This window comes from Embiotoca jacksoni, unplaced genomic scaffold, assembly GCF_022577435.1.
Source record: "Embiotoca jacksoni isolate LCO1_2020_lvr unplaced genomic scaffold, fEmbJac1.0.p SCAF_19, whole genome shotgun sequence".
In the NCBI taxonomy this organism is placed as follows: domain Eukaryota; kingdom Metazoa; phylum Chordata; class Actinopteri; family Embiotocidae; genus Embiotoca; species Embiotoca jacksoni.
In genome coordinates, this window is record NW_027185329.1 from 9,107,860 (window position 1) to 9,179,948 (window position 72,089).

The 72,089-nt window shown below is 40.2% G+C and overlaps 4 protein-coding genes across 12 annotated transcripts in view; 3 read left to right on the forward strand and 1 right to left on the reverse strand.

Annotated features, from left to right (window-relative positions):
- Positions 1-15,273, forward strand: part of ptprsa (protein tyrosine phosphatase receptor type Sa) — a 228,639-nt gene extending 213,366 nt beyond the window's left edge. For all 8 annotated transcript variants that reach the window (XM_069153384.1, XM_069153386.1, XM_069153385.1 and 5 more), the window contains 6 exons: positions 2,171-2,349; positions 2,667-2,793; positions 2,927-3,052; positions 6,630-6,784; positions 9,600-9,735; positions 10,830-15,273. In XM_069153384.1, coding sequence (XP_069009485.1) covers positions 2,171-2,349; positions 2,667-2,793; positions 2,927-3,052; positions 6,630-6,784; positions 9,600-9,735; positions 10,830-10,898 — 792 coding nt within the window. In that variant the 3' untranslated portion in view covers positions 10,899-15,273. The remainder of the gene's footprint in view (positions 1-2,170; positions 2,350-2,666; positions 2,794-2,926; positions 3,053-6,629; positions 6,785-9,599; positions 9,736-10,829) is intronic.
- Positions 15,274-30,013: 14,740 nt separating this feature from the next.
- tbxa2r (thromboxane A2 receptor) lies at positions 30,014-41,276 on the forward strand. Its single transcript, XM_069153393.1, has 3 exons — positions 30,014-30,262; positions 34,884-35,770; positions 38,969-41,276. The coding sequence occupies exons 2-3, from the start codon at positions 34,973-34,975 to the stop codon at positions 39,290-39,292; spliced, it is 1,122 nt and encodes a 373-aa protein (XP_069009494.1). The 5' UTR covers positions 30,014-30,262; positions 34,884-34,972; the 3' UTR covers positions 39,293-41,276.
- Positions 41,277-42,348: 1,072 nt separating this feature from the next.
- Positions 42,349-56,697, reverse strand: gipc3 (GIPC PDZ domain containing family, member 3). Of its 2 annotated transcripts, none has more exons than XM_069152891.1 (6): positions 56,399-56,697; positions 50,240-50,425; positions 49,875-50,055; positions 45,364-45,473; positions 44,596-44,674; positions 42,349-42,842 (listed from the first exon to the last, which is right to left on the reverse strand). In XM_069152891.1, exons 1-6 carry the CDS (start codon positions 56,690-56,692, stop codon positions 42,691-42,693), a joined length of 1,002 nt encoding a protein of 333 aa, XP_069008992.1. In that variant the 5' UTR covers positions 56,693-56,697; the 3' UTR covers positions 42,349-42,690. The 2 variants fall into 2 exon arrangements, with proteins under 2 accessions (XP_069008992.1, XP_069008990.1); XM_069152889.1 differs by having other exon boundaries at positions 44,596-44,677.
- Positions 56,698-62,425: 5,728 nt separating this feature from the next.
- The window catches only part of LOC138200662 (GRAM domain-containing protein 2B), a 13,842-nt gene continuing 4,178 nt past the window's right edge, over positions 62,426-72,089 (forward strand). The window contains 1 exon segment of the mRNA XM_069153542.1: positions 62,426-62,627. Within this exon segment, the coding sequence (XP_069009643.1) occupies positions 62,536-62,627 (92 nt within the window). The 5' untranslated portion in view covers positions 62,426-62,535.

Below are 72,089 nucleotides of genomic sequence, written 5' to 3' on the forward strand. Positions count from 1 at the left end.
AGAGTTAAGCCATGACTGGTGGGATTCGCAGGAGTTCAGCATGGGGAATGAGTACAGAAGTCGTGAAGCGCTTGCATATGTGCATGAATACCAAGCATGTTCAGGGAAAGACTTGTGCACATAACCGGCTTGCTGAAAGAATTCAGCAACATGCAGTACATGAATTACAAGACAAACAAAGAAGAGAGCAACTGGGCTACTGGGATCCATTTCAAATTAAATAGCAAAAGCAATTATTTGGAATTCAACAGCTGAGTTTTAATTGGGATCCAAATGCAAACAAGAAGAATAAAATCCTCTTGTAGTTTCAAATAAAAATGATGAAAAATTAAATTACAAAAAGTTCACAAGGCATAGTATGCCATTGCAGCCACATCATAAGCATAATTAATACAGTCAATTAAGAATTACACGATGAAGAGACTGTACTAGAAAGATAATGGTTGCTGGGGCTGATGCCATGTATAATAAATGAGATTTAGTATGTTTTAATTAAAGATTAATAATGAAAATTCCTGGACCTTCTGTCATCAACTCAGCCGTTTGTTTTTTCTGTCAGAGCTGTTTTTTGGTCTGAATATCGACTTATATGAGGTCATGTTCAGAGAAGGTACGGGAACTGAAGGGAGCTGTGGTCCTGCTATGTTTTTGGTCCCTGGACAACTCCTTTTGTAAACCCTGGTTTCCAATATATAACCAAGTAGGATTATCCCTGCTGTGATATAACATGACTAATCTGTGTAAGGCATGGTCCAACTGACCAGATATACTGTACTATAAATGGGAAGGAGCTGGCATCCATCACCAGAGGTACCCTAGGTGCGTCTCTGCCCTGTTGGATGACAGGTTGCCAGGTTTGGCTCAGTTCCTTGCACCCTCTGTGGTGTTCAGTGGTGTAGCTGAAGGCCTCTTTAGCACTGCCAGGCCACCCCGAGCCTTTCCAGGTGCCTTTGTGAAACACAGATCAAAGGAGAGGACAGTAGCAAGGGATGAAGGCGAGGGAGGATGCTGGACGGACTCCAAGTAGTCAGTGGCACAGAGGTACTGGTGCTGTAGGGGGAATCGGAGAGAAAGACAGGAGAGTACTCTAATGGGAAGAGAAAATGGAAAGTTGGACCCCTTTCACACAAAGACTCAAGGATGAACACTTTGACTTTTTGTGTTTTGACAACCATAGACAGACAAGGAGTCCGGGAAATATATCTGCACTCCCGCCTACTTTTTCAGCGGGGTCAGTTGCAGCTTATTTCTGCTTCTCTCTATTGCCTCTCTCGGTGCTGCTAGTATCATCAGTGCACCATGCTTTTCTCTGTCTGTAAGGGGCCCTAAACAAACTAACAAGCAAAAACACACACATGTTGTTTGTTGAGACACCGAAGCCAAAAGGATGCGATCATAAGACTCCCACTGAGGTCCTTATGACGATGCTGATGAAGCAGTACAGCTTTTCATTTGATCATTATGCAGTGTGTGTGTGTGTGTGTGTGTGTGTGTGTGTGTGTGTGTGTGTGTGTGTTTGTATTTCTGAACATCCCTGTGTGAGTCTATGTTTTATGCACACATACCACACTGCCATTATCAAAGGCGCGAGTGACCCACTTTCAGACGAGTTTTCTGTTTCGTATAGACTTGATCCAGGGGCTTGTTAAGTCTGTGTGTGTGGCATATTTTCCATCGTTGCAGCTGACCCTGCAGGACTCCACAAGTTGCAAACGGGAATAAAGTTTTTGACTTGCTCCCCAATAAATATATTCTTGATAAACAATGTTCCTTTGAAGCCGGGCCATCATCGGTAAAGCATGGGTGAAAGATCAGATCGCATTGGGTCTGCTTTATTAATTTGTCATTGATATTCTCCACTTTGTATCAGTATCGTACCTGTCCTCCTCTTCCTCCTTCCTTTCTCCACCTTCTTCTCCGTCTCTTCTTTCCTGTCTTCTTGTCTCATGTCTCTTCTTTCCTTTTTTATCTACCATGGCTGTTACAAATTCTTCCTCTTCCCCTCCTCACTACACTTCCTTTTCATCTTCTTTCTCCTGCTCTATAGCATCCATTCCCTGCTCTCTGGGTATCATTTTTTGTGCTGTATTTTTGTATCTCACTCTCTCTCTCTTTACTTTACCATTATTGCTTCCGTGCACTAAACTATCCCTCCATCTCTCCCCACCAGCGTTTGGCCAATTCCAAAGCCCACACGTCGCGCTTCATCAGTGCCAACCTTCCCTGCAACAAGTTCAAGAACCGGCTCGTCAACATCATGCCCTACGAGACCACGCGTGTCTGCCTGCAGCCAATCAGAGGCCTGGAAGGATCTGACTACATCAATTCCAGCTTCATTGATGGATACAGGTAGGAGGGGGGCTGAGATGACAGGAAACGTGCACGCATGAGGTTTGTGGGAGGTCATGTAACTACAGTGTTTTCTCTTGCTAGGAAGCATCTTTGATCATGTAAAACATAATAATTAAACAGAGGTTGTTGTCAATAAGAGAATTTGGAAGCATATTTCTTATTTGCTCTTAGAAATCCACAAGGTAATTTGTATTAATCAGTAAAAAACAGTTCCTCTGTGTTTTTTTAAAGTTGTGTCACAAACGACCACGAAGTTTTTGATGTGAAGTTGTGTTCTCAGAATCATATTTAACATGGTTTTACTGTATAAACAGGCAACAGAAGGCCTACATCGCCACACAGGGCCCTCTGGCAGAGACTACAGAAGACTTCTGGAGAATGCTATGGGAGAACAACTCAACTATTGTAGTCATGTTGACCAAACTTAGAGAGATGGGACGGGTAGGACTTTGATTTATGTTTTTTTTTGTTGTTGTTGTTTTTACCTTCATTTATTTAGAATTTTATAATATTAAAAAAAAAAAAAAAAAAAAAATTGAAAAGAAATGGTTTGTCAACCCTTTTGCTCAAACAGGAAAAGTGTCACCAGTACTGGCCGGCAGAACGCTCTGCCAGGTATCAGTACTTCGTGGTGGATCCCATGGCGGAGTATAACATGCCTCAGTACATCCTCCGAGAGTTCAAGGTCACAGATGCCAGGGTAAGAAATACCTGCGAGTCTTTGGGGAAAAGGGTGGGTTGAATAGATTGCAAGATGTAAAAGAATACCCCATCTTGTATCTTTCAAAATGTAAATGATATAAACACACAGATGTATATCATACACTTTTGTACCCCCTTTTATGCTGTATGTGCGTAGTCCTGCAATGTAACATTGCGAAACATTGAGATACACTCTTGGCTTTTTTGGCCATGTAATATTAAGTGACTTTTGTTGTTGATGCTGTCGTGTAAATTTGAACTATACAAATCACAGTTTAAATAAAGTTAGTGCTAAATTGCTGTCAGCAGTCAGGAGTAAATATTAAGCTGAAATCAACAGTTCCTTACAATCAAAGAGCAAAAGGTGCTTCTTCGAGTATCTTTTTGTAAGCGGCTTTTCAACACAAGTAGTGCGACAATATCTGTTGGTCTGTTTCCAGCAGACCAAAATGCACCGCAGTAAAACATGATGCTGTAATTTGCACAGTTGCACCAGCAACCCTTCACTGAGGTGTGGGAAGAGTCAAAGATTAAGCAGTTTAAGGAAAACTAGGTCACATAAACACAGAAACATCACAAGTTGATAATATTTTTTTCCTCAAAACCTCCGGTAATGGCTTTGAGATTGGAAAATTCTTCTGTGGTTAGATGGATTTCCACACCAAAGAACATATCATGATGACTTTATAATGAGAGTTCAGGACCAAACTGACTTTCCTTGCCCTGCGCTGTTATAAACCTACATATCTCTTCACCTCAGGATTTGTTTTGGTCCAATTAGGTCGGACAGTTTAAAGCAGCAACAGCAGAAATGCAGCAGAGAAATCAAAGTGCTCCCTCTTTTTGCCACACAGGCTCACACATTCAGTGATTTCCCTAGCGGTGTGTGGCAGCTAGTTAGCAGTCATCCTGTTGGTATCAAAGAAATTAACACATTATATCTCCTCACTCACACACACTTATATACACACAGGCACAACATCCACAGTGAAAGGGTGAGTGAGGAAATCAGATGTAAACCCTGCTGGTTTCAGCATCTCCTTAGACATGTACCAGCATGTGCATGCGCGCACACACACACACACACACACACACACACACACACACACACACACACACACACACCCTTTTTAAATACATAACCCCATGCAGTGTGCAAAGTGCCTTTCTTAACGGGCTCACATACACACAGATTCACTTTCTGCCACACACCTATCTCCAGGCTGCACAAATACACACAGACACACGCACACAGGCAATCCCTTGTGTAAATATTAATGTCTGTAAACACACAAGAACGCATAATCATCCAGACATACCGACACATCCATTAAACTCACGTACATGCTTATGTGCAATTGCTTTACCACACACATGCTAACATACTGTCCTGAGGGCTGGTCAGTGTTGTTTCCTCAAAGGGAACTGAATCATCAAAGCGGTGGGAGCAAGTCGTCTCTTGTCAGCACAGTTAAGAAAACAAAGCTGAGAGATGGAGATGATGATGCGACGTATGGTGGGGGTTGTGTATACACGCTGCAGGTTTCATTACCACATGACTGATTGTGTATGCAGGTAGAAGTGTCTGTAAACTGGGTGTAACCCCACACGCCATAAATTAGATGTTCACGTTTATGTGCTTTTGTGTACGTGCGGCTTAGAGCGGTGTGCGTGCGTGCGTGCGTGTTCGCGTGTTTGCCGCATGCCTCTGCGCAGTAATAGCATCGACTCCACGCCTCAACACTCATATCTAGCGAGCCAGTCACGTATTTAATCACACAATTTGACACACCGCGTGGGCCCTCAGGTTGTGTTAAATTTTCCTCTTTTTTTTTTTTTTTTTCCCCCCGTACCTCTCTTTCTTTAGCGTGCCTGGTTTATTGTGTTGTTGTCTTTGCCCCTCTTTCATTTTTAATCCCCCTGCTGAGGCTAAATGTTTTTGAGATGAAAAACAAAGGCGACGAAAGAAAGAAAACATGCAATGCATCATAAAACAGGGGAAGAGACATGAGAGGTTGTACAAAGAGAGTTGGTATATGGAGGTTAACTTTATTAGAATCTAAATCAAGTGTATTTGTCAAGTACAATAAATATACCAGAATACATCTTACAGGAACATATCAACAGCTAAAATAGTGACACCGCATATGCAGGCACACAAGATGACAGGTGCAAGATTCAATTGAAAGATTATGTATATTCTCTCACATACAGTAGTTGAACGTACTGTACATTCAGCCTACAGTCTGCATCTAACCTGCTAGCAGAAGAGGGGGATGGTGAACTTAAGGCAAAGATCAGAATGAATAATAAGAATGTAGGGCGGCTACCTTCCAACCACAGCCATCGTCCACCATGATTATAGAGCCTCAGGTAATTCTGCTCAATATGATTTTTGTCATTTATAAGATGGGAGCTGTCTCGTGTTTTTTTGCAGCATACACTTTAAGTTTCGAGCCACTTCAATACTCATTGATTGTTACCTTTCTATTTACCAATTAACTGGCTCTGTGCAAATATGAATTACTCACCTTGGATAATATATTTAGAAACCCATTATCAGGTGTGAAAATTTGTCTTTCTCAATGTAGGTTCACGTTCTCGCTTATTGTATTGATTTTATAACACAATTTAGGCAGATTTACTCTCAACACATTTTACAATCTATAATTCTTCGCTGGCTACAAGCAGAATCTCTGAAAGAGAGGAAAAGAAACATTGCAGTTAACTTGCCACCTGAGTGTTCAACCAATTTGCCTTTGCAGTGTGAACAAATGAAAAGAGGATGTGTAAGAATGACACATCGTGTCTAAGCTGAAGTCTGTTGCGCAGAGAAGTCAGAAACAACTGGAGAAATGAACACCTGGTTGTTTTAATTACTGGTGTCACAAAGTGGAGTGCCTGTCTTCGCAAAAAACGCTCGTCTCTTCTGCTGACTTTCTCGAGAAATATGTTCACTCCGGGACAACTTGAAAAGAACATTCTTTACAAGGACGCGAGTATCGACTGTACATTCTCAGTCTAGATAATCATTTTTTTGTTTGCAAGGAAGCAATTGCAATTGTCCCCCCATTAAAACAAGATTATAGGAATCAATATAAGATTAAGTTGTCAAGATTGACATTTTTGCTAGTGTGCATGTCAGCGTGTCAGAGTTTTTGTTTCCAGTTTTCATTCTCCACCCCCCACCACCTGCTCCGTTAGTCCTTGGTTCTCGCCTCTTACCTCCCTCCACTCTGCTCATCCATCAGCTCGCTGTATTGATCGCACCACAGGATTATCCTATTCAACATGGTGTCTGGGAGAAGAAGTTTGTCATGGCAGATACGCTATTGATTAGCTTTAACTAGGACCTACTTGTGACACACACACACACACACACACTCACAACAGGGGAGAAGACAGAAATGATTGGCTTGGAGTTAGATGAAGGTACCGTGAAGATCCTGTTTGAGGCAGACATTGTCTTTCCTATTCTGGGTTTTTACATATGCCTTCTCTCTTCTTGCTTCTTTATGTTATCTACTGTTTCATTTCCATCCTCTATACTCACTTCCTGTCTTCTGTATTTGCAGGACGGTCAGTCCAGGACAGTAAGGCAGTTCCAGTTCACCGATTGGCCGGAGCAAGGCGTGCCCAAATCCGGGGAGGGATTCATTGATTTTATTGGCCAGGTGCATAAAACCAAGGAGCAGTTTGGACAGGATGGACCAATCTCTGTCCACTGCAGGTAAAGTGTCTGAAGTTCCCTGAAGTTTTTTGTGTCATTTTTTTTGTTTTGTTATATATGTTAATAAAGGTTTTCCTGAAAAGAGGGGAGTCTTTTCCTGGGTCCTCCATCTTATTTTGCCTCAAACTTGAAAGATAAGGCTTTAAATATCACGACGAGACTAAATCACATCTTAAGGTGGTTATTGTTTTGCAGTGCAGCTCCCCCTGAGGTGCGGCTCTAAACAGCATCATCAGATATTATCCCTTCTCTCCTTTTTGCCACCTCAGTACATTACGTCTGCACCTCCACAGGCTCTTCTCTTCCATTATTGATAAGGCTCAGATGTGGCTTGGCATTTGCAAAGAGGAGACACATGAAATTATTCGGCCATTCTTTTTATTTTTTATGATCACTCCGTGATGCATTTTTATCACCTCTGGTGTAGCTTCCAAGGTAACTTTCATCATTAACTTGACATGCTGGATGCAGGTAGAAACTGAAATTTGGTAGTGGTCACCACCACCACCAACACCTCAGGTTATTCATATTCATCCACAGACCTTGTGCAGGTTGTATCTGAATGAGTTGTTACTTTCAATATCCAGACAATGAACATCTTTCATGGCTCTGGTTTTGTATTCGCTGCAAGATTAGCAAAGGAAAAAGCAGTTCTAGAAAGTCCTTCAACAAAGACACTTACATGTATGTGATCTCGAACACATGTTTTCAGGGTTTGATTGGCAGTCAGAAAAAAGATCTCATGATACAACTGTTGCGTTGGATGAGATAGTGTTTGCAAAGGTGTTCGCACACTGAATAATTTCCTTGCCGTCTCATAAAAGTATTTTACTTTTGTTCCAGAGTAGGTGTCACTTTTTCTCCACCTTTCTGTTGCACAGACGCCATGACATCATCAAACATAAAATCACCTCCCATGTATTAAAAAGCAATGATGTAACCAGCCACCAAATGGCCCTTTGGGAGTTGTAATATGTGTCAGCGAAGCTCCAATAAGACTGAGTTATTTTACCCTCGCATGAGGCCATTATTGGAGGGGGAGAGCGCTGCCTTAAAGTGAAAGGCTCAGCTAGTGCAAGGACTGGAGTAATGGAAGAAAAGGCCCACAGCCTGTTGAAGTGGACTTGCAGGAGTCACACGACAACTCTGTATTCAGCAGCTAAATGCCCATTTTCTGGATTTTTACACATCTTAATGGACTGTTTGATTTTTTTTTTGTTTTTGCTTTAAAACTTGTTAAAGTGTAAAGTTTGATGTTGTTAATGAGACTACAGGCGGGTTTCAAAAGACAGGTATGTAATTTTTGGAAAGACATTTCTCTTGAGTAGTGATGTCAGCTGGCTGCTTCATCTGTCAGTACCGTAGCCACCTCCTGCTCCTCCCCATTATCATCCTCCTTCTCCTCCTTCTCCATCGCTCCTCCTTTAGGCTTTGTCATCTCCGAGAGGAGAGCTTATGCCTTCTTTTTTTCTCACTCTTTCATCTTCTGTCGCCGGCCTTCTCCTGTCTGTCATCTGCCTTTCTATTTCTTAATCGCCCCCCCCCCTCCCTCCCGCTCTCTTTTTTTTCCCTCTCCCTCCATCTCTCCATTCTCCTGGACATTTCTTCCTTCTACTACCACCCTCTTTTCTTCCTCCCCCCTCGTTCTCTCCCTTCCTCGGCCTCTATCTAATAGACGCACATGCTTTTTGTCATTAATTGCCTGATTACTTCCCGTGAATCGGGACACCAAATCCTCTCAGTCTGCGGTGACTCGGCGAGCCTGCAGATTTGGAGAGTCGATCTTCCCGGAGAGAGAGAGGGAGGTTGAAAGAGAGAGGGGAGCTCTGAGTGAGTTTAAGAGCCCATGTGACAAGCTGTGACTGACTCCCAGGAAGAGGCTTTGGGTGGGCTGAGAGATATTGCAGCGTGGGGGTGGGTCGTGGGGTGGTTATATGGGCTGCATGATTAGACTACTCTGTTTGTTATCATTTAATTTTATCAAATTACTCAAGTCATCTCCTGTCCTGGGTCTACCTTTGTCCTCCAACAGACACACAGACACACACACACACACACACGCACACGCACACACACACACACACTTGTCGACATACTCGCACACAAGCCAAAAGTGTCTGCCGGCAGCCATCACTTCCAGTCTTCATTCAACAATATAGCATCAGAGGCTGGATGAAGCCCAAATAAATCTGTTGTCATATCAATTATTGTTCCTTTGGTGAAGTGGAAGTCATTTCACAGCAAAGCAGCTTAGAGAGGCAGCTCTCAAGTATTTCAGGATCAGAGTTAAGACTCGGACTGTATTTCTGGAGCGCAGCAGCAGGCTGACTTTTTCGACACACGGGAGGAGGGGCTTAATAAGGCAAAATGTTGGCTTGGTTGTTTTGTGCATGTTATTTGGAGTGTGTCTGTGTCCTTGGGGGCTCATTTTTGTGTTGGACGAGAATGTGGGCACACGTAAAGAGATTCACGTGGTTCTCGCATGCAAATTTCCACTTTTCTGTCGATGTTGTTGTGTAACTCTGCAGCAGAATTTCTGGCTATCGAAGTTTGCTTCTTTCAGGCAGTCAGAGCTGCCGATGTGCAAAGTTGTTTCAACACAATCCTGTATCGAATTTATGAGTAAATTTAGTAATGAAATCATTTTGCAGGTCTTGGTTAAACTAATGTGGATCATAAAGTGCAGCATAAAACACAAGAGAGAGACAATGATTGCCTCGGTGCAAAAGACATTTCATCATTTAGTCACTGGCTGTGTGCACAAGACAAATACGTTATATCTTTATGAATTCACCTTGTGTTCATGGGTTTCTAGTGCTGGCGTGGGCAGGACCGGAGTCTTCATCACCCTCAGCATCGTCCTGGAAAGAATGCGTTATGAAGGTGTGGTTGACATCTTCCAGACAGTGAAGATGCTCCGGACACAGAGGCCAGCTATGGTCCAGACTGAGGTCAGAGGTCACACAGACTCACACTGAAACATACACAGCTCCTTGTTCTGGAGGACTTGTAAATGAATGGAAGTTTTTTTTAGGACAATTTGCAATGAATGTTGTAGAAGATCTACAACAAGTGAATTACTCTCTATATATCACATTTATACATTTCCTGTGACCGGTGAACTGCACATGGTGCGATTTAAAAGTCCTGACACTATTCCTGTTGCACACGAACAGAATTTAGCAGAGTAAGCAAGGAGCCGGGGGGAAGCAACACTCGGTATTCCAAGTTACGTTGCACCCGAGTTGTTTGTGAGCAGTGGTACACATACATTTGCACATTTGAATTTGAATCGATTGTGTGTCAAGCTTGTGAAACCAGCAACGGAGATCCTTTAGGTGCTTCAGAATGCCTACAGCAATAAAGCAGTAAGCCAGAGAGGAAATACCACCAGCCAGTTTGAAGAGGGGCAGGAGTTCACTCTCCAAGAACCAAAAAGGTGCCTCAGGTCTGGAGCACAACTGGATTGTCAACACCGAGTTCTACTGCGATGTTGTGGGGCATCTGATGGAAAACATTCGGCACAAACGACCTAAACTGTGGTGTGATAACACTTGGGTTCTCCAACACGACAACGCACTCGCTCACGAGTTCCCCCCCCCCCACAACACAATCGTCGCTCCCTGCTTCTCGTACTCGCTACATTTGGCCACCTGCGAATTCTTTCTTTTCCCCAAGAATCTGACACAAAGTCTGATGTGCTCTGTTCAAGTTACCAAGTCAAGTCACAAAATCGCATGAAACACAAGTGCTGATGTTGATCAAGGACCACAAGTCGAAATATACACAAATATTTTTGCTTCCACCACCTTCATGAGCATTACTGTACTGCACTTCATTCGTGCGAAACAGGGACAGTCTCTGGACTATATCATCCCTCATATTTTTAATACCAGGGATCAGATCTATAAACTGTCAGAACATACTCTAATTTATTTTAATAAATTGTTAATCTCTCATTTTCATAGCAAACTTTCTGAACTACTGTTGCGTTTTTTTATCTGATGCATTTTTTTAATGTGTGTGTATGCTTTTTCCCCAACAGGATGAGTACCAATTTTGCTATCACGCAGCTCTGGAGTACTTAGGAAGCTTTGATCACTATGCAACGTAAAAAGCCATCTCTTCTCCCAGAATCCTGTTGCCCCAACCCACCCCCACCCCACACCCACCCCACCCCTCCACCTCAACAGTCTCCTGAGCCATAGAAACTTTGAAATTTTAAAACGACGACAGCAGACGAAGACATCACCACTGCTAATTCAGAAAAACCAAACGGGATCCTGTAGAATTTGAGAACAACAAGTACCCAAACCAACCAAATCAGAATAATTCCAATTTGACTTTGAGACGCGAGGAATAGAAGAAAATTGGCCATCATTTCAAGAAATGAAAAATCCTCAGCAGAGGAGGAACCAGAAACTGTGGCTCAAGCTGTGGGGCGGGTATCGATCAAAGTGTCAGACTGCTTACCTTACCTCAAGTGTTTCAATGTGGAGGACATTGTAAACATTCGTGGACATTTCTCTTCTCAAAAATATCTTCGTGATACAACAGTAACAAGCAACAGATAATGAAGGAAAAGGGAAGCAAAAATCAACGAGAAGCAGATGGATGTAGCCGAGACTGGGTGACTGTCTTGTTTTTTTTGATATGCCTGGGTGTAAAAGGGGTTCAAGTATTTCTATCAACACATTTTGTGAGTGATATCCAGAGAAATGACCTAATCGCGGCTGCCTGTGTGAACACGAAGGTTTTTTTTTCCCGCAAACTCTGGTCATTCAAACAAGAAAAAAAATAGAAACCGAATAGCACGAAAATACTCACATTTGGCATTAAATAAACCTTTTTACACTGTTCCACTCATAATATGCATAATTTGTGTGGAAAAACACTCAACTATTAAAGTATACATCAAATAGCCGCCTGTTCTCAAGCGCCAAGAGCTTCGATAAGGCACTTTGAGTGGTTGTCAGGAAGAAAGCAGCAACACTTATCTTAAAATCTGTCAGTTTCATGAATTGTGAACTTGTGTAAAATCCGTATCTTAAGCCAGGTAACCACAGTGACATTGAAAAGCACCACAGTGTATTTACAGTGGAAGGTGCCCAGGAGGCTTACGTCTCAGTCACCAGATAAATCGGGGGAAACGTCGCCTGTTGCAAGAAGCTTGGGCTAAAGTGAGAGAAATGGCAACCGTGACCTATGATTTTTTTTTTTACAATCACTCCTCTCTTTGGAACCATTGCATCATGGGGCTGCGGTGTTAACATCCACCATTTGGAACAACAGATAAATCTGGTGGGCGAGAAGCTTTGGAACAAATGGAACAACCAAACAAGGATTGCCGCAAAGTCGGGCCTTTCTTTGTGTACAGTGACCAACGCTCATCATCATCGTTTAGAACTTTTTTGTCTTATGAGGAATTATCTTTTCTTTACTTTTTTTTTTTTTTTCTTCTGTCAAAACCAAACATGCTGCTTTTCTCGTGTATGCTGTACGTGTGACTCTTGAGGGAGAGGAAACCGATGAATTAAAGATGCCAGCTCTGCGAACTCCTCGGGCCAAGGACGTCATCGTCCTCCGCTCCTTTTTTTTTTTTTCCAGCCTCCTCTATAATCATCTATATCATTGTATAAGACACTAATGAGTGGCAAAGGCCTGTTGCAAATTACAGATCTGTACATTAATGTGGTTGGAAAATTGGCCTTTAGTTCCACTGTATGTGTTTGGTACCAGGTGGATAAACAAAGTAGATGCTTTGGTATTTACCCTCCGTTTTGTAGATGATGTCTCTTGCCAGACCAAGCAGCCATGTTGGATCTTGATGCCATGACGTGTTCATGAAATTCTTCGGTACAAGTTACTTGCACATCCCTAAAAGAAACAGAATAAACTTGAAACAAATAAACCCCCCAAACCCCCCAAAACAACTGCAGGTTGACAGACTTATGTGCGTGTGTCTGATTTTTTTAAAAAAGAAAAGAAATTAAAGCTTTTGAAATCACCAGGTTTTCATTTTGAGATCAGCGCTTTGGTAAACACGAGTGTACGGATTCCGTGAAAGGTTTCCAGTGGTTGTGCACAAAAACCAGAGCGATGGACAGAACTGTGTGTAAACTTTTCTTATTTCCAAAAAAGCCTTATTGTTATTGTAACATTATGAAAACATTAATGTTGTATTATGACGACTTATTTTACATTACATAGTTGACTTTTTATTTTCTTTTTGGTTTAGTTTTTTAACAGAGATGTTGTATCACATTTTTTAAAATTAGCAGGAAAAGAGAAACGCTTATCTGTTCATATTATGTTAAAAGACATTCTATTTTTTCACTGTAGAAATGTTAAGTATAACATGTCTGTGTGCACATGTGTGCATATATGTATGTATGTATGTGTATATATATATATGTATATATATATATATATATATATACATATATATATATACTCACACTCACACATGCATATATATTTAAATGCAGAATATGAAGATATATCCAAACACTTAGTATGAATTACATTTTTCTCCTCATCATCCTTTTTTTAACACTTGTCAATTATCTTGTTTGAAAATATGATGGGTTTTTATGATTTTCTTTTTGTTTGTGTGTGTGTTTTTTTTTTTAAAAGATATATAAATATAATCTTAGAGACCTTGTGCGTTTCTTAAAGAAAGCTGCAGGGATGTCAGCACTATGCCTGACTCCACTGCCTCCACTCACCAATGTTGAACTTCTACCCCTTGGTAGAACCTGTGCCGATGAGGAGATGCCATTTTTAAATCATGTTGAGATTCTTTCTTTATTACCATTAACTTGTAAGCATTAGTATTCTTTTGTTGAGCAACTGTGGATGAACTGATCTAAAAAAAATATCAATCAAAAATTTCAAAAAATTGACCCTTTTTGTTATGGCTATCAGATCAACTTGACGTACTGTACCTTGTATGATCATGTACAGACTATGACCCTCACAGTTTTTAAGAAAATCCTCCAAGTTCTTTTTTTTTTGTTACTTTTGTTATTTTCAGACATAATGTGGCCATTCATTTTGTTAGATATCCACTATGATCTAGAGTATACCTGTAAATAAACAAATATAGAGATTATATGTATTTGTATCATTTGACCCTCAATATCTCATACTTTAACTGGGGACAGAAATAACACAGATTGAGGTTCTGCTCATATCCAACTTCTTGGTGTTTGTGAAGGCTGTGCTCTGAAACCTTCTTTCTCCAGCCCTGCTCCCCGGTCTTTAATTACCACTCCCTTTTTTTTTTCTCTGCCTTTGATTTCCCCTGCTGGCCGTTAAACTGGGAAACATGCCAGCTTCTGTTCTCACACCTATAGCCTCAATGAGGGCACGAAATCAGCATCAGTGATCCGCTGGTACAATTAAGCCGAGGCTGCGAGGCTAGTCCTCTCCACCAACTAACCATTTGAATTGCTAATCAATCATCAATTCAAGAACCTGTTCTATTCTCATGCTCAGCGTGGACAGATGGACTAAAGCAACCAGAGAGTTTTAAAAAACAATTGTGGTAAAATAATTGGACCTCCAAAGTCATAAAAAAAAAAAAAGAAAATGCTACAAAGGTGTAGATTCCTAATGTCTGCGCCCCAGAAGGGTTCTTCATTATTTAACAGTTTCCCACAAAGCCCCAGATCTCCAGCTATCTGAATAATATGAAACGGCAAGGTTTTCATCTATAAATGTATCATCAGCTGATGGACAACTACAGCTATGCTGAGGGCCATATCTGGTTCAGTTGCAACATTACATGTTGATTTATTTTCTCCCTTTTAAGCCTTGTATAGAACCATACTCTTGTGTTTTTTGTTCGAACCATGTGTCATTGTGAGATGCAGAAAGAAATCAGGACTCAATGAAACATAGCAGCACGATGCAACCAAGGAATGACCAAGACAACCAAAAACTTGCTGCAAATTCACATTTCCAGCATGTCATTTCTGAACAGTGAGAACCTTGAGATGTTTCATTATGAACTAAACATCCTGAAATTATAAAGGACTTTGGAATTCAAAAAAAGACTGGTAAAAAGGGGCCATGCCAAAACTGAAACCGTGGAAGTCTTTCAAAGCTTGTGCAATGTGTTACTCTTTTGACTTCATGTAAAAGATGCTAGAATTTAAAAAAAAAAAAAAAAAAAAAAAAAAAAAAAAAAAACAGCTGCCAAATTCAATGGAATATGTCGCTGAATTTCTGGGGGGAAGGGAGGGGTTGGGGACTAACAAAAGAACAACACTAACAAAAAAGAGTACATCAAAAAGAATAGAAAATATACAGTACATACCGACAAAATTAAAAATAACCCAAACTCAGCAAAATAGTTTTTCCTTTGTATGAGGGCCAAGTGCTATCACTTTCAAACTGTTACTTCGAACTGAAACAATAATTGGTTTAAAGCCACTGTGTATGTAGATATGTTGACTTTGTATTAAAGAAATGTTGTCTGAAAATCATTTTGCAGGTGATTTTTTTTTTTTTCCTGCTATGATAATGTGATCCTTACCAAGATCCTTCCTCGTGTCTGTCGCCATCTGTTCATATGAAAATTGATGGTGAGAGTTCTTTTAGCTGCAATACTTCAATTGCATCAGCTCTTACTTTGTACATCATTCATTAGATTGGAACCTGTATTAAAAAAAAAAAAAAAAAAAAAGTGTGCTATACAGGACAAGTGATGAAGCACAGATGGTGCACTTGTTTTGTTGAGAGATGGCTTGATTAGCTTCCTCCTATATTTATCCAGCAGCCTCTTGACAAACATATCCTGGTGTGTCCTTAAGCCCCTCTTCAAGCTTGATAAATGCCACCCAGACAGGCTGATATTGGTGCAGAGGTAAACCTTCACCTGGTGGTATTTTCTCTTTCATCTGTCCTCAAGTGAGGCTCTTCAGATATCTGATAGCCTCAAAGCAAAATGTCTGCAAAAAAAAAAAAGAAAAAAAAAAAGGAATGTGTTGGTGCCAAACCTTATTATGTTTGCCTTACTCTAGCTTTGTTATTGCTTTAGATTACAACCTGCAAATTACAGTGTGATTGTTTTATAGGGTGTCATTAAAGTGTTTGCTGCAGTAGTAATACCAAGACAGACAAGAGAAGCAGAATAAGTATGTAAGATTTATAAATTGGAATGACATTTATATAATTGAAAAAAATCTCTATAATATCAACTTGTTTTGAAAAGTATGAATGAGGGATTCAGACAGAGCTATTATTCAGACAAGACATCAAACACCATACGTAAGATTGTAATTGCAGCGTACAACTGGCTGTAAAATAAGTGCGTCTTATTCACACCTATAACACTGTTATTAAAGTGTAGTTAAGAGGTTTAATAACTGTTCACCCCTTTTAACAGTTTAATTATAGTGATCTTATAGGCTCTGAACTAAACTCCCTTTTTCAACATAATAATATAGTAAGTAGCTAATGGTTATGTGGGGTGAAATTAAAAAGGTATGTATGTTTGAACTTATTTCCATCACTCCACTAAGTGAAAATCTGTTACCCTCTGAAACTCTGTATGTCCTTTCTTTTACCTACCAATAACTTGTAATTAAATTATTGGTTCCACATATGTACCACATATTTGCATGGTAATGGGAGAACCAGTAGTGGAAAGTAACTGTGCCTTTACTCAAGTACTGTACTAAAGTACAATATTAATGCACTTGTACACTTGCACTTGGGTATTTCTGTTTGATGCTACTTTATACTTTTTCACCTTTCCTCTCCCAGTAATCATCCGATGACCCCTCCGATTCATTTGATGTCCCTGTATATTGAATTGTTCAACAAAAAACTTAATTCAAACTAGCTTCACCTGCTGCAGCGGCAACAGTAACATGCTGCGGACACACTGTTGCTTCAGTATCAGTAATCGCTTAATGCCATAAATAATAATAACACCTCTCTTCCAAAAAAAGTAAAGACTGTATAGACGTCATTTGAACTGTGTCACTTCTCCAGACATCAGATTGTTGTTTCATATGACCACTAGAGGTCGCTAAACTTTTAAATGGAGCTGCTTGCATAAAAGGAGGACAGTCTTGTGGAGACATGGCGGTACAACATGGCGGGCTCCATGTGAAAGGACCCGCTCCCTAGTTAACGATGAATGGATTACTCTAAAATAGCTTCAGGTGTTTGTACCCCAATAAAATCATCTTTATGAGTATTATATCTGTTTCTGTCATTATATTTTCCTTAAATCCTTCATGCTCAGGATTTTTCATGCAGGGCTTTTATGTGTAATTGTGTATTTTTACATTGCTCTAGCGGTAGTTTTTACACATGTAGCCTGGCTTCAATTAATAATATATTGATAATAATATCAAACATAATTACTGGTGTTGTAGACCATTGCAGACTTTTAAATCCTTCAAAATCTGGCTCTCCTGAGGCTGTTAATGTGCACTTGACTCATGTGGATCAGACAATGGCGTTCCACTGTGAACGAATTCATCACCTCAAACAGCAACCTGTGATGTTCTGCTGAGTTGCAAAAGGCTTTGTCATTCATTAAAGGGTAATATACGCCGAATGACACTCAGTTTCAAGGATGATGTTACTAATTGTCTGCTCCGAGAGCAGTTTCAGTCCATCCTTTTGTAATAGTGGTGAGCCAGCAGACCGAGTGTGAGGGAAGGCGAGGAAGTGAATTAGGGCGGCGATTATGCAGTGATTCAGACAGCAGCTCATTAGGACCCAGCTAAGCAAGCAATCAACGAATCGATGTGACAGTGGACCCAAAAGCCACAGAAATTTGTAATAAATGGCAAAGCGATAAATTGGATTATCCATAGCCCCGTGGCCAGATTCTTTCTGTTGTAAATGACAAATCAATCCAATCATGCCACAAAAAAAAAAGTCCAAAGAACCAGAAAAAGGGGCCTCGTGTTGCACCAGCTGTGGAGGTTATCTGTCTGAGAGATGTGTCTTGTTAAGGCTGCATTTTTCCAGAGGTCATTTCTGTATGATATTCAGGGCTCTAAAATATTCATGACAGACCATTAGGTGTTTATGGCCGCCTTTTATAAGAGATTTACCGACATTTGAACTCCAGCCAAAACAGTAAAGGTGTCAGAGTGCTTCCATGCCACATGCCTATTGATTCACCCAAGGAGAAAGCAGCTCTACCTTGAGGTTTTGATGTAAACGAGCAGCCAATAATAAATCAAATAGAGACAGCAGGATCTCCTCATACCTCAGTTACATCACTTGTACTTGCATCTAAAGCCCAAGTGATTGATTTGCTCCATCAACCTGTCACATCATTATCACTGACCGTCACTATTATGACTGGCGTGCAGGATGAAGAAACTCTTATGTGACATTGATAGACAAAGATGAGCAGATAGATTAGAAACGTTTTCCAACATGCGATCATACAGATCGAAAAAAAAAATCCTGTGAAAAGATGTGAAAACATTAAACTTCAAATATTGTACCCATGTAAAAATAAAAATAAAAGAAAGACCACTTTTGACAAAAGTCTTTGCTGCCATCTGCAGGATATTATATGATATTTCATCGTGATGATAACCACACTAAAGAGCTATTTCCATTCAATTAAATCAGAGATTAACATAGATGATGTATTGAAATCTATTGTCTTCTCCAGGGGCTCTTTCTTTCTCTGTGCTAATTACACCATGGAGAGATATTCTTAGTGATGCAGTGTAGCAGCGACACACTCAGCTTTGATGCACCAACATGTGGAACCAATGCATTTATACAAATACACACAGCTTTGACCACATCAAATGATATATCACTGTACAGACAGACTCTTTTACATTTAAAGCAGAGTTTTGAGAGTATCTTGAATGCATAACTTCCCTCCCCACCACTGTGAACTGCGTGTTCGAGCATCTGCCAGCAGTAAACGGTAGCATTTCAAAACTGTGCTGCGACATGACTCCTGTGTTTATGGCCTCGTGCTGTTATTTCCTATAATCTGTCTTACGCTCCCCGGATCCTTTCTGTCTCTCTGTGTGCAGCCAGTGCGATACCACTGACTGATTGCTGCTATTAAAACAGGTTCCTGTTAGAGAGGGAAGAGGGGGTAGTCTCCTGTTTTACCTCTCCCTCTTGCTCTGTTCTCTCAGGTCCTTTTGTTTCTGTGTATTTCTTGTGTGCCTTGGGTTCTACTTTTTAAGTATTCCACTCATTTTGTATTATCTTCTTTATTATTGAGCTCATAAATTTTGCCATGTTGGTGTCCCAGTTTCTATCATTTATAATGTGGTTAAACCATATTTCTGGAATTTTCTTAATGCCTTTACCCTGAAGAAGTTTGACAGGTCTGGTTTCAAGAGGGAAAACAGCTCTCACATAAATGTTGCACATACGGCAATGTTTCTTCTGCATGCTCAGATGAGGTGTTTGATCCAGTTTATAAAGTGGTAAGTAGGTTTGACTCAGTGACTGAGAGAAAGGCAACAGATTTTCGTGTCAAAATTTTATTTTTTTCTGCACACGCCCATAGATGGACAAGGAATGTCTCTGGTAAGAAGTACTGTTAGATAATGGCTTGGCTTGGACTTAGAAATAATTGTCATTCAGTTCAAGGCTTACAAACTCCAGGAGCAATACATTTTGTGCAAGAAAAGTCTCATATTGAGAGACAACTAATTTTCTATAGTTGTTTCTAAAAACTCATTTGGACTATGGTCTAAAATGTCACCTGAAACAGTCCCTTGTCTGAAAATGGCTCCGTACTGGAGGGATAATGGTTCTGTAATGGGAAACAGTGCATGAGAATGATGGCTGAGAATAAAACCGGGCAATTCAACCAAGTTTGTGGTGCTTTCAAGTGAATTTTACAGTAATGATTAAGGATACATGAAACCATCTGCAGTGGAACCATTAAAGCCTCCTTGTACACATGTCCATTTAAACACAATGAAATCACATTCTAGCAGAGTGGGTAGCTGAGAAATTGAGTTTAGGCTGAAAAATGATGATAAGGTATTATAATTCTAGTTCAGTGAACACAGGCGGAGGCTTCTAACAGAGCTCTGCGTGTTACACTTTTCATCCTGGTGAATCTGCACGCTGAAAATTGCATAATGTTCACTCAGCCATCCCAGCCTGAACCCGCAAATATGAGCTCCAATAAAAAGAGGGCGTTCACTGACAACTGCACCCACAGAGGGCTCCCTGCCTGTGTCCTTTTTGTATTTCGCCATTATAGGCTTAGGGGGAGTCTATGTATGCTGCTGCTGCTGCTACAAGACCTATATACCATTCTATACCCTTCCTCTGAACCTGGTTGTGTGGTCATTAATGTAAAGTGGGGTGGAAGTGCCATCTCCATTTACGTTGACCTCCTGTTTAACAACATCTGTTTGGCTGCATGGGTTCCAGCAATTTTACTGTAGCAGAATTTAAATAGGTTAACTTCTGAGACCAGACAATCCAAAAAGAAGAAATCTCTGTCTCGTGTAGTACATATTCAAGGAAGTGCATATTGCAATAGCAATAAGGAAACTAGCCATAATCTTAAAATAGAGAACTATGATTTCAGCTTAAATGCTCTAGACCTCACTTCTTTCAGTTGTGGTAACACTGACAACATAGAATTGGTAAAAATGGATCCAATAGGGTAACAAGTAGGCCAGATAGATTGATTTCAGTAGCTACCACCCTTACAGAAAAACAATATGAATTTCATGTGAAAAAACACGTGATCACATGTGCTTTGGCACATGTGAAGCATGTGATAACATGTTTTCCACGTGTTCCACATGCTACCACATATTACAACATGTGGAAAACTCTGTCCGATGTTATCATGTGTCTTACCTGTGGTCAAATGTGTCCCATGTGAAAAAACAGAAGAAACTCATGGGTTATCTGTATGGGCACTTTGTTTGGATATGCACACACTAATAATGTCTCAGGGCACAGAAAAACCTCACAACTAAGGCAAGTACAACAGGCCAAAGTTGAACCACAAAGCTTAAATGTTCGTCATTGGTCTCATTTGATTCATATTTTTTCTCATTATTGGCTAAGAGCTTTCTGGTTTTGTGTTTAGTTATTGCTGTTTGCTGATATGCTTGAATTTTAATTAAGGAGCCCTACTAAGACTCAGTGAGACAGAGAGATTACAGTAGGTTCCCACCTAGAGAAAAGAGCACAACCTCCTTTTGGTACAATGACCATGTGGACTTCTGTGACACATTTAACGCTTAATTGTGGCCTGCGTGTTACTGCTGAACTATGAAAGCGTGGGATTATGTTAGTAACAAGGGAGCATAATGAACTACTTTCCAGAGGGCCCACAACGTTATTAAGTGACAGTAGTAGTATTAGTGAATAAAAAAAAAAAAGTCCAGTAGATGAGAGGCTGAGCTGTTGGATAGCTGTTGTGAGTGCAATGATGACTCAAAAGAATGTTGAACTTAATTGCTTTTATCTGCACGGGAGTTGTTTTGCTTCAGGATATAAAGTAAAATTAACCTGAGTGGGGAAACACAAATTGAAGCACTGTCACGAAAGGCTCCTGTGATAAAAAATATTTTTTTTTACATTTCAGATGTAGAGTTGAACTCTCAGTATTTTTCACCGATTCAGCAACCAGGAGGGAAATCTCGCTCGCCTCAAAGCTGTTTCGCATTCACTAACCACGCTCTGATTTGGTAAATGTCTATTAATCTTTCCGTATAAAAGCATGAACTCAACATCTTGATACCAAATATTTGGAATTTGTTTTATGAAACACTGTGCAGTAAGAGAGACATTCATTTATTAGATGTGATTCCCATAAACAGCCATGTGTCTGTTATTGTATGTCTGAATATGTGAAGCGTGCCTCTTTACTGAGACAGGGCCTCATCATCGTGCACCAGAGGGATGAGTCACGGCTTTCACCTTGAGTAATTGGCCACTTCTGTTTCAACATGCCTGCACAGATGAATGGGACTGAAGCGAGCAGAGGCGTTCTTTTTCAGCTGTTTTTCATGGAGCATTCTTTTTCAGCTGTTTTTCATGGAGCGATCATGTCTACATCTCTCAGGCGTTTCTCGAGGAATGCATTATCAAATGCATTGTCATCTCGCTTCAAGTTTTTAAGAATGGAACAAAACAGTTTTGTCATGTCTGCGCAGCGTGAATGGAGACATTTGCCACAGGTATGACCCTCTGGCTGAGTTCAGGCAGAGTTCACTTAGTTGTTTTCTTCAGAGGCTGCGGTGTTCTGTGTATTTCCCACTGCAAAGCTCATTAGTGTAAAAACAAAACAGCATGCTTGGGGGAGGTGTTCCTAGATCGATGGATGTCAGCTAAAAAAAAAATATTATAGATTAAATGTGTATTCATGTGCCTGTGTGGTGGGTTTTTTTTCTGAGTTTTCTCTACATGTCTGTGTGTGTTTAGTGACCTTAGTGAGCTTTCCAATGATGCTTTGCTTTTTCTCCAAGACTTAAGAAACTCTATTCATCTCTCGCTAAGTAGCTGTACTGTAACAATCATTTAAAATGAATCTAAAGCAGACAGGGAAATTATGTGAATGTAAATGAGTGTATCTCTCTGTGAGCGAGCGAGGAGTACAAGAGATGCACTAGAGAGGGACCGCAAGTGTGTGTTTGTGTAAGAGTTAGAAAAATAGTGTAGGGATAAATAAATGAGTGGGTGCCAATTGTCCTTCTATGGTCAAGCCTGATTGTGCATAATGTTGAGGAAATCACTCAGAATCCTTTTAAGGTGTTATTCGGAGTGGACTGTAATGTAATTTACTGGGGTACTGTAAACTTACAGACACTGAGTCTGAGTAGATAAGCTAAGAGAACAATGCCAGCAGAGCTGCTAGTTAAACTGTGTGAAATGTATACATAATTATGAGGATTGATGCATTCAAGCTAAATTGTAATATTAATAGGAGTTTCAGACTGGTCTGCATTGGAGCAATGGATCCAATATTCAGCTTGCAATTACAAAGAGAGAGTAATGAAGTCAGTGTGATGAGATCAGAGAAGGTTTGCAGTTGACAGTGCATTTATTTCAAGGTGTCTCTGATGACTCTCCAGTTGTTTTTAAATTATTTGTATCTCCCAAATGTGTCTTTTTTTTCTTTATTACGTGTACAGATGAGCAGAGCATAAGTTTCTGTAATGTGTTTGTGTTGAGAATATAAAATTTGTATGCAGGTTGTCGGTAAAAATACATATGGATATGTCAATTTAATAGGATTAGGATTGTGAAAATGTGGTGTGTTTGTGCCAAGTGGCAACAAACATTGACGTCACCCATTGGTTTGTGAACAGCCGTTATGAGGCCTCGAGTTCAGACATTACCTGTCGCCATCTTGCTAGTTTGGTGTGGTTTATAGCCAGAAGTGACCATATTTGGATCAGCCGGGGGCAGCTAGGAGTGTATCTGACTCGACCTAATTGGAAAGCCGACGATACTACGTCCCAACCACCCATAGCAGAAACCTGACTGCAGTGCAGGCCTGTCAATCAAACAAATACATCCTCAAAAACAAGTTTTTTTTTTAGCTTTATTTTTTCATTAATGACGGGATTATTTTCAGATGGACCACCAGAAAACTAATGAGAAGGAGGGACTTTAGCCAACAACACCCTAAGAACTTGTGGAAAAACATTATTAGGGCCCGAGCACTGAAGGTGCGAAAGCCCTATTCTTATTCAAGCGATTATTATGATTCTCCATAAACAACAACATTTTTGGCAGCTTTATCGTATTCAAAAACTCCTGAAAGTTGGTACACCCGTCTCTCCCGGTGAAAAATTTCGTATTTTTGTGGAGTCATGAGTGGGCGTGGCCAAATGGCTCGCTAGCGCCCCCTAATGGTGGCTCCATTTACCTACATGCACAAAATTCGGTGGACACACCAAGATGTACAAAAAAGTGACATTGCACCATGATGTCAACTCAACAGGAAGTCCACCATTTTGAATTTAGTAGCCATTTTTGGCGATTCACACATGTTGTACTTTAACATACTCCTCCTTCAGATTTTTTCGGACCAACTTGAAATTTAGTCTGTGCACTCATAACATCTTTGGAATTAAAAGTTATCAAAAGAATTTGTTTTCATCGATCAGTGTGCCTGTGGTGTGGCAGCCAAAAAGTGACCCAAAAGTCATAGTAAAGCAGGGGTCTTCAACGTTTTTCAGGCCAAGGTCCCCCAAACTGATAGAGATATGGAGCAGGGAATTGCATGATAATCATGCATACAAGCTATTCAAATTGACGTTTTTAGCAGCATGCATCCTTGTGTCTGGGATCTTAGTCAGCTGGGGTCTGAATAGGCTCTCTGTTAATCAAGGGGAACCTGACAGAGCCAGCATGTAAAAGGCGGCCTTGCGATTGGCACAGCAGCGATAGGGGCGGGTCCTGCTCTTTGTGCACAGGAGGCTTGGAGGGACAGGTCCAGGCTAGTCTGGTGCTGTGAGTGAACCAGCGCCCAGTTTGAGAGGTCTCCTGTTGCTGAATGTGTGCATTTCTGGCATAAGATAACATCTTCTGCCTCCATTTATCCATTCCCTACAATATGTTGGATTCATGTTAATGTGTATTTAAAGACATTTAAATTTGTGGGAAAAAAATTGGGGGGGAAAATATAAAAAAAAATATGAAAATGAAAATATGCTGTAGTATGACTTTTTTTCATAATTTAGATGACATGCTATGGTATGATTTTTTTTTTTTAAAGTCATAACAAAGGGGGGAATGGAACCTGCACACTTCTTAGTGAGACGCACGAACCATTGCGCGACCAATCTTCCCAGGAGTTAGAATGCATTGTGACAAATCTTTGCCTTACTGCAACCTATAACTCCGTCCACAAATATTCATTCAAAATGCGACCAAAATTTCCGCAGACATTCTTTGGATAGTAGATATACGTGTTTTCAAAAGGGTCTGCAGTGATATTAAATATGTTCCTGTAATGTGTAGTGCACGCAAAACTTTTTCAATTTCTCCAGACGTTTCAACTTCACTAAAAGCTGAATCACCATCAACAGGCCAAGGTGGAATTTGAACCATTAACAGCAACCTTGGTGAAGTAGAATCTTTTACCTGTTGAGTTAACCAGACTGTCTGTTGAGTCGCTGGAAGCTCTGAGTGAACTCCGTGAAACACTTTCTTTCCTCCGGCGCCGAAGATAGTCCAGCAGCCTAAGACGTTGACGCCGAGCTGGAAATGACCTCATGAAGACACGGGTTTGAGCCCTGCACATGGTTCATGGTTTATGGAGGGACTCCCATTAAGGCGAGTCCCTCTAAGGGTAAGCCACATGGCTCACAGAGGGCGAGACCTCCTAAGGTGAATCCCTCTAAGGGTAAGCCACACAGGTTTGTACGTGCAGTCGTACTAATACCAAACCAAAGGTCAACAACAATGCAAAACTCAAACAAAAAAAAAGTCCAAAAGAGCCTTTTTTTTTCATTGTGCACTGGTTAGTTGCCTCACAGTGAGAAGTAACTTGCATGCATGTTAGCTCAAAAAAGGTCATACTCCAAAAAGTGATGAAAAAAAAAAAAAAAAAAAAAAAATCATCCTATGTCATCCAAAATATTCAAAAAAAGTAATAAAGCATGTCATCCAAAATGTGATATAAAAGTCATACTATAGCATGTCATCCAAAAAGTGAATCCCCGATGTGCAACGTGCGAGGGCCCGCATATCACTGCATGCAGTTTTGATTGACTTTGTATTTTATGAGAGAAGTTGAGTTGGAGTCTATGGAGCCGGAGGCTTTTTGGAGCCAACCTCTAGCAGCCGTCGGTGGTATTGCAGTTTAAGGCACTTCTGCATCAGCCTCATTTTTCAAAACCTGAAAACAACATCCACCTTTATATACAGTCTACGGTTTATGCTGAAATGATAACAAGAGAAGTGAGAAGAAGATTTGAAAAAAATGTTTGCAACAACAACAAAAAAACACCACTGACACAATGCACAGTGAGGAAATGTTCTGATCTATGTTCTTCACTTTTCATGAAAGAGCAGGCGGTTTATGTGCAATCTGTTCACAAGTATTTAATATTTTCTGTTGCAGTAAATGCTTATATTTCAATTTCTTGCGTCTCTCCACAGTCTAGCCAGGAGATTCAGTCCACCGGGTTTGTAAAAATGTTCCCATTTATCTGACCGATGGTATGGCCATCTACTTTGCCATGGCGTCATCAAGCAGCTTATTTCCCTTGACATCAATAAGCATCATCAGGAAGGTGTAACACTTGTGGAGGTTAATGCTCACCCCCTGATCTCTCTGCTCATGTTCCTTTGTTCAGTGAGTTTATGTGGGCCTGTTCGTGGCTGAAATTGAGACCGTCTGTCAAGGGTTGGCGCTTTATGTGTGAACGCTTCAATAAAATGTAATTTTGGAGTGAAGAGTGGAAAGTTTTAAGTTGAGGGAAGGATTTTATTTGGGCACTTTTACAGAAAATTCTTTCTTTCAGTCATGAGTTATAGCTGTGTCTGGTGAGTGTTTATACTCTATTGTAGTTTGAGGTCAGTCAAATATTGTGTTTAAATAAACCTTTCAGCAGAATATCTACAAGAGTGGCCTCAGATGGAATTCAGCATTGATTTAATAAGGCTCAAGAGTGTGAGGAAATGAAAACAGTTGGCCTCTTTCTTTGGCCCTGCGTTCTTGTCTCCTTGGGACTTCAAATGTCTCATTACATCTTAATTTTGCATCTACATCATCTATATTTATAACAACTGATCCTGTGATGTTACCCTGCAATTTGTTTAAAAAAAAATTTGTAATGTACTTCGTGTTTGCCTTCTGCTTGTAGTGTATAAAAATCTTTTACATTGCTGTAATTTAGTGGGGAATTTCTTTCCCAGTACAGCTCTGCTTTGATTGGTGGGTGGGACCAAGTGGGACCCACAGCTGACAGAAATCCGCTGAATGAATAAATGGTTGATTGAGCACAGCCTATATAAGCTTTGCCTATGTAAGCCTGCACTCTCATGTCAGAAAGCTTCATGATGAAGCCATGCTGTCTGATTAAACAGTTGGTTTTAATTAAATGGAATATTAGCCTCACACGTAGCTTCAGTTGTTGGAAAGGCCACTTTAAACACTAATGCTTTGCAGATGTCCTTGTTCCTGGTGTTGATATATTTTCTCCGGTTCTTATTTGTTTGTTTGTGTTGCCCTGGTTCAGACGGAGTGTTGAACTGGAGAGGCAGTTTAATGGAGCCAAAGGAGAGCATGCTCTGCGGAGATTAGACCCTGAACCAGTCGTATAAACAGTGGCCCTGAAAGTGAGAGCTCAATGCACTGCAATTCTGAATCTTTTTTTCTTTTTCTGCAAAATGCTGTGTTAAAGTGTACTGTCTATTTGCATGTTGTTGTTTTTTTTCTCATGTGGTTGTAGCATCTGACAATGTCTGAGCATCCATACACCACAGATTTGAAAACCTGAGGCTTCCTTCCACAATCTAAACCATGAAGAAGGTCCTTTCAGATTTTGCCACTTTGAAAAACGTTCAGTTTCAGGTGTAAGAATGGCCAGTTTTGGGTGTAGGTAAGGTCGGTACGCAGAGAAGATGCAACTTTTAGATTTAGCCAGCTTTGTATGAGCATGGTCTCCAAGGACATAGATATTCACAAGACATCAGCAAAACGTTGTAAACCTACAAGTTTAAAATTGTATCAGATACATGAGATCCATGTTTATGATCATAGGAGAAAAACTGTCTGCTGGTTGCTTCAACGTTTCGTGTCTAATCTTTGCTTTACTCTGCAGCGCATCTGTTTTTTCGCGCAGGGGCTCACTCACACACCGATCGTATGAAGTCCAAAGGATTACTTAAGTGTAATAAATTGTAGTTATACGGACACCCACCATTTCATTTCTTATCTCCAACCCTTTCATCTACCACATGGAAAATAGATGAAGGGATGTCAAGCTCTGCTGTGGCTCAGTGAAGTTAATGCACCCACTGTGTTGTATGCTTCAGATTGTGGGTTGTGCCTTGTTAGCTGACCTCCTATCCAGTTTTAGCCTGACTTTTGTATTTTCAATTTTAAATGTTCATGACACAGGTAAAAAAAATATCTAGGTCTAGATGTGAGGAATAAATGCCAAGAAATAAAGTAACTACAATTAACAGACATGAAGTGATAAAAAGTGTAGAATTCATTAGACCTACAGGAATATTGGATTGAATTACTGTACGTTGGTTTGAACAAGCATACATTATAAAAGGGAAACTCATACTTCCACTAGATCTGCACATGAAAGCATCATAAATGTTCCATGTAATGCACCATATATTTTTTTTTCTGGTAGCTTAATCACAAGCCTGAAGCTGAAAAGTAGTGATACCAAATTTTTCAATTTTATGGATTTGGACCGAGACTTATCAGAGGTCCGAGGACATTAATGGACTGCCCCAAATATTGTCTGTAGCATATTGGTCCTAACTCTAAATATACAAGTGGAAGAATTTGTTTTTGAATCCTGAACCTGATCCAAAAAGTGCAACAACTATCACTGGTATGTGACACACATTTAAACCCCTGTACAAAAGTGTATTTTGAATTAATGTCAAACAATGTGAAGTGAAACAGTTTGAACTCTAATATTAACAGCAAAATGTATTTCACAAATTAAATACGGGGTGAAGTCAGTGATGGAAATGGATGCAAAGAAATATATTTTGGTAATGTTTTACTTCTCTTGAATGTTTAAATCTAGAAGGCTGTTGATTGGAAAGTGAGAGGCACACCTGCAAACACTGGATTTGTAACATTAGTTTGGAGGTCAATCCTTTTCTTAAAGATAATCTATGCAGAGTGTGATCTGACAATACAAAGCATGGACCCTGAGGATGGTCTTTCACTCATGTAATCTTGTATCCACCAATTAAACATTTGAAATTCAACACATTTTTGTATTCGTTCATTATTGTAGAAATGTCAATGAAAGTCGTGTCCCATTAAGATTTTCTGACCAAATAAACAAACTTTTTATAGAAAAATTACATCAGCCACAAACAGAAAACACTTGAATCTTTGCAATGTGCCTCAGCTGAGGATGATTGCACCACTCTTGCTACTTCAGCATCAAATAACAAATTCAAACAGAAATTACACCAAGATACAGGCTGCAAAAACTATAAGTAAGTTCACAGCGCAAGTGATTGGTGGAGACATTACAAACATGTCTGACTGATAATGGTGTCATTCTCCATCACTGTCATTCTTGTTTGCATGTCCCTATTGGAGAGGACCCAGATTGTGATTTCAATTTTTCTGGTCAGCTTTTGTCCAATGCCGGCTTTATTCCCCACAATAAATAAACATAATATATGTTAAGTAGTCAGATGTCCAGTTGCTGATGTATTTTTAAACTTGGGATATAGCCAGGCTAGCCGCTTATCCCTGCTTCCAGTCTTAATACTAAACTAGCCAATCACCTCCCAGATCCAGCACCATATTTGACACAAACATGAAAGTGGTATCATCTTGTCTCATATAATTAATTTAATTGTGTCCCATTATTTAGGACAATTCATTTAAGACAGTTTACTGATGCAGACTGCTGTTCTCAGTTTTAGTTGTTGTCAACAAGAAAACAGTATTTGCCATTATCAATGCAATTATAATCTCTCCTCTTTTCCTTGTAACTAATTTACAAGCCTGTGCTTAGCCGAAAGTATTTGTGGTGGTCATGATCCACATCTGCCCTGCATATGTGTCTGAAGAAGTTATTTATATGTATAAACAATGTGCACACCAGTTTCTGTTTAAAACATCGGCTGATGCCTTCAAATTTTGTCCCACTGTTTAACCACTTCTAATCTAATGTCAGTGTGCTTAAATGTGTATGTACCAACATTATTTGTAATTAACATTTTAAGCTCTGTGTCTTACATAAGTGTTAAGTATAAAACATTATTAACAAGCTTTCCAAGTAGCCCCCACCTCCACTTCCCCATCACACACATTTACACGTGTTAAAAATGAATAACAATGTTAAAGCAATCATGAGACAAATGCCTTTCCCCCTCCACTCTGCACTCTTTACTAACTCCTGTCTGCTGTGCTGCTTTTTTCTGATGTTCATTGGCCTGCCTAAAATACGTAGTGGTGTCTTCTCATAGCCCATCCCCTTTGTCTTCCGGGGAGGGGTGAACTGAGCAAAAGGAAGCCTGTCTGCAGGGCGAGAGATGAGTATCTGAGCGGCTGTTGGAGAGGACACAGCTGGGGGAAGGGAGTGGAGATGATCCAGGGTTACTGCTAACAGTCTGCTGTTATTTATGACTTTTATTTTTTTACATCAGAAGGGGCTTACTGTATATGACATCTTTCCCACCTCTTCCTGTGATTAGTGTTTGTGTTGTCCTTATTAGTTTTAGAAGAGCAAGAGAGATGCTTTGGATGGAGTAGTAAAAACCTTTCAACTGAGATTCAACTTTGTCTTTGAAAGCTCTCCTGTGGTGGTAAGACAAACCTTAATTACTTGATAAACATATATACCATTTGTCAGCAGCAACTTTTTTTTAAATCTTGTATCATTCTGTATATGTAAACTGCAGAGGACTCCTGAAAAAAAACAGGGATGGGCAATGGATCTGCATTGTAGTGACTTTGGCTTTAATTCTACCCTACCCTTCTCTTGTGCATTTATGATTATATGTTACTATGATATATTAGCAAATATTTGCAAATGTTCCCTTGTTTCAAATTATTAAATGTGGATGAAATGTGGACAAACAATACACTTGCTGTGTATTGTTTCACCATTTGAACTCTGGTTTTGTGGAAACAAGCCAAATAACATTTTTAATTTCAAAATGTTCCTCGTGTGTTTCATAGTCTCACTGACTGGAGCATAGCTTGAGCTTCCTGGGAGCATTGTTTGCCAGAAACCGAAACATTTGTCCCATTACTTTTTGAAAATGATACTAAACCCTGTTTTCACACAGCTTAAGAAAGATACTTCCTCATTTCTGAAACTCAAGTCAGGCAGCTCATCGTACCAGAACAACGACACTCACCTTGTTTTTGAGTATTTCATGCATGTCAAAATAAGTGAGCGTTCCAAAATCTCCTGAAGAGTTGGTGAGAGTCAGTGTCAACAACAATATTTCAGACTTTTAAAAAGTTTAAGTGTCAGACTTTTGTATAAAAGAGAGCAAACTAAATGTTAGTCTCTTTAATTAAGCAACGGCCCCATCTTTTCTTTGCACTGTCAGCATCTTTGTTGTAATTGGCCTTTGCACTCAGTCCTAAGGCAAGGCAAGGCAAGGCAGGTTTATTTATAGAGCACATTTCAACAACAAGGCAATTCAAAGTGCTTTAATTATAATCATTAAAAGCATCAAAACATAAGGCAAAAGAAAAGTAAATTTAAAAACAATTAGGAACATTAATTGAAACATTAAAAACATTCATTAAAACATTAAACAAGCTAAAAAATTTATAAAAGTTGCAATGCCGTTTAAGAAATAAAATACAGTAGTAAAATGCAGAAATACAGGAAATTGATCAATATACTTGAATCTGGTTCAATTAAAGGCAGCAGAAAACAGAAAAGTCTTCAATCTTGATTTGAAGCAGCTGAGAGTCTCAGCAGACCTGCGGCTTTCTCGGAGTTTGTTTCAGATATGTGGAGCAGAAAAACTGAACGCTGCTTCTTCATGTTTAGTTCTGACTCTGAGAACAGAATGGAGACCTGTCCCATACGACCTGAGGGGTCGGGATGGTTCACAAGGTCGCAGCAGATCAGAAATGTATTTTGGCCCTAAACCATTCAGTGCTTTATAAACCTTTATAAACGGGATTTTAAAGTACATTTTTTGTTGGACAGGAAGCCAGTGTAAAGACTTCAGAACTGGGTGACTATCACAGCAAATCAATTAATACAAATTATAGTAAGTTGAATGTGTTTCCATGCAGATTCCCAGAGGCAAAAGTTGAAGAAAAGCTCTAAAAGTTGTCTCACTGCAGCAATAAAATACTTATAGGGTATCAGCTATTTTATTACTGATTTCAGAAAAATCAATCAATAGTATAGAATTGTGATTAAACAAAAAATACCAAACCAAAAATTATTCTTATATCTAATATGTAATATGTTTGGAAACTTTTAGCTCTAATAGTTGCTGCTGATATTTCTGTTGATTGACTAATCAACTGAAAGACTTCATGTGCATTTGTGCTTTTGCCTGGAAAAAGCACAAAAACCTGTCTGTGTAAAGCACGTTATCAATAAATTGTATACAGTACAAGATAATTATATTATTGACAGTTAGAGTAGCTGATAAATGTTTCTTACCACAAAACCTACATCTGTCTGTCATTATTGTTGTTCACTAGAACTCATATCAGTTCAAATGAATAATTAAATAAGAAGATACCTTTGATTATAATTGAAACTTGGAATATTATTCGCAAAAAGCCTCAGTGGTTTCCCAACCTCTGTTTAGAAACCTCTGGGCTATAAAATATGTTGCAGACATTCAACATTCTCACTCTTTAATACCACATACACATTGCATTAGTTTGAATAAGAAACCATTTCATTGCCCAAGTGAAGCAATATTCAATATGACATATTGATTGTGGGTGCTAACAGGCACTTTTGGCTAATGGCACTTTCAAAAGGTTGTCAAGGTCACACAAGAGCTGGCGCCAACCATCATCTGTCTCATCCTAGTGCTCCCTGTGGAGTGAAAGAACCTGATAATGGTGCAGTTAGCTTTTGGGAAAAGATGCAAAGATTTATTTTGACTCGTGTGTCTTGAGTTCTCTGCCTTCTGAAAAAAGTGTAAAAAAAAACATTTGCCCTGAGCAAGAGTACAGAATATGCATTTCCCAAAAAGGATGTATGCCACAAAAAAATTCTTCGAAATGCAACTTTTTTTTTATGCTACAACAGAATCAAGAGATTAGATCAGTTTCTACTGAAATTGATGTCATAGTTAAAAAAGAGATCCTTCTAATCAAATGATTCAGTTGCAGGAGTGAGGTGTCACCTGGTGATTTCTACTGATTAGCAACAATTTCCACTCTTGCAAGATTTTAACCAAAGTGTGAATCCGTATTTCATTTTAAGATAAAAGATTAAGTTAAAAGTAAAAAAATAGTAAGTTTGATTTACTGTAAAAGGGAAGAAGTATGTCTTACACAAGAAACACAGCTCTGCAATGCCAGTGTTGTGTGCAAGTTACCTTTTGTTTTTGGTAAGTGGGAGAGAAATTGGCAGATTTAGCTGAAATTCATGATTTCCTGTTAATACTTTGCACACATGGCAGGAGCTGGGGCTTTTTCAGTGGTAAGGCACACATGAAATTCTCAAACTGGGATTGAAAGGTGCTTTAGTCTTTGGTTACAGTTGAGGGATGTTACAATTTGAGGCAGCTAAAGATTTTTTTAAGGACCTACAGATGTACCCTAACTGCTATTGTTTGTCATTTTTAAGATTAAAATTCGAGGGTGGAGCAGGCTGAAGACAACACCTGTTTGGTGGTTTTGTGGTGCAGTTAAACACTCAAATGCTTTGTTTTTTCCTAACAAACCACCAGTGTGCGCTTCGTCAGGCGTGTAAAACTGCGCAATTAGAGGAAAACCTAAGTGCAGGAGCAAAAGAAGTGGCTTGATTCTTCTAAAGTGCGCCTGCTTTTTATCTTAACTCACTGAGCTTGTTACCCTCACTGTTAAATGGTGTGTGAAGTGCAGTATCCTTTGTTTGGGGTTCAAGTATGCAAGCTAAACAATAGCCGACAGGAAAAACACATGGAGGAGTGACAAAAACTTCTGTGTGGAGGAAAATCGTGCTTGAGCATTTTAATGACTCAATTTCTGGGCATTGAAATTGAAAGTGTCTGAGCATTTATCATTCACTGCCACCAACATGCAAAGTATGTTCTGTACAGCTTTCATTTTTAATATTTATTAGCTCACTTCAATGAAGGGAGCAGTATCCTGTTTTTAATTATTTTTCTTGGTAACATAAGCTGAATTCTCTGTATTACCAGCGCCAGGACCATATTTAATAGTAAGCTCAAAAACCACCCACTCACTTATAGCCTACCTTCAGTATTGAGCGAATATCAGTAAATATTGCTAACAACAGGAAAAGTCCTTTGACTCACTGGCTACCTGAATGTTCTATTCGTCCATTTAATTGTTCATAACAACACACTAACTATACTAATTGCAATTGATAAACAGGATACTTACCTTAAACCCACTATACACTGATAAGATGAGTCTCAAGATTTTCACAGGAAGTTACACCCACAGTTTGACGTGATCAATGACTCTTGGTGATAATACAGGGTTTTACAGGATGAACTGAGATGTTTTTTTTAAATAGTAAAAAGACACTGTCAGCACATTAAGTAACATCAATTTACTGTACACAGACTAAAATGTTGAATTTTAAAACAGACATGTTACTTTCAGTGAAATCCTTCACGTCTCCAACTTTGTGCACCTTTTGTTTAGATGACATTTAACGTGTTTATTTGAATCAGGTTTGATTTTGAGAGCTAATGTCATGGGGGTTTTCGTTTCCTGTTTATTTCTTAACTTATTTCAAGATGATATCAATATCCACATGCAGCTAAACAAATATTTTGTTTAAGAATGATTATTTATTCCCAATATTTCATTTCACTTCACTATCCAGCCTGATGCATTGGACTTCCACTTTCCTGGAAGCCAGAGTCACACAATTTGACACTGACAGGCCATATATCGAGGACAGACCACTAGGGACAACATAATAGACTGATTATGACACAATGTGTTTACTTCCTGTTGGTGCCTTTGCCACATACTTAGGCTAAATAGTTGTGATATGGAAATGTATTGACTCATATAAAACAAATGAAATGTGCCTGGGTAACACAGAAACTGTCCATCTGCAGTCGAGTTAGACTGGTTTTGTAGCATTTCAGATGTGACAACTGTCAAGATAAAGTCTATGTGTTTACTCTTCCACACACCATGCTCCATTATATGTATCCGACACTGTTCTCTGCCTTTCTGCAAGGCAAATGTCCCATTATGAAGAATGTCTTGTAATGTAACTTATCTCTTTTTGTTTTTAAGGTCAAAGGGAGAAATGAGATTCCTTTCACTCATATTGTCTTTCCATCTCTGAGTCATCTGAAATCAACAACTCAGAACAGCTGATCAACATGAATGCCTCAAACCTGCCAGTCGGCAACATCACCCCACTGTGCTACTCCATCAACAGCCCTCCATTCAAGTACCACCCAACCACTGCCTCAATCCACTTCTCATTGATCTTCAGCATTTTGGGTCTCACCTCCAATCTCATCGCCTTTGTTGTTCTCCTCAAATCTTTCCACCGGACAAGTAGCCGCTCACGTTCATTCTTCCTAATCTTCCTCGGCGGCCTAGTGGTTACGGACTTCATGGGTCTTCTGGTCACAGGCTCCATTGTGGTCTCCTTCTATATTACACATTTCAATTGGCGCCAGTTAGACCCGAACTGCCACTTCTGCAACTTCATGGGTATGTCCATGGTCTTCTATGGACTTTGCCCACTAATGCTTGGAGCCACCATGGCTGTGGAGCGCTTTTTCGGCATCAACCGTCCATTTGCACGCTCTACAAGCATGCCCAAAAGCCGGACAGTCTCCATGGTGCTGATGGTATGGTTGATTGCTGGCTGTATAGCTTTGCTGCCCCTAACAGGCATCGGAAGCTACCACATGCAGATACCTGGCTCCTGGTGTTTTCTCAACATCAGCTCAAAGGGAAATGACCTGGTCTTCTCCCTGCTCTTCTCTCTGGTCGGGCTGATTTGCATCGCTGCGTCATTTTTGCTGAACACAGTGAGTGTGGTGACCTTGATCAAGGTGTGCTGTGGACAGGACAGGTGCCAGCGGCGCCGAGACCACGAGGTTGAGATGATGGTGCAGCTAATCCTGATCATGATCATCGCTTCGATCTGCTGGTGCCCCCTCCTGGTGAGTGACTTAAAATAGACCTTATGTGCATGTGCATGCACATGATATTTTAGGTCTAGTGTTAACAGAAAACGATGAAGCAACAAAAAAACAAAAACAAAATTTACTTCTCATACAAGACATATTTATATGGCTTACCACAGTTTCTTGTAGGACTCAGAGTGAACTGACATAAAGTTGCAAAAAAAAAATAGAGCACTCTGGTCTTATTAAACTTCTATTGGCCTCCACAGGAAGGTCTCTGGTCCTGTTTCAACCTGTGTAAATGCCTCTGTAATTGTAGTTTGTGGTCTGTGACAGTGCGTTTTCTGAAGTGATAAGACCAATAGAAGAGGGTGCCTTTCTCTGTTGTAGACAGAAGGAGAATATTGTTCACTCAGTCCTTCACTTTTCTCATAGTTATCATTTCATAGTTGTCTTAACATTCTTTGTTGCAATGTATGAACTCTTTTAACTATAATCTCTTTACTTACTTACTTTACTGATAGGCTTAACTTTGAGGAAAACTGCACAAAACACAAGGTTGTTAGGAGGAAGTTAAAAATACCATGAATTCTGACAGACGGTGTCCATTAATTGCTGTGTGGAAAATGTTTCTCACATGCCATATATGAAAGCACCCCATCATAACCTTAAGTATCAAGGTATCAGCGCTGCTCTTCAAAGCTTTGAACCTTAATGAGGCATCACAAGGTCTTAAGCTCCTTTTCTCTGCTTCCGTCTAAATGCTTCAATTCCTCTTAGCAATGTAGCTTCATAACAAGCTGATCTGAGGCTTGGGAACTCTGCTGACTGTTCTAGGTAATGTGTAAAGCTACATACCTGTGGCAGCTGCATCACAAATTCTAAGACCAACTTAATTTCCATTGATGAAACTATTGTCTTTGTTCCTCCATTCATTTTGAAAACTTTTGGGGGTGAGGTGCCCTTTGATAACTCTGACTTATGGTTATGTGAAGGGATCATGATGTATGGGTCTATGGTATGATTAAAAGTTAAAGCCCCTATGTGGAGTTTTTTTTATTTTTTATCTTTTGGATCTGGTTTTTACTCATTGAAACTAGAAAAATCCAAGTAAAAACTAGTGCAGCCATCTCTATGTGTTACTTTCTGCCTATTTGTTGCAACATTTACCAGACCCTTTTCATCCCAGGGTGTCAAGTACTACCGTTTTGTCAAAGCCCACTGACATGTCATTCATAAACAGAAGGTGCCTTAGGTGTGAGCGCCAAAAACCACGTGATTAGGTTTAGGAAAAACTGATGGTTTGGGTTAAATGTGACACGGTCGCAGTTTGGTATAAGTTAAATATGTTACACCATGTAAGTAACTTACTTGCGTTGCTTGATAGAAATCAACGTTTACTTTTCTTTATCACGGACTCAAACACCGACCCTAATGGGTGAAAGTCATCCAACCATTACTTACTTCCTCCCCATGTGGGATTTATCACTCTTTCTAATCTGTCACGACCTTCTTCGACACTTGCAGTCATGGTGCCGATGCACTTTATCTCTTTGACAAAACATCACGTGATTAGGTTTAGAAAAACTCATGGTTTGGGTTAAATGTGACACGGTCGCAGTTTGGTATAAGTTAAATATGTTACACCATGTAAGTAACTTACTTGCGTTGCTTGATAGAAATCAACGTTTACTTTTCTTTATCACGGACTCAAACACCGACCCCAATGGGTGAAAGTCATCCAACCATTACTTACTTCCTCCCCATGTGGGATTTATCACTCTTTCTAATCTGTCACGACCTTCTTCGACACTTGCGGTCATGGTGCCGATGCGCTTTGTCTCTTTGACAAAACATCAGTATTTAACACTGAGAATGAGAACAAGCTGACTAGCCATTGACTAGACTAGTCCATTTAATGCCACCACCAAAAAAGATCAAAGTCCTTGAGTAGCGCACACATTTTTCTGCAGTCCTGTCTAACCTTAGTTGTGTGACACCCTGCACAGATGTATATTCTGATGAGCGCGGTGACTGCAGCTCCTGTAAGCGATGAAATGCTTTTGTTCTGCCTACGAATGGCAACCTGCAATCAGATATTTGACCCCTGGATATACATCACGTTTCAAGTGTCCAGCCTAAGGCGAGTAAAAAGTAAAGCAAAAACGTCAAAATGTTGTAACAATAGCACAGCTTATCCATAATCACTGCTCACCCCCCATCATACTTTAACTTTGGGCTGTCATTAGCCGGTCACATTAGCATGTCCCAAACATGAAACTCATGGACAGAGTCATTTGTACATTACAGTTTGATCTATGCCTTGCAGCTTCCAAACCATAAGCTCACAGTCTAATTGAGCGCATGCTTCATTGTGCAGTCCATGTCCCCTCTGTGTTTTGCTGCTGATGTATACACTTCGTTCCATTCCTGAGCAGTTGGTAAACATTTCACTTCAAATAGTTTCAGCTCTTGTCATGGTTGTTTATTGTGCCTTTTTTCATTTCCTAAAACTAACGCAGATGGTTTCTCATCAAAACTAGGATACCTTATTTATTCGCAGATTGCATACTACTTTTATACAGTTAGTCAAACATTTCTTTAGAGCAGATCTGCAGAAATCCTATTAAAACATAAAACTCAACTTTTTCAGGCTCAGTAATCAGTGAGTAATTGCTACGTAAAAATCAAATTGAGTTACAGCAAGTTTATGTACAGTCTTTGACGATAAACTGTGCCTATTTGACACACACTGCTTGGGAAGTGGAAGTTAGCCACTAAGCTAACTGGCACGCTGCAAAACTGTGCTGTCTCAGTTGTTTCAGTCGCTGGAGTCGCAGGTGTCTCTGCCACTGAGGAAAGTTTGCCTAATGAGAACTGTGCTTTAGACTTCATCTTTGATTTGCATGCAACAAATTTTAACACTATGATGTGGATTTAGGTGACTGGTCTCCTTGCACTGCTTGGATGTAAACCACTGGAGAACGGAAGTCTGACACCAGCTGAATTTTGAATAGAAACTATGTGCATCATGAAGCCAACTTGTCAGACACATAGTGACTGTCCGCGTGTATTTGCAATATTAACTAATTTCATCTTCCTTCTTTCTGTCCTTATTTCGAATCTGTACTTCCAACTCTTTTCAACTATGATTTGCTGTCTTATCTAATTCTCTTCCTGTCTGACTTTCCCTCTTCAACCATCTTATTCCTCCACCAATCCCTTCACCACCAGGTCTTTATTGCTCAAACTGTGCTGTCCGGAGGCGGTCTCAAGATAAGATACCTACTGCTATGGATACGCTTCGCCACCTGGAACCAGATCCTGGACCCCTGGGTATACATCCTGTTTCGTAGGGCAGTTTTTCAGAGACTCTACCCCAGCCTCAACTTGTCCCGGGGCTCCATCATGACCTTGTACCCAGGTTTAGGTGAGACCGTCCGCAGGTTCACACGATCTTCGCTCAGGAGCAACCTGGGCACAGATGAAACAGAAAAGATGGAGAAATCCAATGCATCACCTCCATCTGCTGAAAAGCCGCCACCTCCTTCTCCGTGATTAATTGGATTTGAGTTGCTGGTGCCACAGACCTAGAGACGTTGTTAGATCGAAAGTATGTGTTTGACTGTTTCCACTCAGTGATGAGTTTCCGTGTGGACTGTGACCAGGATAAATTGCAAGATTGCACTGATAATCCGAAAGGTTTGAACCTTGATGTGTTATTGCTTACCTTATACATTATTTGCAGTAGCAATTATGACACTTTAATTCAGAGCAAAGTATGAAGACAGAGAGACAGTTAATTGAGATCATCCTGTATTCTATCATTAAAAAGTGATCCCTTTGACTTCAAAGCACTGAAGTGAGCTAAGGCACTGCTTATTCTAGAAGTCCATCAAATGTGTTTAAAATATCATCATTTAAACACAATATGCACTGTACATTTCAAAGCACACTTCATGGTCAAATTTTTTAAGTATTCAGCTGAACATTTTGGGGGGGAACCATCGAATGTTCATGGAAACAATTGAATAATCAATTCCAAGAGCTTCAAACATTGAAAACTGACTTCTGATCATGTAGAGGTGCTTAAAAGTAAAAAAAATAGTTTGACCATGTATTCTCAATGTTGTCAGGTACCTCCAAGACAAATTCCACTGCATTGTAAACAAGGCAGTATTATTATATGCATTTATTTTGGTGCTGGGTACTGAACTTCAATACTTTAATGGAACTGGCCAAATTGCTTTGATAATATCTAGTGTGACCTGCATGTAAGGTGTTAAGGGAACATCGGTAAATTGTGGAATCTACAGTACAAATAGCTTGCATGTGAGGCATGTAAGGAACATCTGTTAATTGTTGCTTCAGAAAATAATCTGGGTTACACTCCCCTCCTCTAAACTGCAAGAACACCAAAGATTTGTGTAATTTAATTTTCCTTTTCCTGAACAGGATTTGATCAAATGTGTCAAAAAAAATGTAGTTCAGGAATTAATATAGAAGTCAAGGTATCTGTACCAATATAAAAAAAAAAAAGTTTAACATTACCCAGCACTATCTATATCTGCTGGTAAATACTGTGCGTTTTCTTGAGACAGTGGAGATACTTATACTCATTGTTTACTAAACTAATATCATATGCAGTGGGTCTGTTTCAGTTATTATCAAGATCGCCATGTAGATATAAAGATCAAAAATCTATATTATGTAGCATGAAAGGTGACAATAACTACACAAAAACAAAAGCTAGAGGTTAGACATTTAATATAACTGATATAAGAACAAACACAAATGTATTTTTCACTGAAGATTTAATTTCTTATTATCTTTGATGGTATTATATAAAATTACATTGTGATATTAATATATTTCTTGTTTCAAAAACAGTTTTACCATTTTATTGAATCACTGCATCCCTGGTATATTTTGGTTCTCTTAATTGTACCACTATTTGCATGCAGCCATAAAGATAATTTAGTTTTATTGACTCAGGTTTTTAGATACTTTTATATTGGAAGTCAAATGCATGTATGCTACTTATAATAAACCAAATGTGGTATTTGAAAAAAAAATTCTTAAAATATATAAAGAATGGTTAAATGTGAAGTTACTTGTGTGGTGCTTTGTAATTTGGGGAAACTGTAAAAAATATGATCTGTGGTTGCACTTGTTCTCCAAAATGAACGATCAGGGATGTTAAAAAGTCTGTTCCTACCTTGTGTTTAAGTATGGAGGATATTACTGATGCAAATACTTCTTGGAGCCAAAGTTCTGCATCCACAGCATCTCTGCCCCTTTGAGATGTTTACGTATAGTTTCAAGCTAATGTCCACTGACAATATCTGCAAATTTTAGCGGGATTAATTATTTTACATCTAATTTAATCATTTGAGTGACATCATGACAAGCTAAGCAAAATTGTTTTTATCATTTCTTACACGACGTGACTGTTTAGTCATCTACATATGCAATGTGCAATGTCCATGGATTCTCCAATGAAGTATGAGAGAAATGGCATGTGATTGTACATATGAATAAAGGATGAGTAAAATGCAAGCTTTTTTTGTGAAACACACACACACACACACACACACACACACAGGGCTTTGCAACTATGACTTTAACCATTTTACTTACAGTTTGAATATGTAAAATGCGCCATACATGTTCAGGTCTTCATAAAGAGGTGCAATCATGTACAAAGTGTCAAAACAAAACATCCTTATCTGACGATGAACACAGATGCAGCTCAAACATTGTGTAGCTAGATGTCAAACTGCGTTTTGAGGCAGAGACTTAAAGACATAGCAACACATTGAAACTAAAAGCATTGATACTGAAGTATGAATGCTGCAACAAACTGGTGTCGTATATTTACATTACCTCTTTAAAACAAAAAATTCTCTCTTTTAAGCAAGGCAAAAATGTAATGCAAGGGAGAATGTGATACTAAATTATCTTATTATTATTGTCATGAAGACCTTCATTTTTTTTTCAGGCTAAATTGATGCAAAGAATTACAAAAGATCAGTTTACATGCACAGATGTTCAAGCACAAGTGTACACAAAAATAATTGTTTATTTTTGTTGTGGGAAATCGTGCGTTGAGTTCCTGTTCCTGACAGTAATGATCATGTGGGGAAATCTGAGGTGTAGAGCAAAGCCGTTCAGCTGGAGTTTGGCCCCTCAGCATTCCATTTTCAGATGACTTGTTTCATTAATATCTTAAAATAGAAATATTTTGGAAGCTCAAGGTTAGATCAGTTACGCACTGGAGGACTGACAATATTTAAATTGCTTTTGAATTTTGGGGCCACTTGGTTAAATCATGGGTACAAATGATGAAGCAAACAAATGTTTACGGTCTTTGAACAGTCCCAAAAATGTTGCCCTCCTGATCTTCCCTGAGGGTTTTCATCAAAGGAAAAGGCTTTAGTGGTTTTATCAGACTTCCTGGATTCCTAGATGTCTCACTGATGTCCACGGTTCCAGTTTCTCCACGGTGTTTTCTTATGTCTTATTTATATGATGGTCTATATTTATGAAGAGAGAGAACTCAAAACATTTTATAAGCTTTTATCTTTAATCAAACTCAAAATATTTGTGTATTTTGGTAAACCAGCAAATGTTATGATTGTCTTTTTCCACCCTCAAGTAAATAATCAGCTCTGATTTGAATACACATGTATTATGGCAATTTTCTGTATTTTGTGTTTATTGTAAAGATTTGACAACATTCAGTAAAACCTTAATAGTGATAATCTGTATTGGATAAAGTATCAACATTTGATTGTTCAAAAAATTGTTGATATAATTACAGCCCCTGTCATGTTCGTAAAGGAAGTGATTAAAAATATACACAAATACTGGGGAGGCAACATTAAAACACTTCTACATGCTACTTTTTTACAGCTGGATGGAGCAGAAAACAGTAAATTGTGTACAGTAACTATCTAGATTCTGCCATTTTTGACATCTCCAATGGCTCCCCATACATCAAACAAAAACACATCAGGGAAAGCAAAATCTCCCAGAACTGAATCCAACGCCTCGGCAAAGTCATCAGGGCTCTTCTTGTCTTTTCCCGCTTCCACAATGGTGGTCGCTGCAGAGAAAAAGTGACACAAGAGTGAACATTCTCACCAGCTGTAATCAAGACAGGGGTATATCAAGGATAGATACAATCAAACGCTGTAAGTTTTTACTTTAGAAAGTAAATTTTCTTTTTCACTAGCCAAAGCCAAACAAGAGTCACCAAAATGTATTTACAACCATATTTACCAACAATCACAAATGTATCATTGTAAGGTTGTATTTTAAATCCAATTGTTAAATGGTGATCCTATATCTGCCTGGATCGGCCCGACTATTGTCACAGCTTCAGTCTTCTTTGCTGTGATTATAGTCTGGAAACCCTGTTTGCATTGAAGTTCACTCACCGACTCTGACATGCTGACCAATCAGCGACCAGTGGGGGTGGCTAAGTGCAATGCCACTGAAGTAGTTCCAACTATGGCAGCTGTATATGGTGACTGGTTGAAGGCCGCTTCAATAACTTCAAGGTCTACGACCATTAAGATGCAATGATTGGAAACCATCTTTAATGGATTGTAGCCAGACCCATATATTCAGGCAGTGAATTTTGGATCTGGTAATATCAGGCAAGCCTTACATGGGACACAAACTAAACTAGAATAACCTACAGTTCAACCCTTCATTTAAGGTCTCTCAAGAAGAAAATGAAAGCAAAATCAGCTCATCAGCAAGTATAGTCTAGAAAAACACAACAATGTCATAATAAAGAAGGATAATCCTGAGCTTGATGCACTGGCAGATTATTTAAATATGATCTCATTCATGTGTCAGTAATATCTCAGTATGTGTTTTGCCCAAACAACAGGATCTCTGAGAGAATTTGTTCACCAACCATATTTCTACTTGCCTGAAGATGTCTGTGTAGAAGGATGTATTGGATGATAGAGAAATATTCAAACAGAAACGTTTGTCTGTCTCAAGACCAAACTCCCCCATAATACTTGGCTCAAAATGTGCAACCATACATGTTTTTTGTTGGAGCTTGCCTGAGCAAACAGGGTTACACCAAGCGGCCAAAATGTCCATTTAGAAAACTAGGCCAGCGGCTTTGAAAGCCTGGGAAAGGGTCAATTCATGTCTCTCTCAAATTTTCAGCATGATTAACCACGAGTCTTTTTCATTCTTTATCTTATGAAGTTGTTCTGATAACCTGCAGGGAAATAGTTAGGATCCCACTATTGCTCATTCTACAAAGACTATTTCTATCATTATTTCATTATTCCCCTTGACAAAAAATCTTAACTCAAGGTCCACTTAGTGTTTTTTTAAACCTTTTTTTATGGCCTTATTCAGCTGCAGGTTGCTCAATTGGACATAAAACGGCATGCTCAGCTAAGGAAGACTGTGAGATGTGGATAAAAGCTCAAGAAAAAGCAACCAGTATTATAAGTAACTTATAATACTTTTGTCAACTATTGCAAAAAAGCCACCAGCCCATGTTAAATTAAAGGTAAAAAATCTTAAGAAAAAATTGGTACATGCCACACATAGGAAAAACGCGCAGAGCTGCTCCCTGGAGGCACACTTTATCATCAGACATGATTTGTAGTAAGATCTGTGGAGGAATTTTTCTCAAATTCATCCAGCATGCCAAAGAAGCAGCGAGGCACTATGAAGAGCAAAACCACAGTAGATTACAGTGACTCCTCGTTTCGTGTGTGAACATCTGTTCAGGGCCGGATCACTTCATTTTGTACGCCCAAATGTGGAAATGTAAGGAAAGTCTTATTTTAAGGACACGAGTGCTCTGTAGGTGGTCTTACCCAGCTCCAGGTCTCTGATGCCCATGTAGCTCTCCAGCAGGTCGTCCACTTTCTTGGTGGCACTTTCTTCAAACTCATTCTGCTGGCAGAGCAGACAGAAAAACACAGAGGTGTTTGTGGAAATTCACTGATGCCCCCTCTCTAGATATCAATACTAATAACTGTGAACATATGTTCTGATGCTAAAAGATGTAAGGGCAAATATGGGTTATTGTTTATCGCTTGCCTTTATGTGATATGAATATATAAATGATTAAATCCCTCATTATCACTTTTGATACTAACTGTTTGCTTGCAAAATGTGTAAAATGTGAAGCATCTTGAAAACCAATGACCCATTTTGTCCTCGAAAATGTCTGAGTTCACGTTACAGATCAGTGTGAAGGGAAGTTTCCTGCCCGGGAATGTAGGAAATAAAATAATCAGTTTGTTTACAAAAGTCACTTCCTGTTAAAGACTGTCATTTTGTTTGTCGATGTGTGAGTGGGGTCAGTTCGGGTCTTCAGTTCATTTCAGTTCAGTTCAGGTCTGTACTGTCCCCATGTGATCTTTTAGTATGACTCAGCAAGTACAGTAAGACCTCAAATCAAAGGATGTTTGAGACAAAAAGGATCTGATCAGCAATACAAAATTTAAAAAAAAAACTGTGTTGATAAGGAGAAATCATTGATGATAGCTCTGTGTGTGTATATGTGTGTACATGGTACTGTTACTGAGTACACCAGGATGTTAAATCAGTCATTGTCTGACAGAGCGTGTGAAACTCACCACTTCCTGAACTGTAGCAGCGCCCTTGGAGCGAAGTCGCAGCGTCTCCTTCCCGTTCACCATCTTGCCCTCATTAGATTTTGGCGCTCTGGTCCTCATTCCAATCATGTCTAACCACACATGCGGGACAACAATCATGAATCAAACTGAATTACTTATTTAGTTAGTACTGACATGGTATTTTTTTTTTTTTTACAGGCTACAGCACAGTCTATTATCCTTTTAAATTGGATTTTTTTTTTTTTTTTTTTGCTCATAACATTCCCCGTGTGTCTCTCACTGCTAACTACCAAGGTATCCTTCAATTACCTCCCATGAAACTGATGCGCTACAAAAGATACAAATTAAGATATCATAATTCACATCCCATTCCATCATTTGGATGGTCACCTCTTTTCTTACAAATAATAAAACCATCAACTATTTTAACTGGTCAGGCTTTTATTGGTGCTCAGTTTACCTGACAACACCCTGCTCTTTCCACCCATTTTTAAACATGAAATATAGTTTAATAAGTGATACTTGATGAAAAAAATCAGCTATCTCTAAAAAACACTGTTGACTTTAAGGAAGAAATTGCCAGTTCAGTGTGTAGTTGGTTGTGATGTTGTATCACATCTACAGAAAAAACTTTGTTGGAGCCAGTAATGAGCATTTGCTTCTCATAAAGGGAGTGTTCCAGTATTACAGTGAACTTGACCCATGAACTTCCAGTTCATCTGTCGCCCATTTTACTGATTACTTTGTTTATGTTAACAACAGTCTGGGAGCTGTGTAAAAATGCACAACTGTTAAATCTGAATGGTCACTGATTCCTCAGAAAAAAGTAGTCTATTTCAGAGGGAGGTCAGAATCAGCTATGTCACACTGTTTCCATTTCATACTCAGGAAGAAACTGCTGTGAAACTAAGTGGCCTGTTTGTTCTTCAGAAAGCTATGTATTCGTCTGAAAAATAGACAGCCAGGCTAAATGTAGCACATGCTGCTGAGAGGAACTGAAGTTTATATGACCTATTTGCCTTTAATAAAATTGTGCCATGCAGTAGCTCCCATCACAAACACTGCAAAATCATGTCGGGAAAAGGTTTGTCTCGCTGTGTCACTCCCCGCACCCACTAGAGGTCCTCAATTTGTTTCCCACCATGGCCTCCTGCCGTCCACACCCATTACACCTGCTCCCATTTTCTCAATCAGCCCCAGCTGCTGTCACCTACTAATCAGTCAGTCAGAATATATACCTGCAGTCATGCTAAGTCAGATTCTACAACTCAGTACACCAAAACACACTGTTCATGTTAAGTCCTTGTGAAAAGTTGCCAGTTCCAAGTCTTGTGTGGAACTAATTTTTAAATTTTGTGGACTTTTACTTTTGCCTGTCTGTCACCTGTCACCAAGAAAAGGCTGTAATGTGGTGGTCACACCACAAAGTGACAGCTCACCTATGCTCTACCATGAACATGTCATGGAGCTGTAAACTTTATATGATTCAATGGCTACTTGTAGTACTGGGATAATTATGTACCACTCAGTATTGCGTCAAAATTGCCATACTGTCTACTTGTAGAAAAAAATCTCCTGTAGCTCAAAAAACATTTTTCCACCAGTAATAAAGACATCTGTAAAACAGTTGACAGGAAACTTTCAACAGCAAACTGTCAGAAGTTATCCTTGGTTTATATTTGTAAAGCTTTCTCTGAGAAGAGAAAAATAGTTTTTATTTGTGCGACATTACCACAATGTCAAATCTGTATGGGTTGAGCAGGAAGCAGGGCCACTAATTTGTATGTTCAATGGGCCACACAATGTGGAAGCAAGCCCAGAGGCTAGAACACTTTATTGGCTGATGTGCAATGTGAGCAATTTTTTTTTTTTCAAGTGACAGGGTGCCATCTTTGAGCCTGGGTCTCCAGTTCCTATAGTTGGCTAACTTCAGCTCAGTCATAATTACCGCTGTTTACTTTCTGCTGGTATTTTCATGTGTATGGGACTCCACCACAGACTCGAGTCTCTGTAACAGTGAGGTGACGATATATCAAAAGATACTGATCTGTGGGCAGGAAGTCAGCCGTTTGACCATGCATTTGGTTTCCCATCTGATAAGCAATGTTGTGGACAACAGGGCTCCAACCATTCAGATCCACTCAGAAAATGGGACTTCCTTCTTCTCTTTCCATGTTTTAAACCCAATGTCATAAACACAACTCTTTATATAACCTTTGACTGGTAGGCCATTTCTTGGAAAGGAGAAGGCAAAATTCATCCCACAAAGATTTGTTCTGCGTTGTGGCAAGAAGCAGCACAGTGCAGTGGATATCAACAAAAACTTATTTAAAAATATTGAATAAACTTGTTTGACTTTAGCTTGAGACATAAGATGTAAATAAATATAGCCAAAGCTGAAGGAATAAACCATATTACGCTGGTTTGGCTTTGACCTTGGTAAATCTCTGTTACTAGATAAATATACTCACCCATTTTTATTGGTAGGCAATTGACTGAAATGTAAATAAAAGAGGCTTTCGAACTCTATGTTGAGAGAGAAAGTACAGGAAGTACTTTGGCTCAAATATTTACAAATTCTTTTGGCACCAGCTAACTGCTGCCGACTTTAAGCCTTATAAAAAACAGACTCCTGTGTTACATAAAGTTGTCAGGTTGACCGTTTGTTTCTGGGACGAGAGGTTGGGCTGAGGAATTAAGACCCTACAATGTTCTCTCAAGTGTAGCTGGAATACTGTAGTTTCAAAAGTTGACCATGAGGACATTTTGGACAGTTTTTTATAGGGTTGAAAGTTTGTTTTTAGCATTAAGGTTGGAACTAAGTTCAAGTTAATAGGCCAATTACAGGCTAGTTGTTGTGTTTACATTTAGAATTAAAGGATAATGCATTCTGTCAGAAATACACAATGAGTGTGTTCCCATGTGAAAGGTGGTTCCAGGTTGTTTCTGAATTACTGTGAGAAGTTTGATTAATTTCTTTTATGTCTGGAGATGGATTGTAAGCAATAAGAGCACCTTGAAGTAATGAAATGTATTGGAATGCAATTTTCACTTTTTGAGGAGATTTTGTTTTTGTAGTGGTTCCAGTAAAAAAAAGGAAATCCCTCAAAGCCTTTTTATTTTTTGACACAAACTGCAATAAATGTTTCATGTTTCTGTAAAATCAGCAGCTCAGTTTTAACAAGAAGGGACATTTGTTCAAACCAAAAGTATTTGGGTTTTTTTGTGTGTTTTTGACACTTGCTTGCAACTTTAAAATACTTGCTTTTTACTTTATTTGATTTGATTATCAAATAAAATCTAACTGAGCCATACTTGTCCCTTCAGAGCTATTTTGTGCATCTACTGTCCCATAAGATCATTGTGTGTTGAGGCTTGACAACCACCCCTGTAACGCTAGTCAATTAATCATTGCTATAAAGTTTAACAACTTTTCCAGGCTCATTGGCAGACATCCAGTAATATCTAAAATGTTCCCATCTCCTCTTTCGCTTTGGCTGATGACATATTGAAAAGTACTGAGGAGGACTGAAATCCATCAACCTCTGGGGACAACATCAGGCTACTGTGACCAACAAAGTGGGAAAGCAATCAGCTGCTGCTACCCCACTTTGATTGGATATTCCTGTCATCAAAAAAGTATATCGTGGGAAAGGGTTTTTGTGCTTATCTGTGTTGTAAACCACAGCATGTCTACTTCTTACGTGTTCTGAAATCCAAGGATAGCATTTATACGATAAAGACATGTTTATTTATCTTGCTCCTGATTAGTTGGAGCTGGATTACATCAGCTGGAAGGACTTTAAGGGCTATACGCTACACGTCTGTGATCTATCATTTTAGTGCCAGGTAACAGGTCCCTAACTCTTATCTTGACCTAACCAATTTATACCTTAATTGGGGAGCGTTTAAAGACAAGAATCAGGATTCAGAAGAAAGGGATACAAAAATGTTTTGTCAAAATGTGTGCCAAGACTACCATGTTATAATGGTAATGGTACATAGGCCCAGAGTCAACCAATGCAGTAATAAGTTGAACCCTTATTGCCATTTCTGACTGATATGCAAAGTCTATACTCAGGTTTTTAGTCTCTGTCTGCTGTGCACATGATGTCATTCTGGAATTACCTGCTCCTTCCATTTGTTTTCTCATGTGTCACTCCTTTTGCCCACCAGAGGGCCTTACTCCCTGTCGTTCTCAGTGCCCGGTCTCCTGCTTGTCACTCCCACCTCACCTGTTCCCAGTTCCCCAATCTGCCCCAGCTGTAGCCACTCTATAATCAGTCAATCTGACCATATATACTCCCAGTCTGCAGACATAAATTGCTGGTTTCTAAATTTGGTCATGTCATGGATTTCTTATCCTTTGTGTTTTGTTGTTCTTTGTTTTTATATGGAACCATTTGACCATTATTTTGTTCTTCATTTTTGTGTTGTGCATTTATGTCCCTTTCCCTCCTGAACTGTGACACATGACCTTAAATTCCAGACACGTAACATTTTCCACTCACCAAAGGCCTTCTTGGGCCCCACAAGGCGAAGAGTGAAGGGTATGCCTCTCGGCTGCTCTTTTAGCATCTTTGCCACCTCATAGTGTCGACACCCAACAATGCTCTGGTCATTGATAGCCTCGATGTGGTCACCAACACATACCGTCTTCAGCTGGTCTATGGTGCTGCCCTCTTTTATCCTCTGAAATAAAGACATTGGAATTAACATTACATAAGTGACCCAGAGTTTTGAAATTTGTGGTCGAGATATCACCAAATGTCAAATATGGTCATATACGACAGAAACATATTTTTGGGTGGCAAGCTCTAAAAAAGGGTTTAAAAGCAATGTGATATTATAAGTTTTCTGTTAGCCTTCCATTTACCTTAATGAAAGCATATCCAGCTCCATTGTCTGTGATGGTGAGACCCAAAGCATCTTCCGTCTTGGTCACCTCCACTTCTTTGGTCTCCCCTCTGACGTGAGCAAAGATGAAGTCCTCCAGTCCGATCTGTCCCCCCAGTAACTTCTGCATGTCCACTTTGTGAGAGTTGAGGGTGCAGAACAGGATCTAAAGGGGAAGAAATGGACAAGAAAAAGTTGCGACAGCAGAATCCGATATCATGAACATCCATGCAAAGGTGAAACATCATAAGAATGGAATGACTTCAAAAGTCCAGTTGGACAAGTGCCACTATCACACAGGTTTTCAACAAAACATATGAAGCTTCGTAAAGATAACTGCAAATTAATTTTAAAAATGTATCATTTTAATTTCAATTTACATTATCATATCCACCCTATTTAGGAATGTATGTTCATTATCACCTAACCTGGACTGTTGAAAGTTAAAAATTTCTATTCTAATTAAAACCGCATTACATTTGAATATACCCTAAAACTAAGGGACAATTTGTTTGTTGTAACACTGCAGCATCCCGTGTTCTTTAATTTTCTCAGAATTTCTTTATGTCTGCAGTGCAGCGATTAAACAGCAGAGGGCAGTAGAGACAAACTATTTGGAAGTGATACTGTAGCCATTTTGTTCAAAGGCATGAATGCAATAGTATATCCATGGTGATAAATCATGAAGAGTCTTTGTATATGTCTAAATAGACTTTAAACTTTGTAAAATAAGCCACCACTTGCAGAAAGTTGATTAAACATGTTTTGTCTGCTTTACAAGTTAAGTGCTTTTCAAAGATTGAATTGACGCTAAGAGTGAAACTTTCTCCCTCAAACATAAAGAAGCCACTAAATCAGACTAAATCTCAGGATCACACCAGCTAATATCGGTTATATATTAAAGCGCCTTAATGTGTCTTAAATAACAGCATTTAAAATTGTGGAATTAAGTTGAATCTCTGACTAGACTCATTTCACTTTTTCATTTCAGAAAAGGGGATTTTTTTTGGGGGGGGGGGGGGTTTTTTTTTTAATTTTTTTTATTTTATTTTTTTTTTTTTTTACCGTTCGTATTTTTGGCTTCGATCAACAAAATTAATCTTGAATCTTTCTAATCTGTAACCGGAAGTTAAAGTTCAAATTTTATTTGATAATCCACAACGGAACTTCAAGATAACCCGAGTGAACTGTTATCTTGGAGCGGTTCCTGTTCATAGTAATTCTTTTGGCAGGTGGAGCAGTCTGACTGCAGTCCAAGGTCTTCTCTGGCATGTGGCTGTGTACAGTCCTCAAGAGGTCAAGGAAACTGTTGCGCTTTTCACTATCACCAACTCATTGCCTGATATTTCCATTAGAGAGTCCTGTATCTAGAGATCTGCATGTAGTTCAAGGTCTTATAGATATACTGGTTGCCACAGTCGATCTAATAAAAAGAGTAGATTCAAAACCTCCATTCAATTATTGTGTAATTTCTTGATTCATGAGAGACCAAATCAGTCAAAGAATAGCTTCTTTTTTTCAGTTTATATTAGATATAATAAGTGACAGCCAACCCCAACAAGAATTTAAAATATTCAAGGTTCAGAAGATGAGTTTTTTTCTAATGTATTTGTTACAATGTAAGGCTCCAGTCACTGCAGTGCTTACTATTAATAGCACATCCAACTGTTATCAACACTGTTTATTTTTTTCAGGATTGCTGGAGGTTATCCCAGCTCACACTGGCCAGAGTGTTCCCTGGACTGGAGGTCAAGATATCATGTGGCTGACGCACTGTACATATGAAGGAAAGAACATTCAGTTTCTACTTTAATTGCACGAAATCTTTTAAGAGTTATACAACATAGAATCTCCAGGCAGACTCCCCATTACTGGAAGATACCCAAAACCTTAATTGTGGGAGAAACAGCTAGCCACCAGGCTGCACGGTGGTAATTTAACAACACCAAATTATTCCTCTCGGAGTCGTTCTGGATAAGACTGTCCACCTAATTACATTATGTAAATGTAAAGATGTAAAGGGATGATTAGAGTCTAAAACTACTTATTTGATTTACTGTAATCTCCTGTGTTAATGGACATTAGTTGTTGGTTTCCCTTTAGAATAGATTCTGCATTTACATTTTAAAAATGGAAACCTGTAGTAAAAGAATTCTGGATAATTCATGTTACATAATAATGGTTTGTGGTTATCTGACAAAATACTCAGTTAGTTACTATGGAATGTACATTTGTTCATATCACTTCATCTGTAGTTGTTTGTGGCCAAAAAATACACAGATAGGAGAAGCCTTCATGGTTGCTTTCATACCACTACTGATGATATTTGATAAGGTTGAATAGTTGTTGTTCTGTTGCTGAGTGTGTGGATTAAATAAACTGTGGAATGCAGCAGAAGAAGTAGCAACCATGCTGCTTTTCATTTTTACTTGTGTTTTTGAAAGAGTTTAAATCTTATTGCAGTTTATCATACTTGTATAACTCCCAGCTGCATATAAAATCAGCTGTAGCTGTATTGTTAATTAATTCTTGATTCATGAGAGACCAAATCAGTCAAAGAATAGCTTCTTTTTTTCAGTTTATATTAGATATAATAAGTGACAGCCAACCCCAACAAGAATTTAAAATATGCAACCATGCTGCTTTTCATTTTTACTTGTGTTTTTGAAAGAGTTTAAATCTTATTGCAGTTTATCATACTTGTATAACTCCCAGCTGCATATAAAATCAGCTGTAGCTGTATTGTTAATTATAACAAATGCCAGAACCAGTGTACACGTTCAGTGATGTTTTTATGGCTTCTTGTCATGACAGCCCTGGGCCGTATCATAGCATTGGTTGTTATGCCTGACTTCTAACTGGAAAAACCCACTAACATAAAGCGAGCTCAGTTGTACCTGATGGTTGAGAAGCCACTTAAATATCTGATCCTGAATTGTGTGGGTCAATTGGCAAAGAGTAAATCTGATAGTAAGCATTGCTGACAGTAATGTGTCAAAGTATTCTAATCCAATCCTGCAGCTTTTCTCTTGCGCTTGATTAAAACTAAGACAGTACTGAAAGTGTTGATTAGCTTCATGTTTGTCTTTATTGTTTCAAAAGTTGTGAAAACTGACCAGGATAGTCATTTCAGGTCTCACACCTTTTCCCCAAGTTGTAAAACAGCTTGGAGTTAACGATCCTGATCGCAAGCAGCCCTTGAATGTTTCCATTAGTCTAACTTGTGTTCCTACAGCACTGAACTCTCCGAGGATTGGGAAGAGGCTCTGACCTGGTTGTTGCTTGCAATACAGAAGGTGTCACAAGACAGCACAGGTTTCAGTGCTCAGTAAAGGGTCCACTAGCTGTGATGAGACAAACAATATTGAGCTACCAATAATGTCTTGAATTATGTTCTGTCTCTCATTAAATATAAAGTCAATACATGTTTTTTTCACAAGTCATTAGCCAGCGGCAAACTTCGGGGCTGAAAACTGAAGCCAACACCTTGTGTCCTCAGGTTCTCAGTCTGATCTGCAACTAGCTACTCCCCACCTTGTCAAAGTATGGTCACTTCTGGCTCCAAAAAAAACAAAATAAGATAGCAATGGCCAAAATGCCAGAATCGCAGCTTTAAAACAGCATCTCATAAACAAATGAGTGACATCATGTCTGGTTGCTACTTGACCTGAACCCATTTTTTCAGGGAGACTGAAGAATTCAGAGTATGTGAAACACTTGGATAATCAGTTGGCTTATCTGTCACACATTCAGCAATGTGTTCAATTCACACTTGTGTTTCTGCTTGAGCATGATATCGATGTGGGGTATGCTCACCCTATTAAGCAGCATTCCTGTACGATGCCTGTTAATAAGCAAAGGCGGATGGAACGATAGCTGAACCAGCCTACTACAGCTGGATTTTGTATCGATTTCAATAAGGTTAATGTCACCAAACCTGACTGGTATCCGATGCCTTGTATACATTAAAAAAGACTGCGCTGATTAGGTGCAAAATGTAAAATGTGTCAAGAAGCTAGACCTTCTAAAAGGACACTGTCAGGTGCCACTAGCTGAAGAAATGTCCTCATTCATAAAACCATGGGGGTTAAGAAACATTCTCCCAACATTTCAGCACCTTGTGGTTTGACAAGGTGTGCTATCTTGACGATGTTGTGGTTCAAAAGTAAAATTACATTTAACCATTAACCTAGCAAAGTAATAGTTTGCTAAAAGAATTGTTCGCTGTCTCTGGAAGTCCATCCTGTGCAGACTAAAAAATATCCAAGCAAGCATTTAAAAATAAATTGATGCAGTTCCTTGAGTGAGATATTAGTGCAGTTTTCGTCACAACTTCTCAACTGTGGTGGCTCCACTGACTGACCTTTAAAGTAAGTCTAGTCCTTCTGATCTCAGGCTGCTATCCCTTGTGTAAATAAATTTATCTTCTCCTGTCAGTGCAGCTTTCTAGTTTGTAAAACCTGTTACATTACAGGTATAGATTGGATCTGGGGCTGTCTTCTCACAGGTAAGGGAAGGGGGAGTTAAACAACCTATCTGCTTCTTCTCACACGAGTATAATCATCACTAGCTAAAATGTTCAGTCATTGAGAGGTATTGATTTGCACTGAAGTTCTTTGAATTGAACCATCATTCCCAGTTACCATCTATACAGATCATAACCCTTTAGTTTCCTGTCCAGTATGCAGAATGGTATCCAGAGATCAATGCCAGTCACATAAAAGACTAGGAAAATGGCCGACGCACTTTCTTGAGCACCATGTGAGGGGGATTCTTCATTTTGTGGGTGGGGTTGTTTGAGACGGGCCGTATTATAGCATGGGTTGTTTGGCATGCGTTCTGCCTCCTTCTTTAAATTTGAATCATTTGCTCCTCTTTCCCTCGTCTTGAGAATGTTCTTATCTGCAGAGGAGTCTATATACAGGAAACCAGTTTTCTCACAAGATGGCCCTAGGAGGTTGGAGCATTTTGAGCACCCAAGGTTAATTTGTGTCTATCCTTTGTTTATTTCACATGTTGCTCTAGGTTAGCATTTACTCGCTTTCTGTTTGGTTTACTTTGAGTTATAATTGATAAATTGTTGGCTTAATAAAATTGTCACTGTGTGGATCTACCTTCTTCAGTTTGCCCTGAACAAGCTGAGCATAAGACATTCAGTCTTTGATCACTCTACTCTAAATGCTTGTCTGAAATACCAAAAAAAATATTGCCATGGTATGCAGAGGTTTTTGACTGCGTATAGCACTGATAGCAGAACCGGGCTGCATTGTGGTTTTCCCACCCCTGACCCACTGAAGGTTTAGTGTGCAGATCTCAAGGATTCTGGCCTTGTGAGCAGCTGCCTGCTATAACCTGACTGCAAACAACAGCTTGAATCCTCTACAGGGCCACAAGTTAACTATTTAGTTCCATACTGTCGTGGAACTGTTTTAAAAGATAATTACCTGAATTTTTGTAGTTATTGTTTCTACAACACACAGCTGCACTAGATACAGATACAACTGTACATCCGAGTATACTTTGTATTTATGGTAATGTTACATCGTTGATTATTTTTTATCATTTAATTTTTACACATGGAGGTGAGTTTACAATATGTGGAGTACTAAACACCCTGTAGTATTCCACCTGACTGTTTTCTAATGTCTTCAATTGCTCTGGATGAGCTTTGTCAAATATGTATTTGTAGGATTCTGCTTTTTTGGAGCTTTACTACTTTCCTCCAGATTACCTACGATAAATGAGATAAAATAGGCACATTAACTGTAACAGGTTGATATTTGCATTGATGTAAGTAAGCATTTAATATCTCCACCTGAAGTCCCATCCAGAACAATAACTTGTTGTGTTACATATGTGGCTGTTTACTGACTACAAAACATTATCTAGTTATTTGTTTCCATCATTGATCCTGGTCAAGGCACAGACGAGTACAAAGTATGGCAGACTATCGCAAGGGCAAATGATCTTCAACAGTGCATCATGGAAAAACGCCTAGAATGGAAACCTAACACCTATTTACAACTGGCCTGGCCAACCAGAAATGCAAGCCAACCAAATATTTTTTTTTTATGTTATGTTCAACAACAACTGTAAATGGCACTTTTGTAAACACATTCATTGGCAGGTTTATTTGTACCTCTGAGGGGGAGATGTTGAACACTTCTGCGATCTTGGCATACAGCTCCTTGACATTGGTGAATCCATGGATGCGGCCTGTTGGACTGCCGTGAGCCAGCTGGGTGTGGAAGATGAGCCTAGGTCTCAGGTATTCTGGTGGCCCTGTTGGTGGTGGTGAAGGTGGAGGAAGAGAAGGTGCTGTGGGCTCTACATACCCCTGATTCTGGCTCTGGTTCTGGGTCTTCTGCTCCTCCATTGCCTCGGCCCCTGCTGCCTCGGAGTCCTGCGGGCTCATAATTTTCCCGTTCTGCATCAGCCCCAGCTCAGGTTGGGTCCTCCTGTAGGAGCCCTGGTGGTGCACTGCTCTGACAGAAGGAGAAACACTGTACTTGCCCCCGCTTAGCTGACCTACCGCCCAACCAACCAGCCACCTACAGCTTTCGGGTGAAGAATGCAAATAAATTAGTGATGAGAGTAGCCTGGTAACAGTACCTGAAAGAGGCCAGCCAGGCCCTGCCAGGTAGAAACCCAACACCCTTTGAGTTGAGGATTGTATGTGTTACACCTGAGCCTCTGGCAGCTCACACATAGAGAACACAAACAAAACACATCAGGTAGAGGTTTATTCATACGACACAGTAGAGACTCTAATCCCCATATCAGTCTAGCTGCGAGACATGTTGCACACACATGACCCTGAATGTGTGAACATCCTTCTAACGTGTGAAAGGGCCCAGCATATCTTCAAAATGACTTTCAAAGTGGGCCGCTGGGAGTCAACCACAGACAATGTCCCAGTGTTACCGGTAAGATGATATCATTTCGTAGGCAGTAAGGTGCCCCCGCTCGCTGGCCTCATTGAATGAAAGAGGTGGTTTCTGGGGGGAATCCTTGGTGATGCACTGACCTTTCTGACCCCACAGACAGATACGCAAGATGACAGTTTGATTCACGTTGATGGCTGGTGCTTTTCAAACTGGCAAAATATCAGTTTTCTCAGTTATGGTACAAAAATATGTGTACACTTCACTGTAAAAGCCTTAAGATAATAAGAAACATTACAATCTTACTCATGAACTTCCCGAACTAAAACTATACATTATGTTGTATATCTCCCTTATATCCATTTTGGGGAAATAAAATCGACAAGTATAAGGTATTACTGTACCAGATATGATATTTGATAAATACAGTTAATGAAGAAAAGTAAAATCTCTTTATTGAAAAAGAACAAAATTCCCAATATAGTGACAAATAATACTGTAAATGGAGGCAAATTTACTCTTCTGTATTTGCAGGGGATAGACGGAAGCGGATGAGAAAACAGAGAACGCTTTGTGTGGGGATTTGTTCTTATCACCTGACCTGAAGTTGGTTCCCCAACAGACCAGACAATAAGTAATAGATGATTTGCTTACGTGGCTGTTTGTTACTAATGGTGGATGACCAACCAAACACTGAAAAGCCACGACGATGATATATGGCAAATTCCTATTTTACTCACCACGGTGATCAAATCCCCTTGACATTTTCATTTGTTTCCCTTTCGCCCATGTGACGCTTTAGTCAAGCAAATCAGGGAAATTTTCATGTCATGATACAGAAAGCTGTCTGTCTCTGACATGTGGAAATTCCATAAAAATCACATTTTAAAATGCAGTGCTGGGAATGTGTCAGAAGCAATGTGATTTCCCTCAGACAATGATTCTTTCCAAATAAATAAGACGTATAGTTATGTAATCACTCTAAAAGAGGGACTTAGAGGTTCGAAAAGCTGACTGATGGTGAAAATATTTTCTATTTGAATGGCACATTCCTAGTGTTAAAACACATGGGTATTATATTGTGTAATACAATGCTGTATTTTTTTTTAATAGAATATAGCCAACATACAGTACCTATATCGTATATTCCCATGCATTATCATGCAGTAAGTACATACCGTAGTTGATGTATAGTCTGTGTTGTCCTTTTAAAATCCTGCTTCATAAGCATTTCTATACACCTGTGATATAACGCGTGTAGCTGCAGCTGTCTGTGCGTCATAGCCTCGGTTTTCCAGGCCAAGGTGTCGTTACAGCCTCGCAAGGTCAGAGTGTTTACTCCAGCAGCTGATAATGACAATCTCTCTGAAAAACATCCCTTTTGCAACAGGTAAACTGTCCTCTAAGCAAAGGACACCTCAACTTTCTCTTCTTGCAGAGATTTAGATGATAACCTGCATCTATTTGTGTTTTTACTTTTTCAAACTCAGTAAAGGTCTTCATTTAAATGTCTGGAATGTATTACATTTACATTTATTGACAGTCTAATCCGTACAGAGTAATGCATTCAAAAGTGAAACCTTATAACTTCACCAAAAACTGCAAGCAATAATGAAACATGCAAGATTCATGAGTGCAAAGCTTCCTGACTCTAATAGATAATACAAAGGAAATGTATTAGAGCCAGTAAATGAAAGCTCATGAAAATATCTCTACTGTTTACCATAGCTTCTTTTGAATATTTCCATCTTGTGTGACCATCAGCTCATTCGCACATAGAATGAAATGAGATCGAGCTTCTTTTTTTTTTTCTTTTTTTACAATGTTAAAGTCTATTTCAAATATTGACTAGATCAAAGGTGAGTGATTCAGGCTTCATGACTGAGACTGTCAATATTTGCAAAATGTGTGTTCTTACTGGACTAAAAGCATTTACTGTTTTTAGCAAACGTGTTTCTTTTATTCTATCTTCTTATTTGTTTTTCTTTTGGGAAATACTTTTTAGCTGTGATGTTCAACTGTATTGAATGTGAATGTCTGATGGAAAGAAAAATATTGTCTCTTCTTGCTTGCATTGTGGCTCCGGAAGGTTTCTTGTCAAGCAGGCTCCGAAAAGCCTTTGTTGTAAAGTCTGCTCTATCATACTGTAATACATTGTTCTGACAAATACATTTTTGGTTGTTTCCAAAAAAAAAACGCTGTTATGGTGTGCCCTCAAAGTCAGGTAGGAATGATAATGTGCATTGCTCATATTTAGGGCCCGAGCACCGATGGTGTGAGCCCTATTGTTCTTCAAGGAACCAAAAATGACTTTTGGGTCACTTTTTGCTATAGTATGACTGTTTTTTCATAATTTGGACAACATGCTAAGTATGCTTTTTTTTTTTTTTTTTAAGAGGTCACGACAAAGTGGGGACTCAAACCTTCTTGTTGAAAGGCAACAGTGCTAACCACTGCACTACCAATCTTCCCAGGCAGTGATCTGCATTGTGACGAATCTTTGGCTCACTGCAACCGAAAACTCCACCATCCAAAAATATTCATTCAAATGTGACCAAAATTGCTGCAGACATTCTTTGGATAGTAGATACACATGTTTTCAAGGGGGTCTGCAGTGATATTGAATATCTAATGTGTAGTGTATGCAAAACTTTTTCAATCTCCCCAAACATTTCAACTTCACTAAAAGTTGAATCACCATCAACAGGCCAAGGTGGAATTTGAACCATTAATAGCAACCTTGGTGAAGTAGAATCTTTTACCTGTTGAGTTAACCAGACTGTTGGTTGAGTCTCTGGAGTGAAATCCGTGAAACACTTTGTCCGCCGCAACTCTCTCTTCCGCTCTGAAGATAGTCCAGTGATGTATGATGCTGCTGCAGAGCTGGAAGTGACTTTATGAGGATGCGGGTTCGAGCCCCGCTTAAGGTAATCCACACAATTCAAGCAGTTGTGGGTTTGTGTTGTAAATACAATCATTTGATTTGTGCTTAGACTACTTGAGGCATGCATGTCAGTTTAGAAAAATGTCATACTCCAAAAAGTGATAAAAAAAAGTAGTCCAAAAAAAGCAACATGAAAGTCATTTTTGTATATAGATATGTAGCCAGGGCGATCCGGCTAAGTTTGATGTTTCGCCGTGACATAGGAAGTTGACGTTTAATGTTCCAAACCTCATGAAACTTTGCACACGTGTCGGGCACCAACTTTCATGAGTTTTTGAAGATGTTAAAGCCGCCGAAAAAAGGCTATTTTTTTTTTAAGAAGAGTAAGGAACAAGATCGAGAAAAAAATTAAAACTTCAAGCATTAATATGCGGACATCGGGGAGCTGGCGGCCCCGACCCGCAGTCCGACGTGCAGCGCGCGAGGGCCCGCATATCACTGCTTGCAGTTTTAATCCCACATGAATTTATGATTAATTGATTTACATCAAACCAACTGACACACTGGGAGGCTGGGCTTCAGTGGTGTTTCCTCTCTTTACCCAATTAATAATCCAACTTTCACACTGATGACTTACCACAGAACAGCCTGTTATTGCCAATGCCTCATCTGCACCCCCTCATTGTGTTATGTACTTCCTTATGAGGCGTGATTTCCTCCTCTGTATCTGCTTTGTTTCCTGGCAAAGGAGACAGAAGGGAAGACCGTGGACTGGCTGGCGTAGGCTAGATTGTGTGAGGGTGGTGTGTTTGCTGTGTCATGTGGCAGTACACTGCCTCTTCTGTTCTTGGTGGCGTGGTGATGCCTAAGCTGCCAAGTTGGGAAAAAAAAATAGGCTTTCAGTGTGACGATTTGTGAGCATTTCTCTGAAATGCTACCTGATAATTATACCCTTTAAAAAAACACACAAAAAAAAATGTTCAAGGTCTCTTTCAACAGAATCTTTTAATACTCGTTGGAAGTTGTGTTGTGAGTAAACACACTATTTTGTCAAGATGTGACTTATCAATGACATCAAACATTGGATGAACTAAGAAAAGCAGCATTTTATGATGTTACTGTAGCTTTGTATTGGAGTTCAGTCGCTACTTGAAAGTTTTTATGCACCCAAGTTTGTCAAATTGTCAGTCAATACAGACACTTTTCTAGAGGATGCTTCCTCACAATTTCCACACAGAGGCCAAGTTTCAGGCTCAGCAACACAAAGCCTTCAGGCAACTTGCTCAAGGGCACTCCAAATAATTGCTGTATCCGAGAGCTAAAACCATGCTTCTAACATAAAACGTGACTCGATACACCACACTTCTGGAACCGACTCATTTCTTTGTAATACAAAGGGTAGTCACATGTAACACACAGTGATCCAGTGTGATTACAGTGTGACTTAGCTGACAGTCTAAACTCTGGCCTTGACCTGCTGATTGCGCAGTGGTTGTGTGACTTTGCCATTTGTTGCTGCAGTTGCTGCCTTTCTCTTCAGTGAGGGGGGAGGTGAGAGACTTGGCCATTCATTAGCTGCATTAACAATGCTGAACTAAAACGAAGTGTTTCATGCTGTGGCATTTGAATAAAAGCCACCAACTGCTGAGCTTGCCTTATTTGTTGCTGCCATACTTTCACTGGCCTTCATAAGAATAGGAATAAATGCCCACTAGTCTATTGATTAACTAGGAATATTGAGATTAAAGTGAATTCTCTTTGAACCCTGAGTGTTGCCACCTATTGTGTGCTCTATTAGTTTAAAAACTGTTCTTTTTTTTTAGAGCAATATGATTATTTATGGTAGTTTAAATGCTTAAAAATGAATATTTAGCAATAGCAAGAATTTACCTAGACAAACATGTGTGTATTGTTGCTATAGCAGTATAATATCACATTATCTCCATGCAATAAAATCAAGCTTTCTGTTTGCGGATGAAAAGCAGTATGTAAAAGCTCCTGCTCCACCCTGGTGTATCAGTACAGTAATTGTCTCAGTCAGATTAAGTTTAGTCTGATCTGGCCCATGAAACACTCGTTGAACCACAGCGTGTATTCCATATGTTGAACGCACGTGACACGTTAAAATATCTTATAAATGATTGATTAAAAGTACAACACCACCATAATAATAATAACGACACAGGCCTTACGTTTTACGTCTCAAGAAGGGAACAACCCAACTACCATATATGGTAAATGGGCGGTCGGTGAAAGCCAACTACCCTATTCTGATTGGATCAGCAGTCTGACATGACATTTTTTTCCCAAGTCGTTGCCGACTCTGATTGGTCATCTGACTTGGTCCGATTTAAGATCATTATCTTAATCAGCCATAGGCGAAGTGAAGAGGAAAAAAAAAAAAAAAAAAAAAAAAAGGAAGGAAGGAGAAGCCAAACAAGAACGGCGGAGTTTGGCGTGGAGAGTCGTTTCAAGACGAAACCCGACCGCCACCGGCTTGAGGGGAGAATGCTCGAAAACAAAAGAGAGAGATTGAAAACCTTCCTCAGGAAGATCGACGAGAAGGCCATGGTCAGAATAAAACACTTCATGAAGGAGAGGTGAGTGGGATGAACCGCTATGTGCCGGGCGAGCATCATCATCAGCAGCAGGGCGGATGCTAAGGCGGTTTCTTTTGCTGACAAGTCAGACCGACGACATTTTCATTTGTTTTTTGTTGTTGTTGTTGTTGTTGTTGTTTCCCCCCTCCCTTTAATGTTTACGTCGTGGTATATGTTCTCGGAAACCACGTTATCGTAGACGCCACGTTACGGGAATACGTCTTTTAAGTCAGTGGGTACCTAATGCTAGCGGTGCTAACCTTCGCTGAAGATGTGTTGGCATTTCAAGTGACTCGTCGCGGACGAATTGAATTAAAACCGTAAAGAAATCGCATTCAGGTACAAGCAGCAGACGGCGGCGTGGCGGGAGCGTCTTTTCGCACTGTTTTGGCACGACTATTACTTGGATCGTCTGCATTGTGCTTCAGTGCAAGATTGACATCACGTCGAGAGAGAGCTCAGCCGCTGACACGTCCGATGACCTAAACGACTGACACCCCCCCCCGCTGACATGTTTAAATACAGACGTGGATTAACCTCGAAGTGCTTTCCCAGTGTGATTCGCAGAATGATTGCCAGCCGTGAATGTTGACGCGGCCACACGGGGGGGGGGGGGGGGGGGGGGGGGGGGGGGGGCAGGTGGTTTCATATCGAGCCTTTTCGGTTCTGTTCTCGTTCTTCTCATTTCCCAATAACACAATGACCGACCCCCCCCCCCCTCCCCCACCCCCCTTTTTATATTAATAAGCCTTGTTGTGTCATATGTGTTGTTTGTGTCCACAGCGGAGTCTGTCATCTATTCCGGTCGGTACAGATAACTGGAATAGATCAACCGCGATCATGATCGCAGGCGGAAGACTGGCGTCGAGGCGAACTCTAGTCCGGATCCGGTTCGTTCTTTTATCTCGCCTTTTGCCACCCACCCTCCCTCCCGTTCAGAAACCACGACTTCATCGACTGGTGTGTGTGTGGGTCAGACTGGCATCGCCGTTCGCTCTTCCGTCATGATCACGGTTGATCTAATACCGATACTCTGCTCGGCCGGTCTGCTCGGCTTCGGTAGACCGGCCACAGTCACTCGCCCACTGTTCGGAGCATGCACGCACGCAGTGTTTCCATCTACCCCCAGAGAAACACACACACACACACCAGCTTCACATGGGACGAAGCGAGCCTACGCTTTCACAGTAAAGCCTATTTTTAGCTGCCCTGAGTCGACCACAGGTGCTACGCGGTGCCGTGCAAATGCTCCGAGTGTCTCGCTGTTGGCACTCCTCGTCCTCCCGAGTTTGCCTTTTAACTTTTTGCCTTTTGCCTTTTAACTTTCTTTACCATAGATAGCCATTTGCTGCCCTGCCAGTCAGAAGTGGCCTCCCGGTTATCAGTTCAAGCCAAAGTGCGCCCGGAGTGCGGTATGTGGGGGGTGATTAGCCGTTTCCGGAACACGCGCTTGTTGTGACCGTGTCAGGCTTCAGTCAGCGAGCGAAGGCTCTTACTATATAAATGCAACATCCGGGGCAAGTCATTTGGTCCCCTCGGACCTTTCGGCCCGTCTCCTTCTCGTATGTACTTCTCTGGAATGATGGCGAAAACGTGCGTTCAATAAACGTGTTGCAGAGAAAGCCAGGTAAGCAGGAGGCAGCCGCGTAGCGCGCCGCATACTTTTTTCACACCGGACGCTGGCCGGCGAGCTCGTCGTAAGTTGCGTTGCGTGCTGTATTGCGGGGCGCAGTCAGGACGAATATGAGTTGCCGTGAAATGGGGGGAAGAACCCGGTGGAGCTGCAAAGCCCGTCGAGCTGGAGGAGCTCAGAATAGGCTGGGTGTGGCGGGTTCGCAGGCGTCCCGTTGGCTCCAGGAAGATGCTCCCGGGACGGAGCGTCCCAGCCGCTGCGGGCAGCGAAGACTGTAGGTCTAAATTACGAGACGTGCTGCAGGCTGAAAGGGAAAACCCAAGTCAGAGGACCAAAACCACATCTGCAGGACTGTTAATCGCTTAATGAGAGGTTGCAATGCTTAAGCAGCTGGTCAAGCTCGCAGTTACGTTGTCGCCCTCCGTCGGGGCTCGCGCCAACGACCACCCCGTTTCCCTCGCCGGCGAGCCAAGTGAAAGGCTGTGTTGTTTTTTTTTTTTTTTTTTTTGTGGCTATTTCGCCTTTCGGTGCGCACAGCGGCACGGTGAATTCCACCTAAAGTCGTTGCCCGTAGGTCAGTCTAATTTCAGACGCACGAGGCTTTATGCAGGCTTATCTAAATGCACGAGCTAAAGCTGGTCCGTCCTGCTCGGCTTTGAACAGCAGGAAGAAATTTGATGTGACGACTCGCTGGCAGAATGTCGTCTCTCTGGTCGTGAAAGACTGTACGAGTCAACGCCTTTTTTCTTTTTCCATTTTTGTTTTGTTTTATAGCGTCCCGATTTCAAGATAAGCCCGGTCCTTTGAAAGGGGAGAGACTGCCGCAACATCACAAGGTTAGCTGCTCGTTAGAGGCTGAAGCATCTGTAGGAAAAGGCAACTGAACACTCCTCTAAGAAAAGCTTTTCACCCCCAGGAGTTTTTCCTCTATGCTACTACACTTCCAGGTGTTCATACAATTTTTTTTAGCAGGTTTTTGTCATGTGAAGAGTGCTACGTATTTGTTTACGCCCTCCTAGCTCAGTAAAATGATGGTGAAAACGCCGTAAGAGGACACGCAAAACCTAATTTGATGACTCTGTTTTGTTGTTTTTTTTTCCCCCCGTTCATTTGAATAAATGTTATAGAATAAATCATTTACTGTATATTTGTGTGGAGTATAGGTAATAGTTTTGGGCAGGAAGATCTTTATACACTTTACCTCCCGTAATACAGAGATGAACCCTGCTGCTCTATGCAATTCAACAGTTGTTGAGTTGCTGGTGCTCCGAGGAGCTGAAATCAACAAAAAATGTTTTAAAAACGGCGGTGACCTCCTTCTACTTTTGAATGATTTTAAAGTCAGGTGGGATTTTTCAGCCCCTCCCACCTCACCATTGCCTCCCCTCTCTCCCCCCCCCCCCCCCCCCTCCCCGGTCACATGCCCGGTCAAGAAGAGCACTCTGTGGCCTTGAAGAAAGAACCTCTCTGTCTCTCTGTCTCTCTGTCTCTCTGTCTCTGCGCCCAGCTTGCACAGAGGACGTGAAGGGAGATGCTGCGTGCACACGGCCACATGACTTCCCACTCAAACACACGAACGCATTTATTCTAATACATGCACACAAACGCACTCTCTGTTCCACTTGGCACGCACGCAGAGACACACACACACACACACACATAGAGAGAGAGACACACACACACACACACACATAGAGAGAGAGACACACACACACACAGAGACACACACAGAGACACACAGAGAGAGACACAGAGAGTTTTCCTGCAGACTGAGCCCTGGCAGGGCGCCACAGACTTTGTGTTATTTTGCCCTGACCACTGGCTCATTTCCCTGCCCTTCTTGACTGCTCCATTAAAGCTCGCACACATGCACACATTTATACATGCAGACAGATTATCGTTCTCGGTCTGACCCACATTAATGTTTCGGGGTTATCTTTCTTTCTTTTTTTTCTCTTGTAATTTTTTGGTTTGCGTGTTTCTGGTTTGTGAATGAAACGTGGCTGTCACGAAGTGGGGGCATATTTAAACCCCGCTGGATTGATTGGTCAGCTGCAACAGTCTGTTGATTTGCTTTGGTTACAGACTGGCTTTGATTAGATGCTGGCGAGTCGGCGGGTCATATGACGAAAACGATCCAAGGCCGTCCAGAAGATGGTGCTGTCACGCCGCACGGTTCCGCTCGTTCTCAGCTAATCTCAGAGATTTCATGACTTTGCAGAAGTTCAGCGAGCCTCGCGTGTGAACCCAGGCCTCATGTTGTTGCAGAGGCAACGTTGGTTGTGGGAACGCATCCTCTCCAGAAAAAGTTTTGTCTTGAGGGCGCTAGCACTGCAGACCAGCTGACACATGGCTGACGTCTGCAGCGGGACCCCTGGGACCAGCTGTCTCGTCTTGGGACAGAAAATGAAAGCCTCGTGTGTCTACACCCGGAGGAGCTCTTTTTGCTGACTGGAATGTCCTGCGCTGGAGTCGAATCCCACCTCGGTTAACACGGGCATCTTTTGTAAGCCCGGTGAAGATGCAATGTTTAAATTTGCTGGCGATGTCGCTTAATTATTGAACAAGTGTGATTATCACAATTGAAGGCATTTCCTGCACGGTTTCATATCGGAGAAGGGCCACGGCCAGCTCTTAACTGTGCCCTCTATTTTTGATATGCTGCATTTCATACCTAAGTGGTGCAGTTGGTTGTCCACGTTATTATTGGAAGAGTGTTATCCAGCACGAGTGCTTTTTTTTTTTTGATAACGAAGGTGAACGTAGGTCGCCTTGCACCTCCTCCCAAATCTTATCTGTAGCCGAGTGACGAACACGAGGTCGAATTCCTAATAGGAAGTATGTGTAAAAATGCAGTATGCACGCAAGCAGATTCTTGAATTTGGCACGTGTGAATAAGCATTATACTGCACATGTGCTTTCTGTTCACGTTATATTCTGTATTCATCCAAGTGCCCGGGCCAGAAATAGATACTGGGACACCGTTCCCCAGTTTTAAATGTCACCGGGAGGGCCGATATGTTCGGGGATTAATTACACATTTGGGAAATCTAGGTGTCAGCGTTATGTAGCTTTTAAGTTGTCTTTATTAAGGTTATTGTATTAGCTGTATGTTGTGAAACATTGTACTCTCTGTTATGAGCTTTAGAAAGTAGTGCTGAAGGATATCACGGCGGCCTGTTTGCGCTGTTGAACCTTTTAACGACGTTCGTCCTGTAGCTCGACACCCGAGGTTTAAACTTTCCAGGGAAAGCATGGCAGGTGTTGGTTTGACAGGAGAGGTGAGGGGCGATATACGGTGGCTATATTAGGACGGATGCATCGAGTGCAGGAAGACTTTTATCTGTCTCGCTGAGTTTCCTGAATGGTGATGTCGTGGGTACAGAAATAGCCTATTGATGAACAGCAGCTCTCAATTGAGGTATATGAATGTGATGGGGAAGAAAAAAAAGATTTGTCCCTTCCTCTCGTTTGCATTGTGGCTCCGGAAATTCTCGTCAAACAGGCTCTGAAAAGTTCCCTTTGTTTTCCGTCTTATTTTGCAAGCGATTCTTTTTTATTTTACTTTCCGGATCTAATTGACGAGTCCCCTGTTTCCTTATCTTGTGACCTGCAACATGCATGCAGTTGCTCCTTCTTGCAAGAATAAATGTGTTTGATTTTTGAACCGAGCCTCTTGAGTAATTTTTCCAACAGAATGTAACTTGGGTCTACTGCATTAACTGATTGGACTGTCATTGTGTTTTTTTCAAGCTGTTATGCTCCACCCCGAACCCCAAATACTCTTGCGGTCAATGGCCCCATTTACGTCGAGCCACAAAGACTGCGAGCTAGCCATTGTCACGGCGCATTGTACTGGCTGCTTTTAAAGTCATCTCCTTGTTGTTATTGAGAATAGGGTATTGAATGTTGTCATTTTTTTTTGAAAGTGAGAATAACCTGGCAATGTTTCTTTCAACACACACACACACACACACCTTTTCACTGCCTACCTCCCACTGTTAACCGTTTCCACGACAACACAGCCTGTGACTGCTTCAGAGAGGACTCAGCTTTTGGGAGGGCATTATGGGGTTTGCTTACAACAGAATGCCTTTCTTTCTCTTTTTTTTTTTTTTTTTTTGCGTTGCCCAATCTCATTCAATGTCCTGCTGTGTCTTTGTGGCCCTGGCCCTATCATCATGTTGTGCTCTTGCGTACTTTCAGTCACTGCAGTAAAAAAAAAAAAAAAAGAAGACCTTTACTCCCTTTTTGATTGGGCTGTGAATACTCTGGGTCCAAGTGCAAAAGGTACTGCCTTACTCTGTCACTCAGCTGCCTTTACCAGGGGTGGTTGCAAGGCTTTCAGGGATTGTGGAAGAAGGGGAATTTTGGTTGATCATGGAGAGAGGGAAACGCTTGTTAAACCAACAGGGTGCTGTGACTGATTCTCATTGCTCAGAGGATCAGGGAAGGTAAGGCAAGAAAACGTATATTACTGATCTCGGCCAGTACGTCTCAAACTGCCGGATAAGGCAGAGCTGACGTGATTGATGAAGTGTATTTTTTTTTTTTTTTTTTTTTTTTTTTTTTTTATGACCAACAACCCGTTTTCCTTGAAAAGTTGAAGTGATTTGTTGTTTTCTCAGTAGATACTCCATAAATAGCAGTGGTCACAGATCTGAGCTAATGACCGTCACGACTCTGCGAGGAATTAATTTGCCTGGTCTAAAATAGAACGAGAACAAATGCAGATTAAGAAAAAAATCCAAACCGACGCGTTCTGTCAGTAATCTTTATTTACCAGAACATATCTTCATGCGAGTTTGCAGTTTGTGCTGTAGTTTCCCTGCCTGATAAACATGACTGTATGACCTGCTGTTTGCGCTGTAGTCCCCCCCCCCTCCCCCTCTCCCCCCAACACCTCTCGGAGACAAATTGTACTCCGGATCGAGTCCAGATAAACGCGCATCTGCGACCTCGCGCATGTCCATTTTAATCTGCTCTTTTCAAGAGAATTTGATATGCCCGTGCTTGTTGTAAAATGTCAGGAGTGGCGGTAAAACTAGGTCCAAAATAGTTTTTTTTTTTTTCTTTTTTTTTTGCGAGTTGGTCTGACATATTGCTTCAACAAGTAAGTAGGTCAGAGGTCAGGGTCTGCATCTGACCAATACACACTCATTTCAGACCACATCCTGCTTTGTAACTGCAAAGCGGTCATTTCAAAAAAAATTGCGCTTTTTACGCAAGTCATTTCATAACCAGCGTTTTTCCACACGGCTATCATTTGGTGAGCAAAAAAAAAAAAACCTGACGCACGCCTGTCCACCGTTTGATGGCTTTGGCCTTGAACTCTTTTATATGCTGTTAAGGATGAGTCACTTTCTTTCCACACAGGCAGACTTCCTCGTCTTCAGGTTTTATTGTGCTTTTCGAACAAACTCGAAATGTTTCTTTAAGGTGCTCTCGTTGTTTTTTTTTTTTGGTTTTTGTTTTTTTCTGCCTGGTGTCGGGGTTTTTAAACCGACACTATAATAATGACAATGGCGATGTTTCTTGTAAACATCATCAATAAGCGTTACAGACGGTAGACCTACGGGGCCGACTGCCAGACCAGACCGTCTGTATGTATGGACTTTAAACTTCACACGCTCACGTTAGTGAGGATAAAGACAATTGCAGGCTCTGGTCTGTCTGTTATCAAAAGTAATCCAGGGACTTAACGATGACGGCATCGCCACAAAATTCAAGCTTCTAGACTGAAGGTTTTAAAAGAAAAAAAAAAAAATATATATATATATATATATATATATATAAAATTATATTATATATAATTTTTTTTGTTAATCCAGTGCTCTTTTCAGTGAACTAGAGGAGTGCTTGTGGCTTCCCCGAGTCTTACAGGATGCAGCTTTAACAGGATCTCGTTAATGGTTACGGTTAGTCCTGAGTAAAGAGGAAGTTGTTGGTAAATTCAAACAATTGATGGTATTTGAATACCGCCTATATTGCCCTGCTGCCATGACCCCCTTCCAAGTGGATATGGGTCAGGTGAGCGCATCAAACGCAAACACCTGGCCACCAGTTCACCGATCATAAAAGAGTTCTCGGCGCGCTGCCTTTTGTCTAAACGGCAACCGCAGCAGATTACCTGCCCAAAGCCACTCGCTTCATTGTATTGTTTTGTATGTAAATATTCAAATATATTGCTTTTCAGTTTTTAGTGTAGAGGAACAAGCCGCAGCTACAGATAATTATAAACAATGGGTTTTTATTTCAATGCTCGATGGCTGAAAATTCAAAAAAAAAAACGGGCTCAAACTTTCTTTACACTCGAGTTTGTAAATATATTCTATTGCACAAACGGGGAAGCGTCTTGCGTGGTTGGTCACCATTTGGATTCCGCACTTAAGATAGGCGCGACAGGCGTACACCCAAGCTGCATTTCACGTTTTTCTTTTTTCTTTTTTTTTTTCCCCCCCTCTTCCTCCTTGGCCTCAATTACTCAGGTAAAATGAAGCCGTTCAGTTATGAAACACACCGTAAACAAAAGCAGAGCACACTCTCCTTCATCAAGAATCCAGTCTGGGACATTTGTATTGATGTTTGACACGAGTGTTGACGAATGGACAGTTCGATCTTCTGCTGCCGGCTGTTTAGAGTCGGTTGCTTTTTTTTTTTTTCTTTCTTTTTTTTTTTTTAAAACCGGACTTCTCTGAACAAAGATTTGAACTGCCGAGCGCGTTCAAACAAGGCATCCGAGGACGTCTTCCTCGGCGTCCTCGTTTCGATTCATCGCCTGAAGGCATACGTTGATAACGCGCCGCTCCCAGATCGGGTCGGACGGGCCAGTCCGAGCGGCTCTCAAGAATTCGACTTTGTCGCTCCTGTACAGAGTCGTGTTTGTTTTTGTTGTTGTTGTTTTTTTTTCCATATTTTTTTGTTGCCGTTGAAGTCTCCGATGCTGCTTTGCCCGACCAGAAGAAATACCAGCCAGAAAAGATTTTTTTTTTTTTTTTTTTCTGATTGCGGATCATGTTTGTCAGTGGAAGATTTTGTGGGATGGGCCTTGTTTTCTTAAACATGCCAGTGCCTGCGTTGTGCTCTGCCGACTCTGGAGAGAGAGAGCGAGACTGTATAAGCTGGTCTCTTTCATGCCTGTTTGACCGCGGGGGGGGAGTGGCCGAGGTTTGACGTCAGGCACTACGGAGTGTCACACCATTCTCAACACAAAGTGGCTTCCTCTTTTTACTCGCACATTCACACGGCCGCACGGCAACAGTTGGGTTTTTTTTTTTTTCTTCTTCTTCTTCTTCTTTCTGGCAGGATGTGGCGAAGTACCCTGATGAACTAGGACAGCGATTCATTCCGTTTTGATGTTGTTGTTTTTTTGGCGAGGATAGTGAGCAGAGCTTGTTTACAATAACTGGCTTGTTTATCGTTTGCAATAACGTTTTTTTTTTTTGTTTGTTTTTGTTTTTTTTCCCCCATTTGTGAGGATAGGAAATGCCTACTGTAAGTAGGTACATGAGCTTTCGTTCATCAAAGAGGTTTAAAGTCACCAGGTGAGTTGGTCTTTGCGGATTTTGTAGTTTTGTTCTTTGGAGATGGAGGTTTCTCTCAAACAGCAACTTTTCTTTTTAAAGTCTCATATTTGCACTGTGTCATTATTGTTTACATGTTGTGTGGATTTAGAGTCACGTTCTTTTACATTTTAGCCGACACGGAGGTCTTGCAGTGAATTTGTATTTCTTTACTTCCTGGTCAAGGACAGGCCGTATGAAGAGCATATTTGACTGTAGTGGATCCTGTAATCTGATTTTTATTTTTTTATTTTTATTTTTTTATTG

Excerpts from the sequence above, each read along its gene's own strand:
- gipc3 (XM_069152889.1), bottom strand. The coding sequence starts at position 56,692 with ATGCAGAACGGGAAAATTATGAGCCCGCAGGACTCCGAGGCAGCAGGG. Across the intron at positions 45,474-49,874 it reads GGGGCCCAAGAAGGCCTTTG|ACATGATTGGAATGAGGACC; the intron begins GTGAGTGGAAAA and ends ATGTGTGGTTAG. Across the intron at positions 44,678-45,363 it reads CTGCTACAGTTCAGGAAGTG|CAGAATGAGTTTGAAGAAAG; the intron begins GTGAGTTTCACA and ends CTGCTCTGCCAG.
- tbxa2r (XM_069153393.1), top strand. The coding sequence starts at position 34,973 with ATGAATGCCTCAAACCTGCCAGTCGGCAACATCACCCCACTGTGCTAC. Across the intron at positions 35,771-38,968 it reads TCTGCTGGTGCCCCCTCCTG|GTCTTTATTGCTCAAACTGT; the intron begins GTGAGTGACTTA and ends CTTCACCACCAG.